Source organism: Lathyrus oleraceus, chromosome 5, assembly GCF_024323335.1.
Source record: "Lathyrus oleraceus cultivar Zhongwan6 chromosome 5, CAAS_Psat_ZW6_1.0, whole genome shotgun sequence".
Taxonomy (NCBI): Eukaryota; Viridiplantae; Streptophyta; class Magnoliopsida; order Fabales; family Fabaceae; genus Lathyrus; species Lathyrus oleraceus.
In genome coordinates this window covers 497,572,046-497,642,015 of record NC_066583.1, presented here as the reverse complement: position 1 = coordinate 497,642,015, position 69,970 = coordinate 497,572,046, and the positions used below count along the sequence as shown (strand labels likewise).

Genomic DNA, 69,970 nt, shown 5'->3' with positions numbered 1-69,970 from the left:
AAGTACAAGATTACAAAACTACTTAGGATGACTTCCTAACTTCATCTTCTCAGTGCCTAACTCATTCTGCATATGCTGATTCTCATGCTTTTACATTTTCAGTACAGTTTGAAAACATATGGAAGGAACATAACAGATGAGTTGAATTTAGAAACACAACATCAATTGCATTCATCAATGCAAGTTCTCGGTCCGTTACCACAACATTATGTAGCAATTTCTTTGAAGAGAACAACTCTTTAAGCTTCTCAATTGCCAATTTAAAGTTTTCCTTCCTTTCATGCTCCAAATAGGCAAAGTCTACCAAAAATGTCAATTTTGTTGACATAACACCAACAATCTCAAGCAGTGGTAGTCGATACCTGTATGATCACGATGCAAATAATTAAAACTCTGATAAATCAAAGTATGTTGAAATGATATCAAGGTATGATCACGATTCACATTACCTATTTGTCTTATATGTACAATCAAAAATCAACATCAAGTGAAACATATTCAACAACTTCACTGAATCAGAATGTGTCCAGAAGATATCAGCAACAACATTTGAGTCTTCCATATTTCTTGTCCAGCACATATAGTTTTCTCTATGAATAAGACTCGACAACATTTTCATTTCCGTCTATGAATCTCTCTTGCTCGCATTGTATATAGCTCAAGCTTTATATACTTGGGTAACACTTGTGAGGTTTATTGGATCTTTGTCTTTCAAGGCAGAAACTATGTACCGTGGAGTCATGTTGTACTTCGTCGTGTCATTCAAAAACTGTATCTCATTAACTTTTAGACGATCCAATATGTCATGACCATCTAAATCCTTAGATAGTTTATTAATGTGAAACGCACACCTAATCATCACCTTCCAACCGCTACCATTCAGCACAGATCTCTGTCTAAAAGGGCATTTCACTTTCATATTATAAGTGCCCTCTGAGGATTTACTACTTCCATATGTATTATTCATTTTATAATTTCCTCCTCCTTCATAACCCAAAATCAATTTATCTTTCCTACCTCGCTGACCATTTACAATATCAGAACGAACGATCGTAACTATAATACCATGTTGTTTGCCAATATTTTATGCTCAGACTAATACTTTAGATCGGGACTCAAATATTTGTCATTTACATCACAAAAAAAGTATACTATCAATATCATATAAGGGCGAAAAAATATTTAATTTAAACTTGTTACATAGCAAAACATACTTTGTCTCTGGTGAAGAACTGCGTACAATTGCTACACGGATCTGTATATGATCCTACCGGCTCTGAACCACACAAATAAAGTTTTTTTTTGAAAATTTTGCTCTGTAAATTTCAAATACAATAAAAAATTCCGATAGTTTTTGTTTGTCTCCGGATATTTGAAAATTCATGGTAGTGTATACTAGAATTTTTGAAATTTCTGGTATTTTTTACTGGATTTTCCCAGATTTTCGATATAAATGCGTGAATTGTCATAAAGGAATAACGGCTAACACTTTAATGTTGAAGAATTTTTGTTTCTTAATTATATTTTGATTCATATGAATAGAATATTGGTGCCAAATACATATACAAAGTAGTATTCTAATCCATCAAAAGTAAAGTTATTGACAAGAAAATAGAAACTTGGATTTATGGAAGGAAATATGTATGCTAAACTGTACATCTACAACCACCTATTATTTTTAACAATCATAGTTCCCTCATTCAATCCATTCGAGTATGCTTGCTTCTTGGCTTCTGCAAGCTTGTCTTTCTAATTCTGACTTTTAATTTCCTTCTACAAGCAAACTGTCTTTGCGCACTTATTTCCAAACTGCGGAACATCGATGATAGTCACAATCTCAAATAGAAACACTCATTCATCTTTCACATCATACTTTTCCCTAAACGTCGGTTTTGACTTCAAATTATGCTATGCCATGTAATCATCAGGAGCATCACTAGGCACATTGGTCACCACTCTGGTGCCTTTATCCATCAAAATACACAACATAGGAAGTGCATATATAATTTCATGAAACGAAAGAGGTGATTTCAATGGAAGTCCAATTAAATCATGACTCGTAACCTCAAGCAAGCAGGTTGGTTTCTGAGGTACCCTAAAGTGATTCTGGTAAGCAAGATTAAGAGTTGCCCTAGGCGCCATAACAAAAACCTCTGTTAATAATAGTATACTCTTGAGGCTGAACACCTTCCCCACTAGCCCTATCATGATCAGCAGAGGGTTGTCCATCCAAAGGTGAATAAATTGTATATATATCCTCCTTAACAACCTTCCCTAATGAATTCAATTTCCTCATGACTTTCTCCAATCACAACCTAAACCAAAAGCTTTAAGATCCTCCATAGTCAATGGTGGATATAAAATAACCACTTATAAGTATCTTGAAACTCTGAGATCTCATCATCACATATCCCAACACTCCTCAAAATCTCCCATTGATAAGCCTGACCATTCGAAAACCTGATAAAAAATGATAGATAAATGGAAAATGGAGTTTGAAGGTGATAAAGAGAAGAGAAGAAAGGGTTTAGGATGGATGTACCTTTGAGCGGAGGCGGCGAAGTTAGATAAATGAGAGGGCGGAAGTGGCAGAGAGAAGAATGGTGGTTTCACTTTCACTGCTGAGACATGTGCACTTAGTTCATATTAATTTGGTTTTTATAGAATATTTGGTATCTTGGACGCCAAGGTACCGTCCGTCGGTTACAAATTTATATTTTATTTTTTTGGTCTGAAAATTTGCAAAATCTATTCATGTGATTTTTTTTGGTTTTTTTACCGAGATAACCCAGTTTTTCGAAAAAAATTCCCAAAATACCCCATGTTTCAAAAAAATTCCCAAAGTACCCCACTTTTAGGAGGTGTCGCCAATTGGATTGGCGACTCCTCTTAAAAATTTCAAGGAGGCGCCAATTGGATTGGCTAGGGCAGGTGCCCTAGCCAATCCAATTGGCGCCTATGTGTAATTTTTAAGAGGAGTCGCCAATTCAATTGGCGACACCCTTAAAAAAGCCTCAAATGGCAAAACCTCCAATATGAAAGTTGTAGATCTTTTCAAGACAATGAATTTGGACATAAAGTTTGGATCATTTGGATTTTTTATGAGAAAGTTATGGGCAGTTGAAGTTGGACTACTGAGTTTTTCAACTGTTATCTAACCTATAATGTTTTACATTATCGCATGTGTTTCTTTTAGAATTATGAAATTTTATCCAACATAATAATTGAAGTAGACGTCTCAAATTTTTCAATGCACTTGGTCCCACCTCAAAATAATTAAAAATGAGTGAGTTAGGTCCCTGCGAACTTGACCCAAAATTAGGGTTTCTGTCAAAACATGTGTATGTGAATTTTGCCAAAAGGGACCAACTTCAAGCCCTTCTTTTTGAATGATAAAAGCCTCAAATGACAAAACCTTCAACTTAAAAGTTGTAGATATTTTCAAGACAATGAATTTGGACTAAAATTTTGCATCATTTTCATTTTTTTTGAGAAAGGTATGGGCACCTGAACTTGGACTCTTTGAAATTTCAATTGTTATGTGGCCTATAATGTTTTGTATTATCATATGTGTTTCTTTTTGAATTATGAAATTTTTTCCAACATAACAATTTAAGTAGACATCTCAAACTTTGCAATTCACTTTGTCCCACCTCAAAATCATAAAAAATGAGTGAGTTAGGTTCTTGGGTAGTTGACCAAAAATTAGGGTTTCAGTCAAAACATATGTATGTGAATTTTGCCAAAATGGAGTTTAGACAAAGAAACCTAATGTTTGGAGTTTACACAAAGATAAATTTGATATAATACGACTTGATATTAATAAAATTTGGAGTTTACACAAAGAATCCTAATGGTGATGACCAGGATTACCTAACCGATCTCCGGTCCCACATCCCCTAGCTACCATAACCCTTGGCCCTAACCCACGTTGACGATTCTGCACCGGTGTTTGTTCATCTGAGGGGCCAGAAGCGTCATTACCTCCTACAGGAGAAGATCCGTTGAGGTATTCATCCAACTCAGCATAGTCTTCAGTATTCAATGATGGTGTACCGGCGTAGCTGAGCTCATGACCCATGCCAGAGAAGTTGGGGTGTGGTTGACTCATGGATGGGCGACCGGGACGGTTGAAGGGAGACATGGGTGTGAATGATGCGTCTAGGAAAGGTTGGAAATGTTGTTGGGGTGTTTGGAAGACATAGGGTTGTGGTATGTTTTGGTTTTGTGATGTTTGGGCTTCTTGGCTATGGTAGGAGGAGGGGCGGTTAGTGTTTTGGCTAATGAGACTTTGGTAGGGTGATGGTGTGGGGGCGAAGTGATGTTCGGTCTGAGGTTGATGGTCCATTTGTTGGTGGTGGTATGGGGTATGTTCTTGGTATTGGGGTTGGGTGAATGGCATGTTTTGGTTGTATGTTTGTGTGTGTGTGGAACGGAAATTTTGACGGATAGGTGGTTGTGAGAAACCGGGCTGAGAATGTTGTTGGGGGTTAGATGTTGATCCTTCTCGTGTCTAACTTGTCTGGCGTGGGTCGTAGAGGTACATATCATCGGCGATGAATTGAAAACCAACCGATCTGTACCAAGCCATATAAGTACGACTTGGTTTTACCTCATATGGCATGACTGCGTCAGTTAAGACATGGTCATGACGGTGCTTCCACTTGCGACACTCTGATCTTGCGAAGGTTTGCCAAGGGTTGAAGTTCCATTGGTCGTTCACTTTACGCATATGCCATTCTCCTAGACTAGCTGGGGGATCTGGGATATTCTGGACCATACCGAACTGCAGCTTCACACGATCGGTGTTGTGCATCTCCATAGTTGTGAACCGTATTATCGGTGTGCATGTTGTCCATACAGCTGCGTCTTCTGCGTTGACCTCATGCTCATGATCCAGATTAAGGTACGAACGCCAAATGAACTGAAATGTTAAAGAAGATAGGATTATAATGAATGTAGAAAAAGTTAACATAATATGACAAAATAATGAAGTTATTTTGCTTACGTCTGTCGGTCGAAGGTGATCCAACAGGTTGCGATACTGAGTAATACAATGTCTCGGACATCTGTTGTAACTCATACCACGTGCCGACCATCTACACCAAAAAGTTAAACAAAATTAGTTTGAGGTAATAAACTTTAAGGAAGTAAGTAAAGATATAGCAATTTAAACAACTTACTTTTTTGCATATGGAAAAGTGAAAGGGTTGTTATTGACCGGTGCTAGAGACGGTAGTCTTGACCAACCCCATGCTTGTAGCAACACAGCACATCCAGAAAATGTAGATGTGTCTTTGTGGGAATTTTTGCACAACGAACTATAGAGATAGGCTAGACAAGCGGATCCCCAACTGTAACTACCTATTCTATCTACATGTCTAAGTAGAGGCAAGTACATAATATGCATGCTAGAACCATTACCTTCGGGAAATAAAAAGGATCCTATTAACAGCATAATGTAACACCTAGTTTTTACTATTCAAGCATCTTCGGTAGAATGCTCATCTAAATATAAACTATTATAATATGACTTTAGGCGTGAGAGTAGTATACCTTGACCTCTAGCATTATCATCTAACAAATCAGTTTCTAAAAGCTCCATGCAAATTGAATTTGCATGGTTGGTCTTACCATTAACAGCTTTGCCTTCAATTCGTAGTCCTAAAAGCATGTAGACGTCTTCCAACGTCACGGTACACTCACCGGTTGGAAACTAAAATGTGTGTGTCTCTGGCCTCCATCTTTCGCATAAGGCTAGAATGAACTTGTTATCTATAGACCAAGACATAATCTTGCTAATATGACCAAAACCGGCGAGTTCAACATAAGGTTGAATCATTGGGTCCATTGGGACAAATTCGTGGACTCGAGTTCGAAACCTTGATACATCCTATAATAGAAATAATATAACACTTGACTAAGTTGGTATTTCAAAATAAAATGAGGTTGGTGAAGATGAAAGATAAAAAGTTAACAAAAGAAAAAAACTTACATATGTTGCGATGTTTGCAACCGTTCCTCTGTGTGCTTCGCCCATTGTGAGTAAAGACATATTGTTGGGGAGTTGGTGTAGATGAAATTGGAAGATGTTGTTGAAGATGAAATTGTAAAAGAAGTGGTGTTGGGTTTCGTAGGAGGATCTCTGAGGGTGATCAAATTTGCCTTTAGCATTCCCTGCAGTGCCTGTGCCAAGGTCATATTGATCCTGGTAAACTGCCTTCTCGGCTTGTCTTGTTTGGGCTGGAAGTTTTGAGATGGCGGTGCTGCAATCGTAACCGCTCCAATGGTATGGTCACGATTTTTCTTGTTACGACCCTTTTGACCGTACACAGCATTCGATTCATTCCTCCCCTGATAGGACCTTTTGGCGCTTGCGGAGGTAGGCGCCTGTATCTTTCCACTTCGGATGCCGCTCTCAACGTGTTCACCTGTCAGTATAAGTTCAGTGAACCCTGATGAAGAACTTCCCAGTAGATGGCTGTAGAATGGGCCAGTCAGTGTGCCCATGAACATGTCCATTAGTTCTCGGTCAGTCATAGGGGTTTTGACTCTGCCAGGCAAATCTCTCCATTTCTGAGCATATTCTTTAAAGCTTTCTTTAGATCCCATAGTCATATTCTGCAACTGTAGCCAGATAGGCGCTAGTTCAGAGTTATACTGGTACTGTTTATAGAAAGTTGTTGCTAAATCAGTCCAGGTGCGGATGTCAGAGCTCTCGAGCTGATAATACCATTCCAACTGTGTGCCAGACAGGCTCTCTTGGAAGAAATGGATCCATAGCTTCCTGTCAGTGGTATGCGGCTGAATCTTTCTCACATAAGCTCTCAGATGCATCTGAGGACAAGACGCACCATCGTACTTAGTGAAAGTGGGGATTTTGAATTTGCGAGGAATGGTCACATCGGAGACCAGACCCAAACTTTCGAAATCCAGACCGGGCGCCTTCTGACCCTCCATAGCTAGCATACGTTCTTCCAGCAACTTGTACTTATCATCTTTTGGAGAGTACTGTTCATTTTCATAATCTTCATCGTCATCCTCAGGGTCGGAGAAATCAACATTCTCCTCCTCTGAATCATTCTCCGTCTCCTCTTCCGGACCATTCGGAATTCCAAACTTGACTCTCGCGGCCTGTCTTTTAAGCCTTCTTCCCGGGTTAATGAAACTCACAACTTTCTTGTCTTTCTTCTTCTCGAGCAAAAGAGCCTTCAGTTCCTCCTGCCCCTTAGACAAGCTTAGCATCATCTCCTGGAATTGAGCATTCTGAGTCTGGAGATCTTTGACAGTTTGTTCGAGATCCATTTTTCTGTTTGCAATGAAGACCGTGAGAACATTGAACTTGTAGAATACCTGTTATGCAGTGTTATGTTATGCTATGCAATGTATGAAATGTTTTCAAGGACTTTTGGAATTTAACTTTGCGTAAATCACCAACAAGAGAGAGATGTTTATTGCTAATTTCTTTGATCAATGTTCATTACAAAAGGAATAATAATAAAAATACAATGAAAGCTCAAGTCTCCCAGGGGCGACTTCTTTTTGGGCGAAGATATGTATTGAGTCTTCGTTCCTCATTAAGCTGACTGGTGAGTTCTAACACTTTCTTCCTTTCTGCAACGAACTGAGTCTCAAAAGTATCCCTTTCTTCTCTCAACTGGATCCAGGATCTCTTTAGTTCTTCAACATTGGTAGGCATATCTGGATAAGGAATGATCTGAGGAGTACCTCCTTCAGCTTCGGGTTCGACAATCTGAGGTCCGATTGCAAGATATGGCATGACAAGTTCACGAGCTCTGGCGCGTACCCATCTGAGATAAGGTTCCATAGGAATAGAGTTTTTCTGTCCTAAAGTGCTTCTTTTCACCATGCCCCAAGCTCGTACGAACCTTTGGCGGAGACCTTGGGGATCGTTGTCATAGTCAAACACAGTGCCTTGGATAATTATCTCATGTGGACCATCTCTTCGAGCATAACCAAATTGACGGAGGGCTAAAGTTGGGTTGTAAGTAATGCCTCCTCTTATCCCCAAGAGCGGTACATTAGAGAATTCTCCACAACGGTCGATGAGGACGATATCTTCTTTGAGATGAGGGCACCAACGGATGTCTGAATGGGAGAGCGACATTATCCTTTGAGACCATTTCACATCTTGATCATTCTTCAAGACTGATTGAGGAAGGTGCGAAATAAACCACCTAGCCAATAAAGGTACGCAGCACATGAGGGTCCCTTGTCTCTTCATAGTACGGGTGTGAAGGGAATGCAAAATGTCTCCAAGCAAGGTAGGCACAGGGTTATGAGTGAGAAATATCTTAATAGCATTCATGTTTATGAACTGGTCTGGATTAGGAAACAACACCAAACCATAGATTAGTAATGCTAGGACATCTTCGAAAGCATGGACATCCATAACTTTTAAGAATTCTCGGGCCTTATTTATCAGAAATTTGGCAAGTAAACCCTTAACTCCACTTCTTGTTACCCAGTTGGTTTCCATATCGGACTTTGTCATGTGTAGAGCTGCGGCAACCTCTTCAGACTTCGGCATCTTTTCCAAACCACTGAAAGGTGTTTGATTAAGTATAGGTACCCCAAGCAACCTGGAAAATTCTTCTAGTGTGGGTACCAACTGATAATCGGGAAAGGTGAAGCAATGATGTTTAGGATCGAAGAACTAGAATAGGACTCTCATCATATCTTCTTTGAAACCAGTGGCAACCAAATTGAGGAGAGAACCGTGTTTCTTGATGAACTGAGCATGATCGGGAAGTTCTGACACTAAATTCTTCAGTTGCGGAGAGATTGCTACAAAATTGATCCGGATGGTCTTCCTGGAAGCCATAACCTGTTTAACAGAGCAAAGCTAAATCCCTAAGTCCTTGAAATGGTTAGTACAATGTTATGATGTCATGATGTTATGATGTTATGATGTTATGTAAATAACAGGCACAAACAAGTCACACAACAATCATTCCTAGGTTTTAAGGCTTGCATGAGTTCCATAGGTAAGTACCCTCCCCACTGAAGTTTGGTGGGTTCAACCTGTCCTAGAATAGTAACCGGGTTCTAAAAGGATCTCAAATCATCGACCTTCCTTTAAGTTCACTTCAGTGCAACACCAAGTGGCTGACCGAAGCTTCCCTAAAGTCCAATCTCAAAGAGTGTAGTATCGAGTCTCAACCAACCCCAGTCGGAACCGAAGTCAGTTATCTCACTACTTTCTAATGGCTAGGATGAGTCAATTAGGGTTCTAAAGGTCTAGTTAATGCTTTGATGACACCACGCGGAAGCCAAATTTTTCCTCAAGTAAACATGAGGAACATCAGGACATCCAAAGTGTCACATTAACCGTAGCCATCATTTTAACCATTCCAGTATACGCCGGATAGTCGCGATGATCTATTGCTACTTACCTAAGGTACACTAGATCCGGGTGTGGGATCTTTCACTCAAAAATACCCAAGCGATCCCTTAAAAGTAAATCAGACAATTTGGAATAAGTGATCTTGTTTTTAGGGTAACCTCTCTTTTTAAGGCTCCCCAGCAGAGTCGCCAGTTCTGTCATACGGTGAACTGACTTGGGGTATTTTGCTTTTTATCGCAATGTCGCGGATAGCAAGAGTCGCCACCGACTTTTCTTTTATCCAATAAGGAAAGGCGGAAAAGAACAGGAAAGACCTCAATAGATTTTGGGTTCGGGAGGTACATTATACAAAGGGAAGGTATTAGCACCCTTTGTATCCATGGTTATCCATGGGCTCTTAATTGCTGGATCACTTACATTTTGTCTGAAAAAGTGTTCGTGAATTGCTTAAAAAATGTTTTGAAAAGAGAGTTTAACTTTGTAATGATTCTCGTATGAATGTATACAAAGTGTTTATCTCGTTTGATTTTGAAACGGTTTAGAAAAATATAACTTGGTAATGATTCTAGTATGAATGTATACCAAGTGGTGATTTTCTAGAATTTGCAAAATGTGAGGGGCGGAAAATGTTTTAGGTTATGACCCAGCAATTGAGAGTTATACCTTCCTAAGGTCGTTATGGGCATTTCCTATCCTTATGAGGGTAAAACTGTCCTTACTATTGAGAAGTAAGTAGTTTTAGCCTTTGGAGGTAAAAGGGTCATCGTAGGGACATCGATCGGTCATTGAAGGCAACATTTGTAGGGATACCTTAGCATTCGGAGGAACGATCATCATTTAACCGTAGGCTACACCGAAGGGTCATCGAGGGACAAAATCGTATATTCGAAGGCAACATCCGAGGGACTATGATTTATTTTATGATGATTTAATCGAAGGGTCTTTGCTAAGTATATCCCCACATTCGCGGGACATGACCATAATACCGTAAGGCAGCAAAAAGAGGTCCAAGATCACATATTTAAAGGCCATATTTTAAAGTCAATTGGGTAATTAGGATGAATCTCCACATTAAAATCAATACATTAAAATTAATTAAGCAATTTAGGGTGGATCTTTGCCATAAGGTTAATACATTAAAATCGATTAAGTAATTTAGGGTGAGTCTCCACAAGGGTATCCCACAAATAAAGTGGAAGACCTAAACAACAATCTTTTCCTGGGATATGTGAACCTTTACAAAATTCAACAAACGGGTTAAAATACCAAATCAGGGTGCAATCGAGGATTGCACCGCAAAAGAAACACGGCAGCAAGAATGTCAGGCAAAATAGTGCATAATAACAATGGAATAGATCAGATAAACGTAGCACAGAATAAACGAAATATTAGCGACTGTCACGTTCGCCTCTGCCTCGCCTAGCGACGGCCTAGCGAATACTCGCTACATGCTCGCTTAGCGATGTGCTAGCGAGCGGCTGCGGGTTTTGATTTTCAGAATAGTATGATCTCAGCATGCTGCATGCCTTATGGCATTCAATTACAGAAATAATATGGTCAAACATTCAGGATATTCAGGCGTAATGGAATTCATATACAAAAATCTAATCGCTTATCCAAAAGTTCAATCATGATGCATTATGTATTTAGAGATTACAAATTGAAAGCATAAAACAGTAGTGATACGCAAACCTGTTTGCAATGGAATTGTAGTGCTGAATTGGCAGATCACTTTTGGTATCGGGTTGAGTTGGGCGGAGGTAAACTTCGGTGCGGATGAGCGGCCGTCAGGGTTTCTTCACTCTGACTTCTCTGGGCTAGTCTCCAGGGTTTCTATGCCAGGGTTTCCGTCCGTCTTTTCTCTGTCTCTTTTCGTGACTGAAGTGTCGGTATTTATAGTGATTGTGGTGACCTAATGGGCTCAGAATGAGGCCCGAAAATTCTGATATATCGCAAGCTTCGCTAGGCGAGCGTTGTAGCGAAGGGTTCGCTAAGCGAAGGATTTGCTCGCCTAGCGAGCGTGCCAGTTTGGGCCATTTTCTGGATTTGGCCATCTGTGAGCTGGGCCTTTGTTTTTTTGGGATCAATGCCTTGAAAAATAAGTTGGAGTGCCTAAGAAATGCCTTGTAATATTAATGGGCAAATTTTGGGGTATGACAACATCATCTCAGACTGTCTTGCATGACTGACACATCATCTAAGAGCTAACTTACATGTCAGACACGTGGCTGTCCTGTCTCATGCATGCTGAAGAGTCACTTGTTGATAACTTGCATGCTTGACACATCAACTCACATTGTATTGCATGACAGACACATCATCTCAGAACTAGCTAGCATGCTTGACACATCAACTCACACTGTCTTGCATGACAGACACATCATCTCGGAACTGGCTAGCATACTTGACACATCAACTCACACTGTCTTGCATGACAGACACATCATCTCAGAACTAGCTAGCATGTGAGACATTGATACCATCTATTTAAGTGTCTTACTATCAACATCCAAGACACAACACTCACATTCATCTGCACTTGCAAAATAGTTTTCATCTCCAAAACGTCATCTTCATCATTATACAGTGTCAACGTTCACTGCAACGGTGAAACTTTTGAGTCTGAGCTTCATGGTTTTTGTTTTCGAAACACTAATACCATTAGAATCACGATCAAGAGAAATGCAACCTTTTTGCATTTGAAAAAAAGAATACAATCCTTTATAGGATCAGGTATTGTGTCAAAGATCACATATCAAAATCCAATATTTTTTGAGAATGGTCAATGCAAGTTTTTCCCCCTTAAGGTACGAGACGATGAAGATGTTGAAAACATGTTTCTTAGTCATGAACATTCAGGCATGGATTGTATCGAGTTATACATTACTCTACAACCATGTATACCGTCTCAACAGTCTCAACTAACCGATCAGGATGCAGCTGGTGAAGATGCTGCAGATGATGCACAATGGTCAGATGAACTCAACCCAGAAGCAGAAGTAGAAGTCGACGTTGTTAATGAAGAAGAAGAGGAGACCGAGATACAGGTTGATCACATGCTGAACAACGACGATGAAGATGATGCTCAACCACCACCAATCAAAAAATTCCACATGAACAACTTTGCTGACTTTATAGTGAAACGCACTGATTCTAGAAGGTATGTTATCGAATGTCGTAACATGCTTTGTAAGTTTCGTTTGGCTGCATCTTACAAGAAGAAAAATGACTCTTGGGAGATCGCTTCAATAGACCCACCGCACAGTTGCGTTGCAACTAACGTTGAACAAGATCACCGTAAACTGAGCACAACTTTGATATGTCAAGACATTCTGCCATTGGTAAATAAAGACCCATCAGTGAAGGTGAGTATAATTATATCCCATATCCGAACAACATATAATTATACTCCATCTTACAAGAAAGCATGCATTGCGAGGACAAAGGTTGTTGAACAGGTTTTCGGCAACTGGGAGGATTCATTCAAGGAATTACCACGGTTTTTATGGGCACTAAAAACTTATGTCCCAGGAACTGTGGCAATTATGGGGACAGTGCCAGCAATGATGCCAGACGGAACATGTGCTACAGGTAATAGAATATTTCACCGTCTCTTTTGGGCATTTCACCCGTGCATCAAAGGTTTCGCTTTCTGCAAACCTCTCTTGCAAATTGATGGCACTTGGTTATACGGAAAATACAAGGGTACTTTGCTCATGGCGGTTGCACAAGACGGTAACAACAATGTCTTTCCCATTGCCTTTGCTCTTGTTGAAGGTGAAACGGTTGGTGGATGGGATTTCTTTCTTCGACATCTCAGAACGCATGTCGCTCCACAAGCCAATCTATGTTTGATTTCTGATAGACATGCTGCCATTGAGAGTGCCTACAATAACCATGATAACGGATGGCATGATCCTCCTTCTACACATGTCTACTGTATCAGACACATTGCACAAAACTTCATGCGTGCTATAAAAGATAAGAATCTTCGCAAGAAGGTGGTGAATGTTGGGTATGCTTTAACTCAACCGTCATTTCAATATTATCGTGATGAAATTCGACTGTCTAATGAAGACGCGAGGAGATGGATAAATAACATACCAATAGAGCAGTGGACAAGAGCATTTGAAGGTGGTTGTCGATAGGGCCACATGACAACAAACATTGTGGAATGCATGAACGGGGTTTTCAAAGGAATTCGAAATCTGCCGATAACCGCCTTGGTAAGATCAACCTATTATAGGTTGGCTTCTATGTTCGCAACCAGAGGTGAAAGATGGAGTGCAGTGTTAATGTTCGGACAAGTATTTAGTGAGTGTTGCATGAAGGTCATGAAAGAGGAGAGCATCAAAGCTATGACACACGCTGTAACAGTCTTTGACCGTCATAGACAAAATTTCAGCGTCCAGGAAACAATGGGCAACAACGAGGGGAGATCAAATTTAGCCTATGATGTTAGACTACACAGAAGTTGGTGCGATTATGGAAAATTACAGGCCTTCCGCATACCTTGCTCCCATGTCATTGCAGCATGCGCTTATACTCGTCAAAATGCTTACACCCATTTATCTGATGTGTACATAGCCAACACCATCATGAATGTATATAGTCAAAGCTTTTCAGTACTACCAATGGAGGATTACTGGCCTCCATATGAAGGAGATATTGTTTGGCACAATGAAGAGATGCGTAGAAAGAAGAAAGGAAGGCCAAACAGCACACGTATCAGAATAGAGATGGATTCCACAGATAAAATGATAAGATTATGTAGTATCTATCGTCAACCAGGACACAACAAAAACAACTGTCCCAATCAAGGAGCATCATCTAGATCTTAAGCTTTTTGTAACATTTTATCTAGATCTTAAGCTTTTTCTAACATTGTATTTCTGTAACAATCAATCATTATATATCATTAAGTTCTTGTTACAACGAGTTTCATAACAAACATCATTATAAAACATCTGAAAACATAAATAATTCTAACTGATTACAACAATCAAATTAATGTCGTCTCGACCGAACATCATTTCCCTAGCATCCTTATCAGTCTTCATTCGCACCCAACCAAAGATACTGTCAAGTCTCTCAATACTTCTGATTTTTCCCCTTCTGGTATTTTCCCGTCTAACCATCGAACCAGCTCCCTCTTTAGTTGATCTAACGTGGTGATGTTCCAAAATAGCATCAGCAATTGAGGTTTGTCTCTCGCATAAATCACCTTACCGTATCGGCGACGAACACCAAACATGATAGCCAAATGATTATATGAGTTGTGGAACAATTGGTCACACAAAGCATCTATTTATAAGACAAAAAAGGCATTTTATGAGGGAGTCGCCAATTGAGTTGGCGCCTCCTCTTAAAACCTACACATAGGCGCCAATTGGATTGGCTAGGGCACCCGCCCTAGCCAATCCAATTGGCGCCTCCATTCAAGTTTTAACAAGAGTCACCATATGAACAACTTTCATGTTCATCAAAAATCCATTTGAAACTTGGAAGCTCATCATTCATTTCAAAACATTATAGGTCATTTTGACAGAAACCCTAATTTTGGGTCAAGTTCGCAGGGACCTAACTCACTCATTTTTAATTATTTTGAGGTGGGACCAAGTGCATTGCAAAATTTGAGATGTCTACTTCAAATGTTATGTTGGACAAAATTTCATAATTCTAAAAGAAACGCATGCGATAATGCAAGACATTATAGGTCAGATAATAGTTGAAAAACTCAGAAGTCCAACTTCAACTACCCATAACTTTCTCATAAAAAATCCAAATGATGAAAATTTTATGTCCAAATTCATTGTCTTGAAAATGTATACAACTTTAATGTTGGAGGTTTTTCCATTTGAGGCTTTTTTAAGGATGTCGTCAATTGAAGTGGCGACTCCTCTTAAAAATTACACATAGGCGCCAATTGGATTGGCTAGGGCACCTGCCCTAGCCAATCCAATTGGCGCCTCCTTGCAATTTTTAAGAGGAGTCGCCAATTCAATTGGCGTCTCCTCCAAAAAGTGGGGTAGATTGAGAATTTTGCTGAAAACTGGAGTATTTTGGGAATTTTTTCGAAAAACTGGGTTATCTCGGTAAAAAAACCATTTTTTTCTTTACATTATCAGTGAGAGATTATTATAAAATGAATACCTAATTATCTTAAAGATTGTAGGGGCAATAAATTATTATTATTATTATCATCTCAATTCTTATACATGCTCTTTGTTACCGTTTTTATTAAACTCTACAAAAAAGACAACACAATATTAATAATCAAATTACTCTTTTTCAAAAAAAGGAAACTACTCTTTATAAAATTAGTTTTCTATGATTAACATATTAAAATATAATAAATCATATTAAATTTAAAATTTATGGTAAAATCTTAGTAGTATTATCGTTACGATCCATAGATAAAATAACTTTTCAAATGTAAACACCAACTGCAAAAGTTTTTGACTTAACTTTCTTATTGTAGGCCTTGGCTATTCACCATTTCTGTCTTATGAGAACTTTCAAGGCATTTAACCTTCCCTCATCTAAATCAACTAATTCGTCCAACATCACATTCCTATAAAGGTCTGACTAAACTTCAACTTGCCTTTGAATTCTATCTCACTATAAGTATGTCTGACAAGCAAGACTACATCATGTCAAAATGTTAGCCAAAATAGGGTAGAGTTAGTGGCATCTTTAGGGGAATTTCAACAAGCCCGTAATACATGGTCTAAAGTCTTATGCCGATTTCTTAGCTTTTGACCTACATGTGTTTTAATCAAGCCTATTATTATTTTGTTGGTTGCCTCAACTTGACCATTTGCCTAAGCATAATAGGGAGTAGAAGTTAACAATTTGATTCCTGAATCTGTAGTGAATTCGTTCATCTTTCAACCAGTAAAAATTATACCTTAGTCAGTGGTAAAAGTTTTAGGAATTCCAAACCTGTAAATGATATGGTTTTAAATGAAAATGATGAGTACTTCATGATCAACCTTAATCAGAGGAACAACCTCGACCCACTTAGTAAAATAATTTATACCAACCAAAACGCACCTATGACCCTTAGATGATGCAGGTCAAATTTCACCAATTAAGTCTAATGCTCAGCCTCTAAATGGCCAAGGCTTGACAATCGAGTGCAACTCACTTGTAAGAACATGTTGAATACCTGTATGTTTGTGACATTCTTGGCAACCTTTGGCAAGAATGAAAGTCACTTCATCTTGTGATCATCTTGATGAGCGTCACATGATCCACAATGGGCATAAAAAATTGCTAAATAAGTTTCACTCTCACTAAGGCCTTTAAGAAAAATTATTTCAAGAGTCTTTTTAAATAGATGGTTCCCGATGATCGCATAACTTAATGCCTTGTATTTGATTTTTTTCTATTTTTCTTTCCTATAGGATTTTCCAAAAACTCAATAATTGGTTTTTGTAAATCATTATTCGGCAGGCTGTCAATGGAAAAAATTTCAAAATTTTCCTCATAATATTTTAATCCTTTCAATCTTTCTACCCCCCGTCAGTTTTGACTTTGACAAATCTAGGGGGGGGATTAGTCAAGATCAACTTTTCTTTTACTTCAATTAACTATGCTAAATTTTCCTTAGACACTCTGTATCCTGAAGCAATTTGTGTTAAATCATTGGTCTCTTGGTTTTCAACTAAAGGGACATGTTTAATGTCGACTTCATCGAATCTTCTCAATAAAAAATTGGCCATCACAAAATACAACAGTAAATTCTCTTTGATGCATTTGTACTCTTTTGTCAACTGTTTCACAACCAACTCTGAGTCGCCTCTAATCCCGACTCCTTTTGCCCCCAAGTCTAAAAGAATCCTAAGGTATGCAATTAAGGCTTCATATTCAGCCTCATCATTGGAGCAACAACCTTTGATCTTGAATTTGAACTTAGTTGGGATTCCTTTAGGAGAAATAATCAGAATTCTAATCCCAATTCCATTTTTATGTCTGGAACCATCAAAGTACAATCTCTAAGGTTTTAGACCAAGATAATTTTGTGTTACTTCGACTATTATGTGATTAACAATAAAGGCAACAACAATTTGACCTTTCATAGCTCTTAAAGGCCCATAAGTAAAAGAATATTCACTTAAGTTCAAAGCCCATTTCCCAATTCTATTGTGTAAAATAGGTTTTGACAACATGTACTTAATAACATCATAATGAGAATAGACATAAACATCAATAGGTTTTATATAACATTTTAATTTAATACAAGATAAATAGAGACAAAAACACAACTTTCCTATTGGTCTATACCTAGTTTCTACATCGCTCAGAACTTGATCGAGGTAATAAATGACTCTTTCGACACCATTATCTTCCTATTTGGCTAACATACTTCTTATTGTTAGTTCATAAGTAGAAATATACAACTTCATATGTCTATTCCTCATAGGATATATGAGAATAAGAGGATTCATCAAATAACTGTTGATTTTGTCAAAGGCTTTTAGATGTCCTATATCTCACTTGAGATCTTCTTACCTCTTTTGATGCATCACTGATTAGAATATTTTTTGTCTTGCCACATATATTCAAGATGAATCTTCTCAAGAAGTTGATTTTTCCCAACAAACATTGAAGTTTATTTTTGTTTGATGGAGGACTTGTACTGAGTATAACCTTCATCTTGTTTTCGTTTATTTCTATGCCTTATTTTTATACCACGAAGCCCAGAAAGTAGCCTGCTTCGAGGTCTCAATGAAGTCATGAAACATATGATTCATTTCCCTTTGATAAGTTGAGCATACATTATTTAGGCCAAAAGGCATTACCACTCATTCATAGGTTCATAAAGCCTTGGGACATTGAAATGTCGTTTTTAGCACATCTTCTTCTGCAATGTAAATTTGGTTATACCGAGAATAATAATCTAAAATACTTAAATACTCAAAGTCTGCTATTGAATCGACTAGCATTTCTGCTACAGGAATTTGGCATTCATCTTTTGGAGTAGCAATATTTAAATCCCTAAAATCAATACAGACTCTAAAAGTTCCATTCTTTTTAATAACATAAACTATATTTGCTAACCATTCGACATACCTTGCAGTTCGTATGAATTTGTTCCACACAAGCCTTTTGATTTCCTCTTTGATCTTCGATATCACTTTTAGTGCAAACCTTTTTGGCATATACTTCACTGTCCTCTTGTTTGGTTGAATCGACAACTTTAACTCCACCAAATCTCGAACGAGTCATGGCATTTCATCATAATCCCAAGCAAAGCAATTTTTGAATTCCTTGAACAACTTGTCATCTGAAGCTAATGGATCTTTCTCAAATCCCAAAGGCTCATCATCGTAAATACAATCAAGCCTCTGGCCTTCTGAAATTGGACTTTCCCCAATCTCACCTATTTTATTATTTCCAATTGTATTGGCTTCGACAACCATTCTTTGTTGGAAATCGGCCTCTAGGGCCACCTTTATTCTATTTTCAACCGTATAGGCCGAAATTCGAGCAAGTGTGCTCGACTCAGTCACCGTTTTTATCTATTTTTGACCATCCAGTACATGTGATGGTCTCACACTCCCACATGAATCCATGTGTAGGATCTAACTTCATTGAATGAGACACATCTCCATGTAGAGAGAATCCTATTCCAACAGACATACATAGCGAAATATTCTCCAATTATATATCAAAGTTTTTCTTGTCTATATGGTTGACTTTAGTCAATGAATAACTTTATTTGCCTCAATATTCTCTACAATCCCATCAGGTCTCCAAATTGAGATCCTCTGGTGCAATGTCAACGGGACTGATCTCGCACCATGGATCTATTCCTGACTAAGCAATATGTTATAATTTGCCTTGGTCGAAATGACCACAAATAATGTTGGTCGTGTAATGGTCCCTACAATAATGTCAACTTGTATGACTCCTAAAGCTTTACTATTTTTCCTTCATAGTTGGATAAGACCGTGTTATAAGGTCTTAAATTAGTGTCATATTTGCCATTTTTCTTTAGTAAAGAATGTAGCATTAGGTTGATTGTTGCCCCTTCATAAACTAGGACTTTGTTAACCCCTACATTCTCAACCTTAGCCCATATGAATAGGGGCTTCAAGTGTTGTTGCATTCCTAAATCAAGCCTTTCAAAAATGGCCTTATCTTGATCTACACAGTAGTTATACATTACATAGTAACACAAAGGCTTATGATTTGTTGATTCTTTAGCAAGTTCATTATCCTCTTCTTCTGTTACCTCAACGATCCTATCAAATTTAATGGGTAAAACAGAAACAACATTACAAATTTACAGATAACATCAAAATCATTCTCTGATCCAGAGTCAAAATTATCTGTCAGCATCTCGTCATCTTCATTTGACAAGGGTTCCTTGCCATTTGGTTTAACTATTGTTATAAAAGGAGGAAAAATCTTTCCCTCATAGGCTTCTTTGCCATTCGATCCTCAATTAGTGTTGGGGATTTTCCATTATTACTATACTCTACAGTCTCCATAGTCGCCTTCTTTTTTCTTTGGTACGGTCTCCATTAAGTTCTAGTCATGGGCTTTTTACCCAAATAATTTCTAGAACCATAGTAGTAGTTCTTGAACACTTGAGAATTATGTTGATAGGAAGAACGAACGCCAACTTTGACTACCCTCCACTTCTGTTAATCATAGTTTGGTCTGAATGATGACTGAACCCATTCACTAGAGGGAACAATAGTACATAGGACGTAAGTCTTCCTTTGATTTCTCCAGTTGTTTGTAGGCTCTAAGTATTGTTTATAGGGGACTCCTCTCTTGTCAAAAATAATTGGTGGCCCTGTGTCACTCAAATTATTCCTCTTTGGTTGTTCATGCCTTATATTTTTTGAGGTATTTTGTGGCCTCTTTGTCCAACACAACACTGCAATAAGGGCATAACATCACCCCATAGTACACAAATTCAAAAAATCAATCAATTCCTCTTTAGCCTCTGGGTAGACTACTTTCATCTTCTCAGTATAATCTGACATTGTCACCCCTTTGACCTTTGCATCAAGACCTTATGTAGCCTCAATCATCATAATTTTTACTAGTTCGACCAGATTTACTTCTTGAACTAATAACGGGTTGGAGTCGATTGTCATTGGTGGCTTTTGTTTATATCCAAATTTCAACCTACCATCCTTGAGAGCAGTTTTTCACCAAATCCTTAAAAAGAACACATTGAGACATTTTATGACCAAGAAAGTTGTGATATTTAGAAAAACCTATTTTCTTTCTTTGTTCTAATGGTGGTGTTTTTAAGTCTGTTGGCACTATGATTTAACCATCGACAACTAGAAGACTAAAGATCTCATCACATTTAGTCATGTCAAATGTATAGGTTTTTGTAGTAAACTTTTCATTTTTACTTGGTTCGACAAGATTTTTCCCATTTGAAGGTCTTAAAACCTTGCAAAAATATGGAGGCTCAAGCGAATGGCAAACACCTGAGTGGTAATCCAAACAGAGTATAGGACATCTACTAGATGATTAGCATGAAAAATGGATCTTTACATCAAGAAATGAGCATCTTTACATCAAGAAATGAGCTTGGTGTGTAATATCAAGAGGTTTCTGAAGCACAACTTGGAGATCGAAGTGATTCACATCTATCGAGAAGTCAACAATTATATTAAAATGAGAGCAACAAGTGTGCAAGATATTAGCTTATTTAACGAGTGTCGCCAAGAAATGTAAGGATTTTATGTCAAAAACCTTGTTGCTAATAAATAAATAAATAAATAAAGATTCAATTAATTATTTATTGGTAGAATTTTAAAATGATAATTTTGGGCTTATTGACAAATTGGGTAAAACCCATCCACACAAGCCCATAAGATTTTACTAGCTTAATTTATCTAGTCAATATAAACACTAAAGTTCTCTTTACAAAAAACGATGTGAGACTATTCTTCATGGTTATGTACTTCACAAACTTTAAAACTTCCAGGTTTATACACTACTCCCGTCATGCATCTATAACCATTTAATTTCTAGATGTTGCATCTATAACCATTTTATTTCCCAAATAAAACATTCATGTTTACTCTAATACTAATACTAATACTACTTGACTCTATCTAACCATCAAAATGTTATCATCAAAACAGAATGTTATCGTCTAAAACAGTATGAAGAGTAATGCAAAAATGGCATATTAAAAATTGTAGACAAATAAAAACTCAAGCTCTACTATTTTCATGACCTGGATTATTATTTATGGAGAATTTGGAAGCTTACAATTTTTAATGTAAACAAGTGTGAATTTTCCCTCCATTTAATCCAATAGTTAGCAAACTCGAAGATGCCAATTTCGAAAACTTGCCTGTTAAGACAGGAGAAGCTGTTGCAATTACTCAATCGAGAGACAAAAACTCAAGAGCATGCTTCTTGGAGAGCAAATAATGAACATGATTACTAATGAAGGAATTGATAGAAAGGAGAGGCACGAGAAGGTTGAGAAATGGATTAGAAGGCTTGAAATGGCTGTGGATTTGTGAAGGTACCATGATAACTTCTTTCCTAACAATAAAAACTGAAATACAGGCTCTTTATAACATACATTGCCACTGTTCAACATCAAATACACAGTCTTATTTTTATGCTAAATACAAAATTACAAATAATCAAGAAAAAATTAACACATGGGTTGTACCTCTGTCTTTGGAGACATGTCAATCTATTTTCACAGAAGGGATGTGACTAATTGTATGCCAACGTTCTCCTTCATCCTTTCGGTACTGCTCCTTAAGTAATGGACATTTATTGATGTACAGAGTTTCAAGGGAGTTGGGCAGGCCCTTGTAGTTCATTACTCTTAGCTTTGAACACTTTTTCAGATGGAGAGATTTAAGAGTCGGAGGCAGAAGATTCTCCTCTGGGAAGGACTCCGCGTTTTCAAACTCGTCACTAACTCTAAACTCTTTCAAAAAATTGAGTTGGAACAATCCCCATTCCTCTCTCGAAGCAATTAGTTTCGGGCAATTACTTATTTCAAGATACCTCAAGTTGGAAGGTAAACCTCCCATAAGAACTGATGCCTCCAACTCTTTGCAATCACAAATCTCCAATGTAAGTAAAGAAGGAAGACGTTGAGGCAGGGCCCTTTTCAATTTGGGACAATATCTTAAAGAAAGAGTTTTAAGCAAAGGAAACCCTTCAAGGCAAAACCATTCCTCCCAATTGATCATACTCTCAAACTCCAAAACTTCTAGAGACTTGAACGGAACATTTGTTGAGTTATTTCCGTAAAACTCTTCGCCGATGATCTTTATTCCTTTGCAGACTGAAATAGAAAGTTCTTTGAGTAATGGGAGCTGTCCAAGCAGTGGCAAATTGAAACATAATCCACAGTACTGCAATTCAAGGGATATTAAGTTGGGTAAATGGCAACCCCTTACCCAATTTGGAAACTTATTTCCATTGTATTTTTTGATGATGAGCATCTTCAAGTTACTATTTGGTTGAAGAGCCTCCAAGACAGATACACTGTTCTCAACTATTGAACCATCATCTATTTCTTCTTTTCCTCCATTGAATGTCATTTGTATTTCTTCTAAATACTTCTTATCTTTCAAATTGGCTGTCACAGCATCTGCAGGATCAATGACTTTACCCAACCCTTTAATATGAATTGTTCCATGAAGATGGTTCAGCTTCTCCAACTCTTTAATATCAGATCCATCATGCTCTTCCACTATAAAATACGGCAAGGTCTGAAGACTGTTTAGATTTCCTATATTTTCCGGCATCTTTTTTATATAACGGAAGGGGAGTTCAAGATGACGTAAATGAATGAGTTTGGAAAATTTTGATGGGAGCTCAGTCAGTTTACAACAATCTTTCAACAAAAGTGTTTGCAAATTATACAACATACAAATTGTATCAGGCAACCTTGTAATCTCCGTGGAAGACAGGTCTAGATAACGCAAAAGCTTTAAATTGCTTATTTCATCAACTAGCTCCAAGAGGCCGCAATATCTAAATGATAACATCCGCAAACATTTTAGTCTTGAAAACAGATCATGTTGCACATTGTTACTCATAAACATAGCTCTATAGCCTTCTAATATTAGACTACGTAATCCCTTAACCTCACAAATCGGCTTTAGTAATTTATCAACGCAGTTTATTTGAAGAGAGCAGCGAATGTGACGTGTCCTTTCAAAGATACCTTCCATCCTAGCACCTTCTATTTGCATACAAAATCCTCCCGATACCGACTTTGCTAAATCATTGACAAGATCATGCATGACAAACTCGTGGTGATACCTACGAAACTTTCGATAAGATGATTGTTGAAAAAATGAAATTGACACAAGGTCGCCTAAAATCTCATTACCCAACTCTTCTTCACATTTGTCTGTTCCGCAACACTTCAGCAAACCTTCTGCCATCCAAAACTTGATTAATTCATCTTTTCGAAACCGATAACCTTTACGAAATATAGAACAATAAGCAAAACAACGTTTCTGATTGGAAGGGAGATTGTGGTAGCTCAATCGCAACACTGGGTTAATGTTGTTGTCTCCATCAAATAAACACCACATATCAGTCTCCAATATCTTCATCCACTCATGTTGAGAGAATTTTTTCCGCAAGAGTTGGCCCAATGTTTTTACCGCTAAAGGCAACCCTCCACACTTGTCCACTATTTTCTTACCAATTGATTCAAAATTTGGATATTCACACGCATTTTTGCCTCGAAACGCATGTGTCAAAAATAAACTCCAACAGTCGTTTTTCTCCAATTGTTGCAAATCAAATAACTTGATAGATTTCAAGACATTTGCCACTTCCTTGTCACGTGTTGTCACGATTATCTTACTTCCCGAAAATCCATGGTTAAAAGGAAGTAATAACTGCTCAATACTTTCCTCATTTTTGTTCCAAATATCATCCAAAACAAGCAGATATTTTTTGCCAGATAGCCTCTGCTGCAGACGCTGTTGGAGTATATTGATAACAGATTCATTATCTGATGAAGGATGAAATGACTTGAGAATATGTTTGGTGAGTCCAGCAACATCTAAAGGTTCCGAGACATGGACCCAAGCTTTAAGATCAAAATGTTCCGCTATCACGTGCTCATTGTACACAAGCTTAGCAAAAGTGGTCTTACCCATTCCACCTAGACCCACTATGCTAACTACAGGTACCTGGTTATCATTGCCATTCCTTGAAAGTAAAAATTTGATCATTTCATCTTTATCAGCATCTCTGCCATATATTTGGGATGTATCCACCAAATAAGTAGTTGGCAGTCTTTCTAAAGGTCTCGAACCAACTCCAACTCCATAACGAGCCCAAGCTCCTTTTTTCAATTCAAGCTTATCCTTCTGCTCAGCAAGACAATCTAGGCTCTTTATCAATTCATTGAGCCTAGATTTAAATGGATTAATAAAAGTTGGAATGAAGTTGAAAATACTGCTGGTAGATGGTTGAGTTTCGACTCTCATCTTCTTCAATGGTGCATCGGTAGCAATCTCATCTAATAGTTGGTCAGCCTCATACATAGCATGTTTAACATCACCAAGCCACATCTTCACGTCTGGATTCTCGTACTGCTTCTTCTCTGCATCATCCAACACTTGGTTGATAGAATTGAGTATAGACTCAAGATTTTCTACAAGTGTGTCAAGTTTGACTCTACGGAAGTAGTTAATTAAATCACTTGAAGCCAACCTCTCAAGAACCACACCAAATAAAGGCGAAAGAAATGCCTCAACAACCATCTCTGCCATTATTTTACTGTCACATTAAAATGAATTACAGATATTAGAGATATGTGACATAACACAAGTTTGAGAGACTCTTTACAAAATAAATAGTTATGTTTCTTCACTTAAAGACAACTAATCACAAAATAAAGAATTTAGGTGTATCTTACTAAAAAAAACTAGTAAATTAAAGAAATTAAGAACTCAATTGTAAATTGTAAAGAAATGTGGTTGAGCCTAATTCAACCCTACAAAACTGGCTTGGAAGGTGAGGATTACCCCCAACTTATAAGGACATGTTCATCGGATCGTAAATGAGGCTCTTGATATCAAATTAAGAAATGTGGTTGGGCCTAACTCAACCCTACAAAACCAACTTGTAAGGTGAGGATTGCTCCCACTTATAAGAATATGTTCAGGGTTGTCCGATGTGGGACTCCTAACATAATTCTAGAATAAGAGATTTCTTGTTCAATAAGTATAAAGAGATACGAATTATCATGAATCATATTATACACTAAATAAGATTTACTAGGGAAGTAGAAATTAAGAAACATCAGAAAAGAAAAAGAAAAGCGGAAATCGCTTGAAAATTATAAAATTAAAAGAGAATGAGAGAGTTGCCTAAGGTTGCTTTCAACAACTAAGGATCAATCACCAAAAAGAGAGGATGTTGAATGAATGAAGGAAGAAGTGGTTGTAGAATAAAAGCAGCATTATCAAGGAACAAAATCATCAAAAACAAGTCACCAACCATGATGTTCATTTATTTATTATTCAATCTTCTACCACTTGCACTCTGTTCACAACATTCAACACAATGACATATAAGTTTGATAAAAAATTATTTATTATCTTGACTTATTAGGTGTGAATTTGAATTAACAGTTTTCTATTTATAATAATTTATAAAATAAAGAAAGAGTGACGAATAGATAGGAAATCATTTTTTAATAAAGAGATTAAACGTAATGTACTATGATAAATAAAATAGTTTTACAGTGTCATCCAATAAAAATCCACCACAAAATTTGAGATAAGTTAGAACAATAAGATCATGGAATATTAACACTGGATTTTTAAAGTTGTTTGCATAGAGTAGGGGCTTCGACCTAAGTATTCAACAACAATCGTGTGCTCATGTTTGGATTATAATATATGGATTGTCTCAAGAAAATCTAAATTTCTATTCATCATAGCTAGTGGAATTGGTATGCATCAATTTATATTGAAGAAGCTGCAAACCAACTTATGCATGGTTCTAGTGATATGGATCTCACAAAACAATTAAGACATAAGGTTTTAGTGGGGAGAACTTGCTTTGCTTTTCATATTCTTAAATTTAAGGTGTAGCTCACTTAACTAAATATATTAAAACATAAGTTATAATTTTATGCTCTGTTTACTTTTAACAATTGAGTTCAAAAAAATCACTTCTAACTAAAAATCAATTGATTTTAAATCAAATTTGATTGTAATCCAAATAAAACTCAAAAATTATTCACTAAAAGAAAGATAAAAGCATTTATATAGAAAGAAAGATATTACCTATAAATATGTGAATAATCAAACTTAGATTATGATCTCCTGCATAAAGAGAACTTGAGAATATAAAAATTAGAGTAGGATTTAGAAAATTAGAGACAATATAAATATTAAGTACAATATAGATGAAAAAAACGATAAGATCTCTCAATGGAAGAGAAAGATTACTTGATTAAAAGCGTATGGAAACAAAGAAACTCAGAATAAGATCTAATTAAGAAAAGGTTTAGAGGGGATGAGAAAGAAACAGAAAAATGGATGAGACACCTTTATACATTTCACACACCAAGAAAAATAATGTTATCTTCCCATCACTTGCAAGGAAATAGGAAGATAGTAAATAAATTTTGCCAACACTAATTTAGTTGAATATGTATCCAAATTTGAAAAAAAATGAACCTTCCAAGAAATCTCAAAGAAATGGACCATTGATAATTATTGGAGTATTTAATTATTAAAGTTTGTTATCATCGACCCCATGACCAATTAATCAATTGCATATGCCATACACCATTGACCAACAACAGCAATGTGAAAATAAGACTTCCTTGCTTATAAATAAGACCGGAGGGGGTACAGAACAATAAAAGAAACTATGTCAAACATGCGCAATTGGTGCTCGAGATAACCCACTGGCTTCAGCAGCATCAATAAGCTCCTGTTTACACATAAATTCATTCCCATTTGAAGTACCCCTATTAAAAATGTGCTAAATCTTATAACATAACAAGTTTTATCACAAGGCCATAACAACTTCAAAAACCTTTAACACGCACGCATACACAAAAATATGTATCAGTAGTGCAGGTGATGTGACCATACGTGTATATATAATTACCTGTAAAGGGTTATCAATAATGCATACGCCAGAGTTCCTTTGAGGGGGTACAGAACAATAAAAGAAACTATGTCAAACATGCGCAATTGGTGCTCGAGATAACCCACTGGCTTCAGCAGCATCAATAAGCTCCTGTTTACACATAAATTCATTCCCATTTGAAGTACCCCTATTAAAAATGTGCTAAATCTTATAACATAACAAGTTTTATCACAAGGCCATAACAACTTCAAAAACCTTTAACACGCACGCATACACAAAAATATGTATCAGTAGTGCAGGTGATGTGACCATACGTGTATATATAATTACCTGTAAAGGGTTATCAATAATGCATACGCCAGAGTTCCTTTGAGGCATATAGCGCTTGGTTCCTTTAGTTTTATTTCCTATAGGATTGAAGAAAAAAGGAACAATTAAACACAAATATGGACAAAATACATGTCAAGCCAATGGAAGACGGCATTAATACAAAACTAAACATATTGAGGTATACCCTTTTTGGTCAAATCAGCTGGTTCAGTACCTCCAGAACTGGTTCCAAAAAAACCCTGCATCAGCCTCAATATCATTTTCCCCACACCTCTTCCACACAATTCCCCAAAAAAACAGCATTTTAAGATTGGAACACCACAAAACCCAATTTTAAACCAATCACTAAGCATCCAACAACCCTTTTAAATTTGTAGAACTCTCAAGTTTTAAAATAAAAAATGGTTTTTTATTACTATAAGTTCAAGTCATAACAAACAAAATCTATACAACAATAACTAAGCATTATCTCATTATCTCACTAAGTGAGGTAGACTACATAGATCAAATTACGCCATAATAATCTATTTAGGACCATGTTTTTATACAAATCATTAATCTCGAGATCCTTGTTAATAGTTTCTCTTATACTTTTTTTAAGTCTTCCTCTACCTCAAGTTGTTTGTCTCCTCTCCATTTGATCTACTCTCCTTACAACATAATTTATAGGTCTTCTCTCTACAGGTCCAAACCCACCTAAGCATATTCCCTACCATCTTTTCTACTATAGGTGCTATCCTATGAAGCGCCGACACCTCTGAAAAATGTGTGTCTGCGTCCGTGTCAGTGTTAGACACCTGCACCGACACTTGTGATTACGTTTAATTTATTTATTTTTTAAAATTATTAGCGGTGTCGCCGTGTCAGTGTCGGACTTGTGTTCAGTGTGACTGTGCTTCATAGGTGCTACCCTAACACTTTCTCTAATATTGTCATTACTAATCTTATCCCGACAATATTACCAAATATCCAACGTAACATCCTCATCTCTGCTACACCACAAAGCCAATCTATGAATGCATACTATTAGTACACCACAAAACCCAATTTATATAATCTTCCATCCTCCTTAGTAGGTGTGGCAAACGTACATGCTCTCCCCATTTAGGCCCGCAAAAAACACGGAGAAGAGCGACGCAGATGTTGTGTTGGATGCAGTCTTAAAACAACGGCCGGCCCCGCAAAAATTTATGTTAAAGTACGCGACCGCATAAACACATCAATAACACACAAAACCAAAATATAACCACCCAAACAACCCCCTTTCACACAAAACATAAACAATCCTCCAATTCAAAAAAAATAATAATAGAGCTTTTTTTACTATAAATTCAAGTCACAAAAAACCCAATACATCACATCATAATCAAAACTCACATTCATATATCACAATTTACAATTTAAAACGACATTCACAATCTATTGAAACAAACTCCATTACTAATTCTTAATAACATGTACTATGTATAGTGACAAAAAAGTAGAAGAAATTGAAAACTTACTTAATAAGAGAAAAATCTTTAACCGTTCGAATCGGGTTTTTAGAGTTACAGACATTGAAATGAGCTTTAGAAAGTGTCATTTCCATGTTCTCGGAAAGACCTTTGGGTTGCGCAGCCATGTCTTTCCACTTGTTCCACATGAACGACGCCAGTTCTTCATTCTCCGGACACCGGACCCGAGTCCTGTTCTCCATTCCGGTTCGGGTTTTCTTGCGGATTTGTTAGGGTTTCAGTGAAGAGAGATCAATGACGTTAGTAGTTGCAGTTGGGGGAAGAAATCATGCCGCGCTGGGTTTCTGTTTTCAAATCGAGAAATTGTTGTTACATGTCGGAATGGGCTTGGACTGGATCATGGAGCTTAAGGTTAAGGGAAATACTCATCTCACTAGAATTTATCTTCCCACTTTCAAATTTTCAAAATTGAATTAAATTTTCGTACAAAATTTTGATAAACAAATTAGAATTTTTGATATATTAAATTTTTAATATATCGAGATTTATGAAATTTCTTTGAATTTATAAATACTATCTAAAATTCTAAAAGAACTATTTTATATCAGAAATTTGAACCAAAGTGAAATTTTTGATAGTGTTATTTGTTTAAAATTTTAAACGTTTAAGATTTTATCGAATGTTTTGGACGACTGTGATTGCACCGAGAGTTTTATATGGTCCAGAATAAATGCAAAGTTGTATATATAGGGGGGTCACCTGTTGTTTAATAAAAACATCTCAAAATGTCTCTTCCTCAATTTTTTATTAAGGCAGAAGTGTACTTCAACTGAGCTTTACCTCCGTAGAGTTTCGACTTTCGGATGGTACCACATATCTCGTCGTCTTGACGTTCAAGTTAAATGAATTGTTGACTGATACCGAAAACAGAAAGATGAGAAAATCAAGTTTCGTGAAGATTTGATTGATATTGGTGGAAGGGTGAAATACAACCTTATTAAGTTGAATACCGATGAAGATGTGAAAGATACGTGGAGATCATTTCGTCGTAGGTTAACAAAGGGGTCGATCGAGTTAGATGCTAAAATTTCAAGGTCAGCCGACGACATAATTAAGATGGTGAAACGTCCAAAATCATCTGATAGTGTCTAGGTTTTCTTATTTATTATCGTTTTTTAAGTTATATTTAAGCTATGCAATCTATTGCCAAATGTTAGTTTATGTTCATGTTGCATCAATGGAAGATCAAAAAGTAGTATCTAATAAAAAAATTTGATGAAAATGTTTGAGTAATGTTACATGTAATATACAAATAATACATAAAGTTAATAATAATGTCTAAATAGGTCCCCCACGGGCTATGTGTGCAACACGAGATAATCTAGTATAAACCTCGTCATATGGGTTTATCAAACCCATGAGGTTATCCATAATAACTGCAATCATCTTGAGACGTTGTTGGTCATCGGCATCAGCTGTAGGAGGCGGCAGCAGCGGCACGTCATTGACAGGTACCCCACATCAGAAGGCCCACATCATCTATATGCTCAACAAGTGGGATGATGTGATGGTGTGATACAGTAAGGTACCACTCTAAGTAACCATTCTCACACTCTGAGGCATGTTGAATCGTATAACTGCGCGATCTCTAATGGCATGACTAGAGCTGATGATGTTACTCTGAAACCACTTGTCAATGCCCGTAGATGGAATATCTGGAATTGATCGTGGAATGTTATGAACATAACCATATTGTCGCAAACACCTCTCAGGAAAGTGTCTAGCGACCATGGTCTCCCACCGCATATAACCTGAATATAAAGAAGAGTCATCAAACTCACAGTGGACTCTATAATCAATGTATGGTGTCTAGATGACATCATCTACAATCAGCGCATCTAACCTCCTCCTGTACTCAGCAAGAACACCAGGATGTGAATGTCTGGCCCTCTATCTTCTCGCTCGTGGGGGGGCCACTAGAGAATGTTGCACCCTTCTGTCACAAATGATGGAGAAATACTCATATATCCAACATTGATATCAGAACACAGACATAACAAATAATAATTAAGAAATGTTATTCGTAAGAATTAAATAAGAAATCAACAACAAATAATGATTTCAAGTATACCTGTAATAGACTAAAATAACCAGCAAGTTGTCTGGTCTCAAATATTGTCGCCACTCCAAGTGTTGTATACAGGATGGTCAATACATCACACCCCTAAGTCCAACTAGTAAGGTTAAGGCTACTGAACAGTCACACGTATCAGGTGTCGATATAAACACATGACTTGTCTACAAAAAGAGTACATGCTACTAGATATAACCGCTACACCCTAGCGGCAACCTCATAATTATATGTCACAACAAACTTCTCGTACCTATCTCAAAACCAAGACATACCACTGTGAGTTCCCCTGTTAAAGTCAAAATCCTCCAGCACAACATCCTCAGAAACTCCCAAATCTCGTTTGTTAGTCAAACATGCAAGCGACGAGCTAATAATAGGAGCCGTCTAAAGTCTGCTGACAATGGGGAGATGGAACAATGAGGAGACATCATCCAGAGTGATAATCATCTCCCCAAATGGAAGATAAAATGAAGATGTCTCCTTGTGCCATTGCTCAACAAAAGCAGTAAGAAGCATAGCGTCGGGCATGGTAAGTGAGCAGTTGGTAAACTCAAGGAGCTTAAAATCATGTACAATATGGCTGATCTGCTCAGGCATCGAAGTCTTCGGGAAGCTCTTCATCTTTAACCCGTGTGATGTCACCTTCAATGGGAAACGGTATTGTAATAAATAAATTTTAAAAAAATAGCAGTTAGTTTTCATGGAACGATAATAAATAAATTAAAGTTAAACATAAAATATATATACTTATCCCTGCCATAGTCGGTATGTCACATGGTCAGGAAACTCGATAAGCACCAACCAAACAATGGGTCCTCCCGAGAATCCTCCATCAGTGTGCACAAACGGCTCAGTCGAAGTAGTCGTAGCCTCTGTGTCAGCAGTAGTAGATGGGACGAGATCAGTAACAGCCGCATCTGTTTAGACCACCTGTTCTTCCACCTCATCAGCAACCACCTCATTAACAATCACCTCAGCAGCAATATGTGTCACATCTATCTCGACCATTGAGTCATCAAGATGATTGCAGTTCGCTTGAAACTCAAAGCTACTCTAGTCCACCCGCCAAGGTGATTTTTCCTTGTACACAAGGACTTAATCCACTATAATCAATAGATTACAATAATCACAAAGAATAACCTTCTTTGTCTTCTCAAGGATCCAACTATACCCCAGCCTCCTTAAGGACTCACAAAAAGCAACCTTCTTTGTCTTTTCAAGGATAACCTCCTTAAGGAATCAAATAAACAGTTTGAATAATATTTTGTGTGTTACAAGTTGCTTGTATACAAGCAAATTTTATACAAATGATAAACAATTACTTAAAGAAAAGTGTGTACGAAAGAATGATAGTTTTTCACAAAGAAACAGACTTGTCAAAATTTTGTATCATCGGCGTCTTCTTCAAGTCTCCAAGTCTCACTTATATAGCATAATAAGAAGACCGTTGGAGGGAAAATAGGGAAAGCTCATAGAGCGAATGTCCATTGTTGGATGGTGAAATGAGTGATATTGCGTACTGTCCTTTGCATACAAAATCAATTATATGTGTGATGTATAGTATTGTCATTTGCCCACGATATCAGATAATGGAGAGGATATTTGATTTGTACTATGTACTATTTGATCATGTTCCCATTTGATCTTATATTCAAGTTCATTGGCTTTAGATTAAAGTTGATGAAGCATGAGATGAAGAAACATAGAGTTGGATTCAGAAAGTTCAGAATCTTTGGTCAGAACCTTGACAACGTCAATAGTATGACTTGAGATCTTCAGAATCTCCAGAGTCTTCAGTATCTACAGTCAGAATCTTGATAACCTCAATTGTTTGGTTTGAGGTCTTCAAAATCTTCAGCTACGTAACATAACTTCAGAAGCTTTCCGTTCTTCATAAGTTTGGTGATCAGAGTCACGTCCATAAGCACGAACTAAGAGAATGTTGCAGCAGTAACATAATGTATCCTCAGAAGCTTCTCAGGAGTGAATCAGCACAAAAGCAGAAATATCATTGCAGCAACAACATTGAACATCTTTCAAAATATCTAATAGTTGGCGCAGAAGCGGACTTGGAACTCATTGTTCAAAAACTGATGACGTTGTACGTCATATACTCAGAGTCAGAACTGGCTCTTAAAGCTACACAATAATAAACCATTAGGGTACCAAAATTGTTCTCACACAAAGACAATATTGTTATCATCAAAACTCAAGGTATATATGCAAAACCAAATCTTGCTCTAACAATCTTCCCCTTTTTTATGATGACAAAACATGTATTTTGATGAACAATTTTGTACAAGATAATCACAGAAGAATACATCTTATAGAAGCACAAATCTCCCTCTGAGATGTATAATCCTAAAAAGATAAAATCAGAATGAAAGAATACTTTCCTGATTAACCTTTTTGAAGTACTAGAGTAAACTTTCAATCAAAATCAGGTTTATCTTCAGAAGTTCATCGATGTTGTCCAGAGCACTGGTTTGTTAACATCAACATTCCTATGAGCTTCACTTTAGAAGCTTGCTTGAGTTCTTTTGAAGAAGCTTTAGAGCTAGTTGTCTTCAATCAGAACTTGAAATCTGGTTCTCTTTGAAATTCTCTTTCAGAGTTGGATTGCCTTTGAAGAGGAGAACTCTTGAAAAGAACTTTTAGAACCTTGTTAAGAATTCTTCTTAAAGACTTGATTGCCAAGTACCTAATGTTCTAAGTTCAGAACATGGTTATTAATTCCTTGAAGATTCATGCACTTGAATCTGATTCTCAATCATCAAGATGAAGTTTTACAAACTCATATAGAAGACCATTTCATCAAAAACTGGTAAATTTTATTCTGATCTTTTAAACTTCATAAGAACTTTTGATGTTTGAACATAACCATTCTAATTTTTTAATATAACCCTGAAAAACATTTAACAAACTATTCTTCGAAGTAGTTGTTAGCAGAAAACATTAAACAATATTTTGGTTCTTAGTTAGGAATTTAGGTATGTCAAAATAAATAGACAAAATAATACATAGACAAAATAATAAAAGAATTAAAGAGAAACAAACTTACTTTTCATTGATAAATTCCAAAAGGCTGAAAAGATACAAACAGAAGCATAAAAAACACAAAAAGAAGTTTAAGAAATAAATGGCTAGGGGTTTTGAGGAGGAGGCGGAAGGAGTATGGAGTTGAAACATCATATCCTGTTTGTCCAGACGCTCTTTGACCAACGCATTATCAACTTTGATTTCCTCAATAGTCTTCCGAAGCGCATTGGGAATATCTCCAAACAAAGTTCCAACAGATGGTTGAGAAATAGAAGCTTCAACTTGTTGAGTCTCATAAATAACTATATGAGCAACAACTTCTGCCGTGATACAATCCTGATGTCCAGAACCAACTGCAGCATCATGAACTACTTCTTCGACCACTTCTTGGATGACTTCCTTAATCTCTAGACCAGGAAGACATAACTGGGAGTTTCTTAACTTCCAGATTTCCATTAAAGGAATAAACCTAGAACAGAAGTTTCTTTCAGATACTTTATACCCAAAATTCTTTAACTTAGAGATCTTAGAATTAATCCACCTTTTGTAGGCTTCCCAAGTAGAGTCACTCTCAATCGGATTTGCTGAAGAACGACTGATTGTCATTGCTTTATGTAGACGGCTGCTTGATTCTAATTCAAACTTCCTCAGAATCTTACCAACGTTGGGAGAGGGTTTGGGTGGTTTGGGGAAACTTACAGTGAGGTCAATTTTGGTTCCATCAAGATCAAGATCAAAAAGTGTTAGAAGTGAGGGGAAAGTGATTGGAGGTGTTTCTGGATCAGATATAACTGGTTTGGTTTCGAAGTTGAACATGCCCTCAAGAGTGCCTTCAGACACATGGTCTTAAGAATCTCTTGAAGGATATGTTATGGGGGTTGTTCTATTTGGATTATCTGAGTGAGGAGCATAAACATATGGTGGTGTAGTCGGTGAGGTTTGTAAATGTGAAAAAGACAATGTTGATGGTATTTGTTGATGTGTTGTTTTGACAAAGGTTCAGAAACTTGAGGAGTTTCTATAATAGGTTCTAAATGGGTATTTTTGTAGGAGGTGGAAGCAAAATTAGTTTAGATATTTGTTGGGAAATATAGAGATGGGTTGAGAAGTGGGAGGAGGCTGGATTGGTAAGATCTTTTCGGAAACTATAGAATCAGAAATAGTGGGAGCGTTAGCTTCGGGAAGCTTACCAAAAGTAGTGTCAGAAGCTCTTGAAGATTGTTGGGCAACTTCAGATGTGTCCTTCAGAATCATAGCTTTCTGGCACTCACTGAGAGGCACCTCATCTTCATCTAGAAGGACAATAACTTTCTTCTTCTTCTGAGGCCTTGAATATCCTTCTCCTCTAGATTCCTTCTTCCTCTTCCCATGAACATCTGGTAATGTTTCAGGTGGATTGAAAGGATCCACAAATGGATCAATTCCATCCTTCTGACAGATTTTCAGATAGTATTGTAGAACCTCTAGAGGATCAATCTGAGTGAAGATTGGGAAGTTGTTGATCACACTGAATCACACTGTGTTTTTGACTCGGATTTCACATGTTTATTAGGACTTTATTATCATTTTGTTTGTATTATTCTCTCTTTTATGTTATTTTCCGATATTTACCTCTTTCGGGACCCTTTGAGAAGAAACGAAGCAAAAAGACCTAAAATTAGGGTTTTTCGGCGAATATTGTACACATGGCGTTGCACATGGCAGCCGCTATAGGAGAAGCCATGACTCATCAGCCCTCAACCAGGAGGTAACTGCCACGTTCCCATGATCTTTCCCATTTACACACATGGCGGGCGCCATGAAGGGATGGTGGGCGCCACCTTTGGAAATCACGTTCCCACTAAGGAGAAGTTGGAGGGCACCATGGTCTTTGTAAGCTGCTGAAATCCTCTATAAATAGTTCGTTCCATTTCATTTTCAAATCATCCAACTTAGTTTACAACACTAAGCCTATATTTATCATTTGTAAAAGCGGTAATTCGTCACATTGGGGGGTTATCGCACCTTAGTGAGATTGAGTTGGATCACTTCGAGTTGCTGTCGTCTTTATCTTCAGAGTCGGAGGTTTATTTTCCTTGTACTAGATTTAAAGCCCTCCGTTTGGAGCAGGTTCTTATTTATTGCTTTTATTTATTTATTTACTTGTCTCACTTTTATTTATTTATTTTCTGTCTCGTTTTATTTTATTTATTTTCCGTCTCGCTTTACTTTATTTATTTTCCGTCTCGCTTTATTTTATTTACTTTCTGTCTACGCTTTATTTTATTTACTTTCTGTCTACACTTTATTTTATTTACTTTCTGTCTACGCTTTTATTTTACACGCTTTACTCGTCCCTTACGCCTCACATTCTAAAACAATGTTTCATCATGATCAATATCGTTGTGTTTGTTGGTATTACCATGTCTGCCTAAATCTTTTAAAGGTTAGAATGTAAGGATCGCGGTTAAAGAGACGTTTCACATATTGAATCTGTAGAAATACTTTAAAGGCTGTTTTGATTTTTAACTTGAGTTTTCTGAAACAAACTTGGTTAGTTTTGACTATTCAAGGAGTGCGAAAGCACCCTGGCTTAGTTAACTAGAAATTTTTATCACTTTAAGGAAAAACTATTTTTGAAACTGTTTTCGAACGCGTTGATAGATTTAAAATAAGGAAACTCCTTGGGTAAAACTTTCCAAATCAAAATCACTTTTCAATTAAGTTTATGAGTCTTATCTCTTAAAAATAACTTTACTACTTTAGCGTTCTGCGCACCTTTTATAAGTGACAATAAAAGGCCTTAATTTAAGGGTAAACTCGGTTCTGAATACGCGAAAGCGACAGTTCCTGTTAAATGGATTCTTTTCAAGAGTAGAAAATATTGCCTCATAAGTAGTTCTATTTAGACAATCGAAACATCGCTTAACTGACGTGATATACATTCAAACCTGTCTTTATCTGCACTTCATTTATTATTTACCGTTATTTTGCAAATCCAATATCTCTTTTATACTGCCTTAGATAAACATCGTAATGATAGTAATCGATAGATTGACGATTTGGTCTCTATGGGATTGATATTCTTTTATATTACTTTGACGCGATTCGTGCACTTGCGAATTCAACCGATCAAGTTTTTGGCGCCGTTGTCGGGGACCAACTTCGTCAAATTTCGTACCTTGTTGTTACATTGTCTAGACTAAGGTGTTATTAGCCGGTAAATGTGAAGAACCCGTAGTACCGGAAATTTAGTAGATCCTTTAGCGGAACCCGAACGTTATACTCGTACACGCCTCTTACTCATCTGAATTAAGAAAGCTATGGCCGAGAATCGCGACTGGAGACCTCTTAAGGATTTTGCCCAACCCTCTGACAAGGAACGTAGTTCGAGGATAGTAAACCCCCTTATTCCTGCTAACAATTTCGAACTAAAACCGTCTCTGTTGCAATTAGTGCAACATAACCAATTCGTGGGTCTCGCTACTGAGAACCCAAATCAACATTTAAAAGTTTTTATCCAACTAGCCGACACCTTTAAATCCAACGGCGCTTCACCTAATGCGATCCGTTTGAAATTATTTCCTTTCTCCCTCAGGGATAAAGCACGTTCATGGTTAGATTCACTTCCAGCTAATTCAATAACTACCTGGGAAGACCTTAGGAGAGTATTCCTTGCTAGATATTCCCCCTAGTAAGACTGATGTTCTTCAAAACCAAATAAGTAGATTTACTCAAAACCAAGGAGAATCGCTTTTTGAAGCTTGGGAGAGATATAAAGAGTTATTAAGAGTTTGTCCATACCATGGCCTAGAACAATGGCTGATCGTTCATACCTTCTACAATGGACTCCATTATAACACCAAGATGAGCATCGGCGCTGCCGTAAGTGGCGCGCTGATGAACAAACCTTACCCTGAAGCTTGTGACCTAATTGAGGATATGGCCCAAAACCATTACCAATGGGGAACTGAACGAGCATCAATGGAGAAAAAGGAGACCCAAGGTGGAATACATGAGATAAGCACTTTGGACATGATGCAGGCGAAAATGGAAGCTTTAGCCCTTAGGATCGAACATATGTCTACAAACACTAACACCGCAGCGGTAGTCCATACAGAGTGCGAACTTCGTGGATCTAAAGGACACGAATCGGCGGAGTGTAACCTTTTGAACGACCTGAACATCGACCAAGTGAATTACGCCCAAGGTAACCCATTTTCAAACACTTACAACCCTGGATGGAAGAATCATCCGAATTTCTCCTATAAAAACTAGAACCCTATCCAAAATCATGCACCTCAGAGACCGCAAGGTTATCAAGCCCAAAAACCAAATCAACCTATGCAAGTTGAGCCCCAAAAGTCTAACCTTGAGAAGATCATGGAGAGCTTTATATCGGGTCAGACTCAACAAAATAAAGAATTCCTAAACCAGAACATTCACGTAAACGAACTTATAACGCAATTAGGAACCAAGGTTGATCAGATAATCACTCACAACAAGATGCTTGAAACCCATATCTCACAGGTAGCACAAAACCAAGCCCTACAAACTACACCTAGAGGCCAATTCCCTGGACAACCTCAACCAAACCCTCGAGGGCAAGCTAACGCTATCTCGTTATGAAGTGGGACCGCTTACGAAGGGCCTCATAACCCAGCAATGAGCGAGTCCAAAACTTCTAAAGAAAATATACCTACTAACCAAGAAGAGGAACCGATGGAACCCGAAAAACAAACCGACCAAGAAGGAGAAGCCACAAATAAAACTTACAAACCACCACCCCCGTACAAACCACCAATCCCATATCCGCAAAGACTTCAACAAACCAAAGTCAACAACCAATACCAAAAATTTATAAAAGTAATAGAGAAGCTTCATGTAGAGATTCCTTTCATCGAAGCTATCACCCAAATTCCGTCTTACGCCAAATTTCTCAAAGACATCTTGACCAACAAGCGTAGGCTTGACGATCCCAAACCCTTGGAATGCAATTTTATTTCCGAGGATAAACTCGCTAAGAAGGAGAAAGACCCTGGTAGTTTTTCTATACCTTGCATTTTAAGGAGTCATGTGATCGACAAAGCTTTCCTATACTTAGGCGCTAGTGTGAGTTTAATGCCCTTAGCTGTATGTAAAATGTTAAACTTAGGAGAATTACAATCAACTAAGATGTCCCTTCAATTAGCCGATAGGCCTGTTAAGTATCTTGTAGGCATTTTAGAAGACATCCCAGTTAGGATCGGTCAACTTTATATCCCAACAGACTTCGTGGTCATGGATATCAAAGAAGACGAAGATATCCCTATCCTTTTAGGTAGACCATTCTTATCAACAGTTGGAGCTATAATAGATGTTAAAAGAGGGAAATTAACCTTCGAAGTAGGGGATGAAAAGATCAAGTTCATTCTTTCAAAATTCCGGATGGCACCGATTCTAGGATACGCATGCTATGCGATCGATATCATAGATGAGTGCATAAGGGAATTTGATCGAGAAGAACCCGTGATCGGACCATTTTCAAACCCGAATGAAAAAGATGACGAGCTAGAGGAAACGGAACCTCACACTAACGAATGTTTGGACCTTACTCTAGACCTTTCACCAAATTCTCAAAAACCAGCTCAAGAACTTAAGGAACTACCCAAAAAGCTAAGATATGAGTTTTTGGATAAAGAAATGAATCACCCAGTAATAGTTAGTGCCACCTTAAACCAAGACGAAACGAATCGACTCTTGAATGTTTTAGGAAGATACCCCTCTGCCTTAGGGTACAACATCTACGATTTAAAAGGTATAAGCCCATCCATGTGTATGCACATGATCTCGCTAGAGGAGGATTCAAAACCTTCAAGAGAACATCAGAGAAAAAATCAACCATGTAATGAGCGAGGTGGTGAAGAAGGAAGTCCTTAAACTGCTAGAGGCTGGTATAATCTATCAGATCTCTGATAGTAAATGGGTAAGTCATGTACATGTGGTACCCAAGAAGGGAGGCATCACAGTCGTGCAGAACAAGAAGGGCGAGCATGTAGCTAAACGTATAGAAGGCGAATGGCGTATGTGCACAGATTATAGGAAGCTCAATAAGGCAACTAGGAATGACCATTTCCCCCTTCCATTCATAGATCAAATGCTTGAGCGTCTTGCCAGACACTCTTACTTTTGTTATCTTGATGGATATTCTGGATTTTTCAAAATACCCATACACCCCGAGGATCAAGAGAAAACAACCTTTACCTGTCCTTACGGAACATTTGCTTACAAACGAATGTCGTGTGGACTCTGTAATGCGCCAGCTACTTTCCAATGTTGTATGATGTCAATCTTCGCAGATTATCTCAACGGAATTATGGAAGTATTCATGGACGACTTCCCGGTGTGTGGGTTAGACTTTGAAGACTGCCTTATTAACCTTGAGAAAATCCTAGAGAGATGCGTAAAAGTTAACATTGTGTTAAACTGGGAGAAGTGCCACTTTATGGTAAAAGAAGGCATAGTGCTAGGACATATAATATCTGAAAGAGGCATTGAGGTCGATAAAGCAAAGATAGAAGTTATAGAAAACCTTAACCCTCATAAGACAGTTAGGGAAGTCCGTAGTTTCCTTGGACACGCCGGTTTCTACCGACGCTTCATCAAAGATTTCTCTAATATAACAAAACCCCTGACTGGCCTTCTAATGAAAGACATTGAATTCATTTTCGATGAAAAATGCATCAAAGCCTTTAATCAGTTAAAATAAGCGCTAATTTCAGCATCCATTCTACAAGCTCCGGATTGGACTAAACCCTTCGAAATAATGTGTGATGCTAGCGATTTCGCTATAGGAGCTGCTTTAGGGCAACGAAAAGATAAGAAACTACATGTAATATATTACGCTAGTAGAACCCTAGATGCCGCTCAATTAAATTATACAACAACAGAGAAGGAACTCCTAGCTGTGATTTTCGCGATCGATAAATTTAGATCTTATCTTGTAGGATCTAAGATTATAGTCTATACATACCATGCAGCTATCTGTTACCTTCTAAGCAAAAAGGATGTAAAACCTAGATTACTCATGTGGATCCTTTTTCTATAAGAATTCGACTTAGATATTAGAGACAAAAAAGGAACAGAAAACGTAGTTGTTGACCATCTGTCCAGACTAGAGCATTTGAAGCCAGACCATTTAGGCGACTCTGTTCTCCTCTTCAATTCGAGATTACGACTTTTTCCAGGTAAACTGCATTCGAGATGGACAAGCCCCTTTGAGGTTTCCAAAATCCTAAAATCAGGAGCAGTTGAAATCCAGAATAATTCCTGTAATCTGTTTGTGGTAAATGTACAAAGACTGAACCAATATCAAGGAGGTGACATCCCCACAGAATGCCATGACCAAACTCTGATCGACCCTCCAGTTCCTACCTCTAACATATAAAGTTTGAATCGTCAAGCTAACGACGTTAAACAAGCATTGCATGGGAGGCAATCCATGATTTCTTTTCCTTTGCTTTACTTTTACAATTTCAATTTTTATTTTTATTTGTTTTATATATATATGTATATCTATGTGCAGACTAACAGTTATAATATTTGCGATTTCAGGTGTCCTCTGTTTCTAATCAAACTTTTCAGGATGGAAAATTGTGACACTATGCCAGTAATCTTTCGTGACCCAGTTCAAGAGCAGCGCTACACCATGCTTTCCCAGCGCCCAATGCTTCCCACCAGATATCCCGACTCGAGCTGCATAGAGGCATTATGCATTGAGCCTAGTGTCAAGCATTTGTGCAGTCAGTTGCAATGGGATGAATATACTGATGCTATGCATGTGACTTGCAGGAACCTGACTTTGGAGTTCTTGAGCTCGCTGACCTATGAGCCCTATTTTGGTCACGCTAATGATGGTGGCTACATTAATTTCAGGTTGTTTGGGGCAGAATACACCTTCAACCACAAGCGTTTCGGTGACTTACTTGGATTTCAGACTGCATATGATGCCTCATCTAAGCTCCCCATGAGCTATTTCCTGAGCTGAGACGTCGAGAAGTTTTGGAGTGACATTACGTGTGGAGGTAGCCCTGACCCTTCCACCCAAATCTCTAATAAGATTTACAACCCTGCATTCAGATACTTTCAGATGATCACTGCCCATACCTTCCTAGGGAAGAGTGACCCTGATACGCATGTGAGTGCTGAAGAGATCTTCTTCATGTACTATACCACTCAGTCACGCCCAGTAGATTGCAGAGCTTTCCAGATCGAGATTCTACATCTTAATGCTTGCTCCGTTGTGAGCCCTATACACGTTGGAAGCAAGGTGACTCATATAGCCTCAGCCCTGGGACTTGATAGAAGACAATCTCACCCGACGTCTTACTGCAGCTACAACTTGATGGATATTGACTTCTGTCTGGATCGTGGCCTCATGAGGAGATCTTCTTTCCAACCGGATCAATACAGGCTATTGATCGAGGGTGAGACTATTCACTACTTCACTCTACCGGACCCTCAGGTAACTTGTGCTATTGATCAGGCCAACTGGGCCTACGCCATAGAAGGGCAGGGAGAGACAGTAGACGAGCCAAAAATCGCACCTATCAGAATCAAAGTCCAACCAACAATCCGAATCTCCAGAGTCCGAGCATGCAGTTTGAACTGGTTAAGCTTCGTATGGAGATAGCTCAGCTTCGCCAGGAGCAGGCTGACGTTGCTTTTGAAGGAGAATGGCGATCTAAAACGCAACGGAAATTAAAATTTTCTCCTTTAGTGATCCTTACGAATGGGCATGATCAGTGATAGAATATTTACCTCTTGTGACGATTGAAACCTTTGATGCAGATCTACGGAGCGATCACGAACGTTGAACGACGACAACGCCTCTACTCAGTCCACACGAACGGATTCCTTCAATCTCAGTGCTAGCTGCTATGAATGAAGGCTTTGAGTGAGAGAGAGAAAGAGAGAGAGAGAGAAAGAGAAAACGAAATTGCAACCGCAATGAATGCTTCTGCACAAGGTCTATTTATAGAACCACTTGTGTGGGCTTCAAGCTAAAAAGCCCAATTAAGTGTATGTGGCCCATATCTTATAATATGCCCAAAATCACTTAAGCGCATGGTACCTTACCATATTTCGTATTCTACTTAAGTACACCGTACCTTACGATGTTCTATAATTCACTTAAATGCACCGTACCTTACGGTGTTCCTTAGTTACTCTATCTCTCATCAATTCGTCCTTTGTGTGTGACCCTGTAGGTTTTCGTGGCATTGGCAATTATATTAAATCACACATTTAACATAATAAACAGTGAGCAGTATCTAGCAACACATCATTGCTACCCAAGACACGAAAATGTCATGTGATCTGACAAATCCTTCAGTGATAATACTTATGTGTATAATTACCCTTTTGCCCTTTATGTCTATATTGAACACAAGGCATAGACCGTGTTATCCTTGTCCAGTTCAATATTGGGCCCATAGACATTTATCCTGTTATGCAGGATGGGCAAATTCCATCTAGGTCACTCATGTCCCTCAGCATGTTTCATGGAGTACCCGTCAACTGCCTTTATGGTTATCCAGTTACAGACAATGTTTGATCAACAATAAAGCACTCGACTATACATCTAGGGTCCATAGTGGTTTCAGGTCGAAGGGTGGTATACACCATTATCACCATGAGAATAACTTATGACACTTTACATAACTTTCTATATAATATTCTCATAGCGGGTTAATCTTGTATAAATATTACTCTTAACATTCATACCTATGTTTAAGACTTGATAACTCCTTATCCATGATCCATGAGATGTGATCATCAGCTATATACATAATAGTCTTAATGCTTTAATGTTATCCCACTTCACAATAAAGCTCGACTACAGATACTTTAAGAATAGTGTCCTTATGTTTAATGTGATCTCATGATCAAGTCACACTTGATACATTAAACGGATTGGCTATTCTAGGGACTTTATTAAACAAACGTAATAAAGAAAAAGCCTTTTATTATTAATAAATAATTCGATACAAGTACCAAAAGTATTGGCCTCTAGGGCTTACACCAACAGCTTTGCAGGTCGAAGTATCAGTCGCCTCACATGACACTGAAACTGATATACTGAATGATGAGATCGCCGACCTCCGACGCCAGATCGCAGAGCTTCGAGGATACGAAGTCGAGGAGACTCCACTATACCCTGAGCATTGATGTCATCACTAACCGAGAAATACCGTTTGATTTTCCTATTTTCCCATTATTATTATTTATGCTTACTTTTATTGTTTCCTTTGACATTATGCTTGCTTTATCTTTCCTAAGATCTCTGGACCTGTGATTTATTATTAACTCTTCACACACACACACACACACACACACATATATATGCATTATTATTATATGTTTATGTCCGTTTTATTTTATTTCACTTTATTTTATATATATATATATATATATATATATATATATATATATATATATATGCATTATTATTATTATATTTTTATGTCCGTTTTATTTTATTTCACTTTACTATTTTATTTTGTTTTATTTTATTTCGTTTTTTTATCAAGCTTAAATAAAAAAAACAACATTCATAGAAATGTTTAATGTGGAATACGAGTACACTACCGATGCCTTAGCGGGTTTCCTAGGAATGCCTTACGGTGAGGGTGCCATTTGTGAGACGCCCTTGGATGCTGAATGGGCACTCGAGGTATTTACTTTTTGGAATAGATTATCAAATGTGACTGTCACTTCCTTTGAAGGAATTTTGGCTTCCAATATCCATAACCCGACCATACGTATTTTTCGATACCTTTTGGCATGTACTATATTTGGCTGGGAGAATTCTAACAAAGTAAATGCTCGTGAGTTACTGTTTTTACAGGGTTGCCTCACTAATCGCAGGATCAATCATGTTCCTTTTATGTTGGCCCATATGTCTGCCATTCTTAAAAAGGGAGGAACCATCTCTTTCGGTTGTTTGATTACTTCCATTGCTAGAGCGTTAAATCTCAACGCTGAGTTAGCCACCTTGGAACCACTCCCTCACCGCACCATTAACTTAAAGTTTTTGGAAGATATGAAATTATGTAAGGTGCGGCGAGCAGGTGGTTTTCACCTCATGATACATGGTGTAGCTATACCTAGTGTTGTTTTACCTTGCTCTCAGTGTACAAATGTGCGACATGCAAGGAACTGGACGTATGATCTTGATGCTCCACCCTTTACCGGTCCTTTGCCACCTAACGTTCCTATGGACGATAAGCAAGGGACCGATGATGAGTATGACTGGCGCGACCAGTCACCTGCTCATGATATTCCTACTGTACCACCTGCACACACTGTACCTTCTTCCTCTGACCATTTTGCAGGTACCACTCCCGGTTTTTACATCACCGAGGAGATGTGGCGCGAGCACCTGGCTCGTGAGGAAAGGCGTGACACCCTTCTGAATACCATAAACCAACTACTGACAGATAATATGAGTTTTATGGTAGCTTCCCAACAGCGTAGTGAGCAAGCACATCAGACTATCACTGAGTCCTTACTTGCGATCACTAATGAGCAGCATCGCCAGCGACAGGCTAACGAGCGCCACTTCGCTCTTATCGAGGCCACCCAAGGATCTCTCTTAGGTCGCTCTCAGCAACTGCAGGAAGGACTTAGTACTCGTAGCAGACGTCGTCGACCCAGGCATCCTGACCAGGGCGGTGACGGTGACGGTACCGGTGATCACACATAGTCCTCTCATTTTGTCTTCCAGGTTACTCCTACCCTATCTCATATCGAAACATTGAGGATAATGTTCGGTTTAAGTGTGGGAGGAGATTTTTATCGCTTTCCTTTATTTTTATCGCTTTTTATCGCTTTCCTTTATTTTTAGTATGTTTTATGTGTTTTAGTTGTTTGCTTTTCCTTTCAATAAAATAACATGTGTTTGATGAGTCATCTGTGTAGTGTATCCGTATTTCTCCCATTTCTTTAACCTTGCCAAAAAAAAATTGAGCAAAGAAAATAGTACATCTTGAACATTCAGGCTATAAGACAGGTTTATAACGGGATGTAAAAGACTTGGGAAAACTTTTTCTAAAAATCGGTATTGTCTTAACACCTTAGGCTTCATGATTATAAGAGTCGATCCCGATAGCCCATATGTTGTGGCCCCAATTTTTGTTCCAAATAAGTCCTTAAGTAGTTTATCCTTGCAGTCAGCTTCGGCTTAAGCATGCTCTACATAGGGGATCGATGAAAATAAGTGAATGATCACAAAAATTCCCGCTTTGTTCTCAAATCGTATGAAAATTCGGGCTAGGTGACTCTCACACGGTCATTTAACCCAGCAAAATAAAGACATATGCGGAACATGCAGAAGAAAAATAAAAATATAATAAGCCTATTTGTTGGTTGGTTCAGAGGTATCTGGTGCTGAACTTGGTAGGGTGGATTACGATCCAATCCCCCACAACTGCAAATTGGGTTAAATAAAGGGGTTACACCAACTTATGTACCAGAGCCCCATGCTTAGAAAAATGAAAAAAATAATAAGCCTATTTGTTGGTTGGTTCAGAGGTACCTGGTGCTGAACTTGGTAGGGTGGATTTACGATCCAATCCCCCACAATTGCAAATTAGGTTAAATAAAGGGGTTACACTAACTTATGTACCAGAGCCCCATGCTTAAGATCATAATCACTAACCGGTCACTTTACTATGAGTATGTACGGATAACGGGCTTAATGTGATTGCACCTGAATGAAAAGGACTTTAAGAAAACGAAATGAAGGCCTATGTATGGTGGGGTAATATGGATTGATTTGTATAGGAACAAAGCCTACGACCGCATTTGCGGGAAGTGTCATACAATATCCTTAGTTCGATTTGTTAGTACCTATTGATACATTCCTTGAATGAACTTATAAGTCTTTTTGCCTTGAATTAACTCTAGTTGATACTGTTTTTCTTGCATAAACTATAAAGAGTTTTGCTTGAGGACAAGCAAAGGTTTAAGTGTGGGAGAATTTGATCACACTTAATCACACCATGTTTTTGACTCGGATTTCACATGTTTATTAGGACTTTATTATCATCTTGTTTGTATTATTCTCTCTTTTATGTTGTTTTCAGATATTTACCTCTTTCGGGACCCTTTGAGAAGAAACGAAGCAAAAAGACCTAAAGTTAGGGTTTTTCGGCGAATATTGTACACATGGCGGACGCAATAGGAGACGCCATGACTCATCAGCCTTCAACCAGGAGGTAACCGCCACGTTCCCATGATCTTTCCCATTTACACACATGGCGGGCGCCACCTTTGGAAATCACGTTCCCACTAAGGAGAAGTTGGAGGGCACCATGGTCTTTGCAAGCTGCTGAAATCCTCTATAAATAGTTCGTTCCCTTTCATTTTCAAATCATCCAACATAGTTTACAACACTAAGCCTATATTTATCATTTGTAAAAGCGATAATCCGTCACATTGGGGGGTTATCGCACCTTAGTGAGATTGAGTTGGGTCACTTCGAGTTGCTGTCGTCTTTATCTTCAGAGTCGGAGGTTTATTTTCCTTGTACCAGATTTAAAGCCCTCCGTTTGGAGCATATTCTTATTTATCGCTTTTATTTATTTATTTACTTGTCTCACTTTTATTTATTTATTTTCCGCCTCGCTTTATTTTATTTATTTTTCGTCTCGCTTTACTTTATTTATTTTCTGTCTCGCTTTATTTTATTTATTTTCCGTCTCGCTTTATTTTATTTACTTTCTGTCTATGCTTTATCTTATTTACTTTCTGTCTATGCTTTATTTTATTTACTTTCTGTCTACGCTTTATTTTTACACGCTTTACTCGTCCCTTACGCCTCACATTCTAAAACAACTTTTCATCATGATCAATATCGTTGTGTTTGTTGGTATTACCATGTCTGCCTAAATCTTTTAAAGGTTAGAATGTAAGGATCGCGGTTAAAGAGACGTTTCACATATTGAATCTGTAGAAATACTTTAAAGGCTGTTTTGATTTTTAACTTGAGTTTTCTGAAACAAACTTGGTTAGTTTTGACTATTCAAGGAGTGCGAAAGCACCCTGGCTTAGTTAACTAGGAATTTTTATCACTTTAAGGAAAAACTATTTTTGAAACTATTTTCGGACGCGTTGATAGATTTAAAATAAGGAAACTCCTTGGGTAAAACTTTCCAAATCAAAATCACTTTTCAACTAAGTTTATGAGTCTTATTTCTTAAAAATAAGTTTACTACTTTAGCGTTATGCGCACCTTTTATAAGTGACAATAAAAGGCCTTAATTTAAGGGTAAACTCGGTTCTGAATACGCGAAAGCGACAGTTCCTGTTAAATGGATTCTTTTCAAGAGTAGAAAATATTGCCTCATAAGTAGTTCTATTTAGACAATTGAAACATTGCTTAACTGAGGTGATATACATTCAAACCTGTCTTTATCTGCACTACATTTATTATTTACCGTTATTTTGCAAACCCAATATCTCTTTTATACCGCCTTAGATAAACATCGTAACGATAGTAATCGATAGATTGACGATTTGGTCTCTGTGGGATTGATATTCTTTTATATTACTTTGACGCGATTCGTGCACTTGCGAATTCAACCGATCAGTTATCCAATGGAGTCTTCATTCCATAGATATCATCATTAGAGGGAATGAATTCTGGCCTTACAACCTTAGAAATGAGACCCATTCTTTTGAGATTCTTCCCCCAGAAGATCTTTCCAGCGTCCTTCACAAGTTCATCAGTCAAGCCGCTGACTAGAAGGTCACCTACTGGCCCATTCTCAACAAGAATGTCAGAAATGAGTCTTCCACTGGGGATGAACTTGCTTTTGTTCTTCTTCAAAGATCCACCAGTTCCGGATTCTCTATTAGAATCCCTCATGAACTTGAACAAAATAGAAGGGAGTTCCAGCTTGAGACCTTTCTCCATAAAGAATAGCATAAACTTCTAACATATGTTGACATAGTCAGAACTGTTGGTGCTATGAATGCAACCCAAAATTATTTTGAACCATACTCTTAGGTTGTTTGTCAAATCCTTATACTTTGAACCTTTATCATCCTCAAGATTGGTTCCATCTTTGAAGATGATAGGAGCAATAACATCTTCTTTCTTAGCATTTATCTTTGCACTGTGAATTCTTTACCTTTTCTATTGTGAGAGATTAAGTCAGCAACGGATTTCTCAGTAATAATAATCTTCCTATTCATGACATAGGAAGTTATTGATTCCTTTTCAGTAGTGGCATGCACCCAAAAAGTATTCACCAAAACTAGGTATACATGGCCAGTTAGTTTCTCGAATAAGTTCTTCCATCCTTGAAGTTCTAAGGTTTTAGAGAAGTCGAAATCGTTCTCCTTCAGATTCTTGAAGTCCACAATTGTTTCGTAAAGCACCATTAACTCGTTGGTAGGAGTGTTAAGAGTTAATTTAGGAATCCCTTCCATGATGGAATGGTGTACATTAGCCATTGAGCGACTAGGAGAAATTTATTGTTGAGTAGCAGCCATTGTTGAAGATGAAGAAGATGATGAACAGTTACAGATAGGTATTTTAGTTTGAAAGATGAAAGTGTGGGAATATTGTGCGCGTAGTGCGAAAATGTGAGTGAAGTAGGTTTATATATAATTTTTTTTACAATGATGACAAGGTAAAAAATACACAGTCATAGGGGGAAGCGTAAGAATTTTTAACCTAATTCTAAGAATTGATAAACCCAATATGTCACGCTTTTATCAGGCATGCTTATAAAGTGGGAAGATTGTCACCACTTAGAACCACATGAACTAAAACAATATGACAACCATTTAATACAACAACTTTTCAGAATCAAGAAGACAAATCAATAAGATTGCTTCTGATCAGAACCTTTCTGATTCATGAAACTTCCTTACTTCAGAAAGCTCATGTTTCAGAATCAACAAATACATTCACATAATCTAATATAGAATTATGAAGACTTAAACATTCTGAATTACATCCTTTCATTCTGGACAAAAATCCATAAATAAGTTTTTCAGAATGAAAACGAATCTATCTTCAGCAAGGGGCTTTGTAAAGATACCAGCCCATTGATGGTCCGTATCAATAAATTTTAGATGAAAATACCCTTATGAACATAGTCACATAAAAAGTGATGTGTAATTTCAATATTCTTAGCCCTAAAATGTAATATAGGATTCTTAGATAAACAAATAGCAGAAGTATTATCACAAAGAATATGAATGTTAATCTCAGATATTTGAGAGTCTTCCAGCTGACTCTTCATCCAGAGTATCTGAGTGCTGCATCCAGAAGCTGCAATATATTTAGCTTCAGCTGTTGAAATCTCAATTGTTGATTGTCTCTTATTGGACCATGAGATCAGATTGTCTCCCAGAAATTGATAACTTCTAGAAGTACTTTTTCTTTCTATTCTGTCTCCAGCGTAGTCAGCATCATAATAACCTATTCATTTGTATTCACTTTATTTTATTTAAAACAAACCAAGGTTAGTAGCACCTTTCAGATACCTAAGGATTCTCCTAATGACAGTTAAGTGGATTTCCCTAGGATCTGATTGGAAGCGAGCACATAAGCTGACACTGAATAAAATATCAGGTCTACAAGCGGTTAGATAAAGGAGAAAGCCAATAATACCTCTGAATATCTTCTGATTTACCTTACTTTTTACCTATTCTTTCTCTAGAATACATGCAGGATGCATTGGAGTCCTAGCTTGCTTGTATTATGATAAGTTAAACTTCTTCAGAAATTCCTTTGTATATTTTCTCTGATGAATGTACGTTCCTTATGAACGTTGATCAATCTGGATTCCCATAAAGAACTTGAGTTCTCCCATCAGACTCATTTCAAATTTTGCTTTCATTGACTTAGCAAAATCCTTGCACAACGAAGCATTAGTAGAACCAGAAATAATATCATCAACATAAATTTGCACATCTAGAATATCAGTCTTAAAGCTTTTAAAAAAGAGAGTTGTGTCCGCTTTCCCTCTGGTAAAATTATTTTTCAAAAGGAAGTTACTTAGTCTATCATACCAAGCTCTGAGAGCTTGTTTCAGACCATATAAAGACTTTTTTAGTTTAAAAACAAATTCAGGATTTTGAGAGCTTTTAAAACTAGGAGGTTGATTCACATATACTTCTTTAGAAATATATCCATTTAAGTATGCACTTTTAACATCCATCTGATAAAGGATGATGTGATGACTGTCTGCAAATGAAATTAAAAGACAAATAGACTCTAACCTAGCAATTGGAGCAAAGGTTTATGTATATTCAATACCTTCTTGCTGACTATAACCGTATGCTACCATTCAATCCTTGTTTCTGACAACCTCACCCTTCTCATTGAGCTTGTTTCTAAAGACCCATATGGCTCCAATGACATGGAGACCCTTTGGTTTCTGAACAAGATTCTAAATGTCAATTCTGGTTAATTGATTTAGTTCTTCTTACATAGCAAGAATTCATTATTATCCATAAGAACTTCATCAATAAATGTGGGTTCTATCAGAGATACCAAACCTAGAAGAGTCTTTTCAGAAGGTTTAAATGAAGATCTAGTTTTGACTGTAACATTTTAATCTTCCAGAATTAGTTCTTCAGAATGAGGGGTTCTTGATCTACTTTTCTTCTGATGAGTTGGACCAACGACAACTTCTAGTTGAGTCATTTGCTTCAGATTCTTTAGCTTTGACTTCTGAGTCTTTCTCTCTAGAATTAGTATCCTTGGATTCTGAAAGATTGATCTTCAAATCAACAAATTTCTCAACTAGCTTTGACTTTTCAGGGTCAAGATTATCATTGAATCTAACATGAATTGATTCTTCAACAATCCGTGTTTCAATGTTAAAGATTTTGTAGCCTTTAGAGCATTCAGAATATCCTAACAGTATACACTTTTGTGCTTTAGAATCAAACTTTCCAAGATTCTCTTTAGTGTTCAGCATAAAACATTCACATCCAAAAGGGTGAAAGTAGTCAATGTTGGGCTTTATATTCTTCCACAACTCATAAGGAGTCTTACCTAGAACAGGTCTAATAGAAATCGTGTTCTTAATATAACATGATGTGTTAACTGCTTCTTCCCAAAAATGCTTAACCATGTCAGTTTCTTGAATCATGGTGTGAGCCATTTCTTGCAAAGTCATATTCTTCCTTTCTACAATCCTGTTTTGTTGTGGAGTTCTAGGACAAGAGAAAACATGGGAAATTCCATTTGAATCAAAAAGAATTTCAAAAAGTTTATTTTCAAATTCTCCACCATGATCACTTCTGACTCTAACCATTTAACAGTTCATTTCTGTTTGCAGTAGTGAGCAGAAGGTAGAGAATATATAATGTGACTCGTCCTTGTGTTTCATGAACTTTACCCATGTCCATCGATTGTAGTCATTAACAATGACCAATCCATACTTCTTTCCATTGAGAGAGGTAGTTTTCATTGGTCCAAACAAATCAATGTGCAAAAGTTCTAACGGTCTAGAGGTATAAACAACAATTTTCGCTTTGAAATATGCTTTAGAAAACTTGCCTTTCTGACATGCTTCACAAAGAGCATCTGAAGCGAACTTCAAGTTGGGTAAGTGTAAGACCCTAATTTGACCCCTAAGATCCCTCATGCCATCTCATAGCTTTGCATTGACATTGGGATTACACCTTGGTATTCTCCCCACCTATCATTCATTGGGTTTGCATTGAGAGATATCACCAAGCATATGTAATTGTATCATACTTTATTTTCTTTGTTTACATACCAAAATACAAAAATATGTTTAATGTAGCTTTGTTTCTTTTGTAGATAGTGTGTGTGTTCACCTATGCCTCACCAAGCTCACAACTAGGGTTTGAGACCCTCAGTGTAAGGCATAAAGCAAGCAAAGGTCCACATTGGTTCTAAGCATCATATATGGATCCCCATGTTCTTTATTTGTCATTTTGATCAAGATCTCATCAAGTCTTTAAAGCTTGTTTGTCAAGGAAGCCATAATTCATCTAGGTATCTTGTGTGCCTTCCTTAGCAAGTTTCTTCAACAATTGGTCAAAGACGTCAAGGTATACTTCATTGTACATCACCATAAGCATATATGATCCTCCATGATCCCCTAAGAGCAAAGGAACTTCAAGTGTGCAAGTTGGTTCAATGAGGTTGACCAGAAAAGTCATCTAGTCAAATCTAGGGTTTCTTAGACCCTATCTCCTACAATACTTTGTCATATGAAAATTATTCAAAGATAATAGTTACTATTTATGATATTACAAACAACTTTAATGTTGGCATCAAGATCTAATTTTTATTGTAAACTCATTTTTTATGGTGAAAGATTATAGGTCATTTTGTTTGTGCCCTAGATGGGAGGTCAACTTCCCAGAACCATAACTTCCTCAATTTTTATGACATGAAGATGATACAAGTTTCATGATTAATTTCAAGATGTCGTCTTAAACTTTTCTTCTTTGAGAAATGTCAAATTCCACTGGCAAAGTCATGTGCCAAGAGGAAACATTATAAGTCTATTTTAGTCCTCATCATTGAACAAGCAAATTTCCTCAACTTATAAAATCCATAACTCCATCATCCAAACTCCAAATGGTGTCAAATTTGTGATCAAATTTGTTGACTGAGGCATTGGTGGAATGCGCACGTGTGACCAAGAGATCTGCCACCTCAATTAATGAGGGAGATCTGATGGTCCTTGTTTTTTCTGATTTGTTTTATTTTCTAAAATGATTTTTAATTAGTATTTTCTTCCAAAATTCATTATAATTTTATTTTAAATCCAAAAATTATGAGACCAACACCAAAAATTCACAAATATTTTCCTCTTCAAATTTTTTATTTAAAATTAATTTTTGGATCAAGTTTGATATTTTTACTGAATTTTGTGATTTTTGACTTGTTTTAATTGATTTTTAAATACTTTTGACTTTTGAAAAATGCCAAAAAAATAATTCAATGGTATTTTGGTCTTGTTTGACCTATGATAAATCCATTGGCCATTTCTTTGGTGATTTGAAGGGGTTTTAGGTTTTTGACCTTTAAAAATTTATTTTCTTCATTTTAAAAATTATTTTAATTTGTTTTAATTGCTTTAATATTTTGTTGAGCTTTTTTATTGACTTTGTGTTGACCTTACTTCTGTTTAGCCTTGGTCTTAGTTGAAATGGACCTTGACTTGGTCAATACCATTGGATTTAGGGGGTTGACGAAGTTTGAACTTCATCCCTTAAAATGAATGAATGGTATTGATCAAGTGAGGTTCATCTCTTGATCAATTTGTGATCCTTTACATTTCATCTCTCCATCCTCATTTCTTTTCTTCCCCAACCCTTTCTTGGCCAATGACTTCTCATGGATCATGTGCTAGTTGATTCATCAATGACCTTGTGTTAGACGAATCAACATGAGTTTGATTGAGTTAGGCACATCCCCTCTTATTTTGTGTATGGTATGCTTTAAGAGATTGGTCTTGTATAACTTGTCTCTAGCATGCTTTAACACTAATATTATTATTGACCGACCTCAGATAGTTGTGACTTCTACATAAGTCCAATAACGACTGCTTAACATAACACTAAATTTATCCCAAAGGCAATAGAATTTTTGTAAGTGAGATTGTAAGTCTCCTATTCCTCATGGTATTGTGTGAAATTTTTTATCCTTTTCATTTATGAGAGCTAGTGGCATACTTGTTGATTTTATCCAAGTTGGAGCCCTTCTCATAAATGATGCATATGTTCATATCTTCATGCTTGTGAGTGAATGGTTGAGTGTTCTCCAAAAAATCACTAAAACATATTTTCTTATTCCACTAACATTCACTAACATCTCTTTATATTGACTTTATTTTAGTGTAATTTACTTTAAAGCAATTTAAATTCTTGCACTTTATCTTTCATTGTCATTTACATTCATGCAAATTGTTTATGTTTCAGTCATTTTCACTTTGCTCACTTAAGTCATTATATTTTTGTGCTTGTGATATATTTGTGCTTGTGATCTTGTTTTGTTTGTGGTCTTAGGACCTTAAAACACTTAATAAAAATAAAAACCCTAAAAAACATATTGGTGGACTGTTGGACCTCTGTCAGTGACTTGATTTAGACCTATGGACTTAAAGTAAGCAACATCCCTGAGCTATGAAGAAATTGGCCAATGCCATTAATTTGAGACCAATCTTGGCCAATGCCATTCATCTGATACAAGTTAGAGAAATTCCCCTGGGTTTATCTGATACATTTCTTTCTCTGTGCCTAAGTGTTATTTTGATCTTATTGTCACTATTTGATGCTTTTCTCTTTGAGTATGTTTCAAGGGATTATTTCATCCGATACACATAAAGGACATTGAATATTGATGTCTTTAGAGTACTAGCTTGGATGTTTGGTTATGTTTATTTGATACCATTGGGTTTCTTACTAATTGCTTGGATAATTATGGCTTTGTTACTTGCTTGACAATTCAAAGGAAATAGGTTTCTATTTGAAATTATTGTCTTGTGGATGCTTCTCATGGGTTAGATCTTTTCAACTCTAAACTTTTAATCTTGTCTAGGATAGTCCCTTCATCTCCACCCCTACTTGTTTAATTTTAAAATCTCCCTCTCATTTTCAAAACTTCTTTCCTTGTTGTTTTCAACTTAGACTTGTTTTAATGAGTAGAAACCTTGGCCTTATGCCATTGATTTTTAAACTATTTCCTTAATTAAACTTGTGAATAAACTTAATCATATTGACTTTATTTTTAAAAAGACAAAAAAAGAACTAATAACTCCATCTAATCATTATGGCCATTTTGTGCCTTTTTCCTTTTAACCTTTTCAAAAATAAAGCATTTAGATTTTAGTTATCCTTGGTTGAGATATAATTAACCCATTCCATGATATGTTGAGTGTAAGAATTTCCATTTATTAGGGTTTAGTGGCATACTTGTTGATTTAGTCCAAGTTGGAGCCCTCCCTCTTAAATATTGTAAAGCTCTCATTATCGATGGATGTTTGGTTGAGTATTCTCCCATTGATAACAAAAGATCTTTAAAGCTTTTGTTAAAATCAATCCACCCATCTTTGAAAATTTTAGCACGAACTACGAGGTTTTGATCCCTCATTTTATGTTGGTACGTAGGCATAAGACCAAAAGTCTTATCAAACACAAAAAAATGTAAATCATGAATTCTTTTCTCATCCCCTCATTTTGTTTTAAAATAAACATCTTTTTCAACCAAAACACTTACACACGAAAAGGGCTCCCTAGGAGTACCTATGACACTTTTGGTGCTAATACCTTCCATCTATGTAACCAACCCCCTTACCTGTAATCTCTGACATTTTATTAGTTTTGATTTGAAAACTTAATATCTTTGGGTTTGTTCGGACTTTTTCCTTTTTCCTTTGGAAACAATAAAAGCACAATGGCGACTGTGGTTTTATTGACGTTGAGTTAACCAATAGCTCAATGGTCATGAATTTCCCAGAGTTTCTTACAATTTTGGGTTTTTAGTAGAAGGATAATCATAGGGAATTTGTGCATGATACTTAGGTTTCAGAACTGAGTTCTTACCCTTTGTATGTTTCTGTGTCTATGCAGGAATATCAATCTCAGTGCCAGCAGGCACGAAATGCACATAGAGAGGTTTTAATTTTACCTTCTGACTTTCGTCAGGTTTTATAGTTTCTATACAACCTAAACCTTTCTTGCCATTTCTGCTAACTCCGTAGATCAAAGAATCCATTTTGCTTCTATCTATGTTTTTAGCTAGAAAGTAATGGAATGCTCTGTCATATCTAATGACGCAATCAGTACCAGAAGCTTCTAAGAATATTTCCTCCTATAGTTTTGAAATTTTGCTTTTCAAAGCAGAGTTGTTACTTTCTAAAGAAAATACTTTTTCGTTTAGAGAGGAAATATGTTTCTCAAGCTCACTGCAAGTTTCAGAAGTAACTACTTGAACTTGTTTAAGATCCTTGTATTTACTCTGAAGAATTTGGTACTTTTCCAGTATTTCAAAGAGACATAATTCAAGATCAGAACGAGATAGGTTAGGAAATACCTCTTCAGAATCAGAGTCGGATTCTGAATATAATAATACCTTGTCTTATGGTTCTTCAGAACCTTTTGGATAATCTATAGTTGCCATCAATACAACATTAGCTTTTTCTTCGTCAAAATCTTCTTCTTCAAATTCTAAGTTATCCCATGTAGCCATCAGACCCTTCTTGCCTTTAGAAAAATTATTATTGGGCCTTATGCCCTTTTTTAACTTAGGATAATCATTTTTGTAATGGTCCGGCTCCTAACTCGAAGCAGATAACTTCTTTTCCAGAACCTTGCTTCTTTTTTCCAAACGAAGAATCAAAACGAACAACAACCCTTCTGTCTCCGTCCGTTGAAGAAAGACCTTTTATCATGTATTTGACTGTGCTTGAAGAGAGTATGGACTTTGTTCTTGGTCAACAATATGAATCTGGGAAGAAAGAGTATGTAATTTACTACCTCAGTAAGAAGTTCACCGATTGTGAATCTCGGTATTCTATGCTTGAGAAAACATATTATGCTTTGGCTTGGGCTGCTAAGCGTCTGCGTTAGTATATGTTGAATCATACTGCTTGGTTGATATCTAAGATGGATCCAATCAAGTACATTTTTGAGAAGCCTGCTTTAATTGGGAGGATTGCCCGTTGGCAGATGTTGTTATCTGAGTATGATATTGAATACCGAGCTCAGAAAGCTATTAAAGGTAGTCTCTTGGCTGCCTATTTGGCTCACCAACCTATTGATGATTATTAGTCAGTGCAATATAATTTTCCTGATGAAGAGATTTTATATTTGAAGATGAAAGATTGTGATGAACCATTGTTTGAAGAAGGGCCAGAACCTGGTAACCATTGGGACATGGTATTTGATGGAACTGTTAATTCGTATGGTAATGGCATTGGGGCAATGATTATTACTCCTCAAGGAACTCATTTTCCATTTACAGCTAGATTGACCTTCAAATGTACAAATAATATGTCTGAGTATGAAGCTTGCATTATGGGGCTTGAAGAAGCCATTTATCTGAGAATTAAATATATTCACGTCTCTAGAGATTCAAATTTGGTTGTGAATCAGATCAAAGTTGAATGGGATATGAATCAACCCGGTTTGATACCATATTGAGATTATGCGAGGAGGATATCAACTTTCTTTACAAAGATTGAGTTTCATCATATTCCTTGAGATGAAACCGGATGGCAGACGCTCTTGCAACGTTGGCTTCCATGATTGTGGTGAAGTTTTGGAATGAAGCTCCTAATTTGACTGTGATGCATCTTGATAGGCCAACTCACGTGTTTGCTGTTGAAGAAATCAAAGATGAAAAGCCGTGGTATTATGATCAAATGCTTCCTCCAAAGTCAGATTTACCCGTCTGGGGCATCTTTGAAAGATAAGAAGACTTTGAGAAGATTAGCTGGTAACTTCTACATGAATGGTGATGTGTTTTACAAGAGAAATTTCGATATGGTTTTGCTCAGATGCGTGGATAGACATGAAGCAAACTTATTGATGATTGAAGTCCATGAATGTTCCTTTAGTACTCATTCCAATGGACATGATATGGAAAATAAGATATTGAGAGCGGGTTACTATTGGCTGACAATGGAATCTGACTGTTACAAGTTTGTGAAGAAATGCCACAAGTTTCAAATTTATGCAGATAAAATTCATGTTCCTCTGACACTTTTGATGTCATTTCCTCTCCATGGCCCTTCTCCATGTGGGGAATTGATATGATTGGCATGATTGATCCCAAAGCTTCGAACGGACATTGTTTCATTTTGGTGGCTATTGATTACTTCATAAAATGGGTTGAAGCGACATTGTATGCTAATGTGACCAAGCAAGTTATTGTAAGGTTTATCAAGAATCAGATCATATACCGTTATGGTGTATCGAGTAAGATCATTACTGATAATGGATCGAACTTGAATAACAATATGGTGGAAGCTATTTGCAAAGACTTCAAGATAACACATCATAATTCTTATCCCTACAGACCTAAGATGAACGGGGATGTTGAGCTGTGAATAAGAACATTAAAAAGATAATATAGAAGATGGTTGTGACGTATAAGGATTGACATGAGATGCTCCCATTTGCTTTGCATGGGTACCGTACATCCGTCCACACTTCAATAGGGGCAACCCCTTTCTCTCTTATTTATGGAATGGAAGTTGTGCTCCCCGTAGAGGTTGAGATCCCGTCAATGCGTATCTTGATGGAAGCCAAGTTGACCAAAGTTAAATGGTGTCAGAGCAGATATGATGACTTGAATTTGATTGAAGAGAAGAGATTGACTACTATGTGTCATGGTCAGTTATATCAGTAGAGAATGAATAAAGCTTTTGATAAGACGGTTAAGCCTCGTGCGTTCAGAGAAGGTGACCTCATGCTTAAGAAGATCTTATCTTTCAAACCTGATTCTAGGGGAAATTAGACTCCTAATTATGAAGGCCCATATGTTGTTAAGAGAGCCTTCTCAGGCGGTGCATTGATTCTTACAACTATGTGAAGCTAGCGGAAATATATCCGAATGTATCACACGCTCGAACATACAACAGAGTCGCCATCAAACTTTATTTATCCCCAAAGGGAAGGGAAAACATCGATAAAACCCAGGGAAAATAGATATACTGGGTAAGGAAGTCGGTTATGCAAGGGGAAGGTATTAGCACCCCAAACATCCATGGTACTCCATGGGAACCGTTTTGATTGTTCTCGCTCGAATAGGTGTTATCTAAAAATTACTCGCAAAAGAATAAGGAGGAAGGAAGGGAAATAGATAAAGTGCTTGGTGAGGATTGGGGCCCTCATGCCTACGTATCCTCGTAGTGCAATGAGGAATTCAGAGCTTCGTAGTTCAAGGAACTAGAAGTGGGAGATAAAAAGAAATGTGATAGAAGGTATGGTCTTGAACAAAAGAATAGTGTGATTTGAACTCCAAAAAGGGTGAAAATGTGAACCCAATAGTAAACAGGTATGAATCAACAAGTGAGGGCGTAGAGCACTTATATCACTGTATTGGAACAAGCGAAAAGAGAGGAATTAGGTGTTTGGGGTAAGGGCCAAACAACTCTTGGTTCACAAGGAGGTACAAGATGTAGCACAAAGATATAATGTATTTGGCTCAAAGATAACTGGTATATGACATGGAGTGAATGAAGGTAGAATATGAAAGTATCATGGAAATGAATGGATGAAGTGACCGAAGTCACAGAATTGGGTATCTGGTGATAAGTGACTGAATAAATATTATTTGAAATCGAAAGGTGAGAGTGTATTGGAATCCATAAGAGGAGTGAGATTTCTACCATAGAGCAAAACAGCGTTAACCGATACGTGGACTAGCAGGCCGCCACTGTAGGGTTTTGGCTAAAAAAAGAAGGAATTAAATATTTGGGATGAGAGCCAAACAATTCTAGGTATGAAATGCGAACTATTCGTTAGGCATCCCAAAAGGGTGTAAATGAAATTCCAAAGAAAGTGTATTTCAATGTCAAAAAGACAGTATGTCACTGGGTGAGCGATTTATGATCGAAGGTATAAATTGTATAGTGAAGGATATGAGTGGTGCCCTAAGGCGGAAGAGGAATAATTAGGAGTATGCTCGCCAAGGATTCGCATCCTCGTGCCTACGTATTCTCATTGTGAAATGAGAAATTCAGAGCAATCGTAGTTTGGAAGTACGAGAATAGAAAGAGATATATTTGTCTAAGCAACAGGGACTCACAAGACAAACACTAAGTCAAGGGATAACTGCAATGCAAGGAGTAGTGTATCACTTGCCGGGGAATCAATATATTGAGATCAAATCAGAACAGTATCTTGGATCCAAGATAAGGATAGACTCTTAATCGAAGAGCAAAGTGGCGTGTTAGCCGAAAAAGAATGAATTGAATGTTTGGGATGAGAGCCAAACAACTCTCAATTGAAGAGATGGACCGTCATCAGGACGTCCTAAAAGGATGGACAAGGAGTCCAAGGAGAATTATGATTGATCTCAAAAAGATGGTATTGATTGAGTGAATGGAGACTGATTGATTAATAAATAGGGTAGCTCACGAAGAAGCTGGTTTCTCCTGCCTACGTACCCTCATAGTGCAATGAGGAAATCAGAGCTTTCGTAGTTCAGCCCACTAGGGTTGAAAAGAAATTGATTGGAGGCAAGAAGAAATAGATGATTGATATTGAATTGATTAGAATGGAATGGAGAGTGAAGTGATAAGAGACTTGACAGACGATTGATAGGAATCACACTAAAGTCTATGAATAAGGGAAAACACTTTGAATATTTGGGGCATACGCCCCATACGCAAAGTCGCTCTAGACAAGGATAGGAGAGACTCCCTCACATCATTCCTCATTACTTAAGACTTGAAATGCATGATACTTCTCTTGACTGACAAATTATTGGTGAATAACCTTTGTCGTTGATCCTTGTGTTGATGTTGAACTTGTATGAAGAAGACTTGGTAGTTTAATCAATTTGTATTATACTAAAGTCTATGAATAAGGGCGAACGCTTTGAATATTTGGGGCATACGCCCCATACGCAAAGTCGCTCTATACAAGGGTAGGAGAGACTCCATCTCATCATTCCTTATTACTTAAGGCTCGTTTCGTACAATTTGAATTGTATTTACCAAGTGTTGACCTTTGATTTGTCTTGTATAATTCGCTGCTTAGTGTGACTGAGGATGCCTTGATTGAAGATCTTGAGTTGAGGCCTTGTGCTCCACAGCTTGAAAGAAAAGTCTTATTAAGTGACCAAGGGTCTTTTAGTCACTCAATTTAGACTGTGGGGTTATACAAGTTCAAAGGATTTACTTAATCAAAATTACTTTTGATCAATTTAATCATAGGTTTTGTTTTGTTTTTAGGGAACTAAGTTTGGATCTAATTGAAGTTAGTGATTGTTATAAACTACCCTAAGGGATCATACATTAGACGTTGATTAAAAATTATAGGTTAGAGATCCTAAGGGAGCATGTGCAAATTCTAACACAAAAATACCAAAATAAGCCCATAAGGGCAAAATTGTCATTTGCAAAATATATCCAAATATCACAAAAATTAAATTCTAGCCTAGACCTAAAGTTGAATAAATCCTAATGGTGTAACTCTAAATTTAATCAAAAGCTAAATCAATTCTAATTAGAGTCTAAAACTTAATTAAAATTCTAATGAAAAGTCCTAATTAACTTCTAAGGGAAATTCTATTTAAGTTCTAATGGAAATTCTAATTAAATTGCAAAATCCTAATGATCAAGATGCTAATTTCAATGATTAACCTAATTAAGCTAATAATATGCTAATTATCCTAATTAAAAATGTAAAAACAATAAAAGAAAACAAATAAAATGACAAAGGAGGTGTGAATGTTAAATGGGTGGTGTAAACTGAATTCAAGCTAATGGCTGCAAAATGAGCCCATTGTTGATTTTTTTGTACAACAAGCAAATCTAAAAAAATTGGGGGTGTGAATTAAAATTCAGGCTAATGGACTGCCAAATGAGCCCATCGCTGGTTTTCTTTGTTCAGCCAAAAGCAACTCCAAAAACAAAGGGGTACACGCAGTAGAACGGAAATGGGCCATCCGAGCCCAATACCCCCACAACCATTCCAAACAGGGGGTGCAGACAGAATATGCATAGTGAGCTAGCAAAAAACACTAATGGCCCCGGAGAAGCCCGTTTTCAATTCCTTTGCAAATCCCTAGGGGTGCATTAGCGAAAGTAGTGTGTGGTAAGCAAAAACAATGGGCTTTGAGGGAATGAGCCCAATCCTCACACCTCTGTTGACTTGTCCAAGTCAACAGAGTTCAAACTTTCCTCATGCACACGCTCCACTCTCCTCCTCAGTCTCACCGTTCATTTGCCGTGGACCACCGTGCCGGCGGCTGTCGCCGACGACGGTGGTAGCTAAACCTAAGGTCTAACCACCAATACACGCGCAAGGTCACACTGATGATGAAAATGGGACCGGTTTTGGGGATTGATTCCTGGATTGGCCAAATCGAAGGACATTTGGGAAGAACCCTAAGTCTCCTAGTTCACATTAAATGGAATTTGGGATCAGTTAACCTCCTACACCATAGGGATTTCATTCCTTGGCCTAGATACTATACTCCGATACGCTCAATGCAAGAAAATATCATAGAAGAGAAATGGACTTACCGGAGAAGACGATCGGAAACTTCAACAGGTGAGTTCTTGATCTCGTTTTGCACGCTTCTTCTTCCTTCTTCTTCTTCTTCTTCTGAATTGAGAATAGTGAGCAATGCAATGGTTAAGCTCAAGCGAAATTGAAGCTTCAATGGATTTTTGAGAGAGAGAGAGAGAGAGAGAGAGAGAGAGCTTTGGTGAGGGTGAGGGAAGAGATTACAGAGAGAGTGTGCACCGATTCACGCAGGGTTCTAAGGGTTTTGAAAATGTGGATGGTGAATTATTTAAATAGAGATGAGGTTTAGAGTTAGGTTAGACTAGGAATGAGGTACGGAGTTAGTTAGAGAAGGCTTGAAATTAGTTGGTATTGACTCATTGAGTTAATTGAAAACTCAGTTAGTTAGGAAATAGAAACTCAACTAGTTTAGTTAGGTTATTTTAGTTAATGTGTGTATGACTTTGAAACTTGAAACTGGCTATTGCAGGTTGTCTTTTAAGTGGCTTTGGCCTTGCACTTTGATCCCTGACTGGCTGAATAGGTGAGTGTTATTTTTGGCTTATGGATTGATCAATGCTACACATGTTTATTTCCACTACTTGTTTTGCTTCCCATGCCCTCATTGGTTTTGCTGTAGCATACTTGACTCGGCTTTGCATTAGTACCCGTCTGCTCTTATCATCTAGTGGCAAATCATGCTCAAACTTGGTTAGACTATAACTGATAGTAGAAGCATTTTGATGCATGCTTGGAACATGGTTGTGCTTTGAGGTGTGTGTCCCATTGCTGCACTGCTGCTTAAGGTTCATACTTGGTTTTGCAATGCATATGTGTAAACTATGTTACAATCTCCCTGCCAGTTCATCCTATGGTAAGTTTCTATGTCTGATGTTCTATTGAATTGCAAGGTAACAACCATGTGTGCTTGAGTTGGAAATAGGCTGGCTTGGTATTGATCTAGAAATGTGGGCTAGTAAACACGTGGCTGTGTTTGGATATTACAGGGTAATGCTTGTGAGTTCATGTGAGATCATATTTGTGGTTTGCAGGTAAAGTTGGCTTCTACTGCTATGGCTAGTGGTCTTGCTAGCAGGGTTTAGGGACCTTGTTAAGTGGTATCAGATTTGGTGTTGTATTTGGTTCATGGCATTACAACAAGTGTGCTACGGGTATTTTGTAGCATGCCTTGCAAAGTGCATGTTGTAGCAGATGGATGTACATACCATGGTGAGTTTCTTGAATGCCAATTGATGTACCAAACCTTGTTTGTCATTCATGTGTTGTGTGGTGTTGGATTTGTATACTATTTAATGGTATGTTGCTCAATGCTCAAACCTGGCCAATGTTCCTACACTAGCTTCTGCAGCATCTATGATATTTGTGTACTGCTAGCTTCAATCCTGATAACTTGGTTTGTTGTCTGTGTTGCATGACAGGAGTTTGCATCCAGCAACTTGTGTCATTGTGGATCTGCAGTTGGTAGGTTGATTTCACCTTGTAGTGACAGTGTTTTGTCATGGCTTTTGATGTAGCAGCAGGCACTTTGTGGACTACCTTGAGCTTGCATTGTAGTAGGTATTGATGACCATTGTTGTTATGCATTGTAGCAAGTCTGGATTGGCTGCAAAGTTGTAGGCTCAATTGATTGCATATGCTTCTGTTACTGGTTTGGCATGTTTCAGGTTTACAGCTAGGTCTATATGCATGACGGTTGCAGCTGGTATGTTGAACTGTTTGGTTTAGTTTCATTGTTCAACATCAAATTGGATGGTTTGTGGTAAGGTAGGTTCATATGGCATTGGTTCAGTTGGTTCATGGTCTGGTAGGGGTTTTACTTGGTTCTGGATCTTTCTGCTTGCAAGTTTATGACAAGGCCCAAGGTTATCATGTAGTGAATGTATGCTCTCCATTGTAGCTTGCCATGTTGCCCTTGAGTTAAGAAATGAATGATGGATCACATTGTGTTGTGTTGTGATGTGTTAGAGCCATTAGGACTTGGTTTGGGGCAGACCAAGACCAAGATTTGACAAGCCAAAATATGAGGTTGAATCATGAAACCACTTACTTGGAAATGAAGCAACCAAGAGAGAACACAACCAAACATGGAAATTGGATGAAGAATCAAGGCAAAAGGCTAGATTAGGTTCAAGTTTAGGAATTTAGGGTTTTAAAATTTGGGTTGACTTTGGTCAAAGTTGACCAAAAAGTCAACTGTTGACCAAAGTCAACAATTGGTCCAAAACTCATTTTCTTGACATTTTCTTTGTAAATGGACAATGTATTGATGATCATGGTGAAATTTAGGGTTTTTGGAATTTGGGTTGACTTTGGTCAAAGTTGATCAGAAAGTCAATTGTTGGACAAAGTCAACAATTGGTCAAAATGTCAAATTTTGTATTTTCTTATGTAGAATCATATGTAATGGTTTAAAATGACATGGAATGAATTGAAATGGATTAACAAATGGTTTGAAGTTGGTTTCTAAATTGTTTTATTTTATGACTTGGATGTTAGACTTTTGAAAAATAACTTGACTGATAATGTACATGAAGAAGGCCATCAAATGAGACCATAAGGTTAGGGTTTTTGTACAGTGTCCATGACCCAATGGCATGACCAACAAGTGGCTTGAAACACAAGGAGTTTGGTTGTTCAGATGACCAGGACCAAAAGTATATCCACAACCATATGAATAGAATCATTGACTTGGGACCAAGAGCAATGCTTCAAGAAGGGTTGGGCCAAGCAAAATTGACAAAGGGTGAAGATTGAAGGGTCATGAATGCACAGTGGAGCCACCAATTTCATCTGATTCACCATCTTCTGAATAGGGCTTTGGAGACCAGGATAAAGCCTGGGGAAGCCCCATGGAGTCATGCCTTGAGGAATTAGGGATTTGAAGGCCCTAGATTGTCTGGTCACACCTTTGTTGAAATCAGACCTCCATCATCATCATTAGGGTTTCACATCCCCCATGTTGATGATATGGTTAGACCATGCCTTTGGGCTTTGATATCCATACAAACCCTAGCTTTACAAGCCCAAGCTCTTCTGAATCCATGAGGAATGATGCATGTGAATGAATTATGAATGTATACAAGTGATCTCTGGTCATATGGTTGGATGGAAGGCTAGGAAAAAGGGAAGGCAAATTTAGGGGTACAACAGCTACCCCTATTTAATCTTCTTGAACCTTAATATAAGAATTGCGGGAGCTCTTCAGGTATTCGAGGTGGAAGGTGATTAAATGCTTACGTGCCCGAAATTTGCCTAAATAGGTGGTCGAAGTTCTATCACCGGTGTGGGGAAGATGCTTCATGTAGTACGTGATGCATGTTTATTTTTTATGATGCATGTTTTCTTTCTTGTTAGTCGTATGTAGGGATAAATCTTTATTATGATGGGAATTCTGACTCGTTATTGAGAATTAGAACATGGTTGCCGAGAAGTTTGATGGGTGCCAATACTGCCATTACGGAATTCCCTGCCCATTAAGGAACACTAAAAGGTCGGAACCCCCACTGTGTCCCAGCTGATTGAATGTTACAGGTATCCAAGTAACACCACTATCGAGTCACCGATCACCTAGCTTTAGGACTTTTGTGTAGCTTTTTATTATTCCCCAAAATTTTAAAGCATTATGTGAGTAAGACAAGCCAATTATTTTGCATACAAAACATAGAATCACATGTTTGATGGAATAATTGAATTTTATTGATATAGAATCTGTACATATGGTGAGTACAAGGACACATGCACCCGTAATGAGGATGTTGCGAAAATTGAGAAAAAAATAATTGAAATGGCAATGGGAAACATTTTTGTATATTTTTCTCCATTGATTACAACATTGGCCTTAGTCTACCATATAATTTGAATCCCAAGACCTTGCTTCGGCTGACGATGATTGGATCAGTCCTTGACCCTCTGATATCTAGCTTGTAGCGGATGGGCTTAAGGATCATAGTCAATGCCTTTATCCCTAACTTTTGCCTGGATCTTTCAATTCTTTTTATCCACCAGGATGCTCCTTTTTGCCTAAGTCGCCCTTTCGGGTTTTCGGCTTAGCGAGCTTCATATGTGTTCCCTAACTTTTGCATGGTCAAATCATTTTTTGGTCCATCGGGATAACCATTTTTGCTTAGATTAACCTTGCAGAGGTTAACCCAACGGACTTTCATAATTTCTTTTAGGCATAATATTTTTTGACTATGTTTGCATTCATTGGAGAAGGCAAATCTTCCCCATCCATTGTTGTGAGGATTAGAGACCCACCTGAGAAGGCCTTTTTGACAATGAAAGGTCCCTCATAGTTGGGAGTCCATTTGCCTCGCGGGTCTGAGTGAATGGCAGAATACCTCTTGAGCACGAGGTCTCCAACGTGGTACACATGAGGAAGAACCTTCTTGTCAAAAGCTTATTTGAGATGTCTTTGGTATAACTGACTAGGACAGACTGACCATAACATACCACACACAAAAAGAATATGCAAAAGGTATGCCTAATCTCATCCATACTCATGCCAATTTTTCAATCAACTAGCTTTAGGACTTTGAGATATCATATGCCAAATGAGATGAATGCATAAAGAAGGGGAATGAGATAAAGAGGGAGAGGAATAGATGAAATCTCAAATTGATCAAAGGAGGACTTTTACCAAATTAATATCATTCATTCATTTTGGGAGATGGAATGTACATTCCATCAATCCCCTAAATCCAATAATATTAATTTGACAAAGTCAAATCAACCTTGACAAAGACCCAACAACAAGATTCAAACACCAACAAGTTATCACAATTGGTCAACAAAATTATTTGGCATTTATTCCAATTAAAAATACTAAAATAATACATTTAAATTAAATATGGTTTGTCAAATTCCTAAAACCTCATCAAAACACCAAATAAATGGCCATGCGATTTATCATAGGTCAAACAAGGTCAAAGGACCTTGGAGAATTTTTTAAAGATTTTTTAAAGACTTAAAAGTATTTTTAAACAATTAAAAACAAGGGAAAAATCAATTAAATCATGAAAAATATTAATAATGATCCAAAAAATAATTTTAATTCAGAATATGAAAGAGGATAATATTTGAATTTTTTTGGTGAAACTCTCATACTTTTTGGATCAATATTAAAATTAATATGAATTAATGAAAATAAAGCAATTAAAATGAAATTCAAATAATAAAAAAAAACGTGGACCACTTGATCTCCCTCATTAATTGAGGTGGCAGATCAAGTGGCCACCAGCGCGCGTTCCATGGTGTGCCTGAGTCAAACGTCCACATGCTTGGTAATTAAAACGTACGCTCATGATTAAAACAAATTGAACTCATCTAATGGCTCAGGATCACACCACATCATTGTCGGATCAAAGCGTCAATCGTCTTCTTAGGCGACCTTGGCCGGACTGGTCCATTCATCACCACATCATAAATGAAAAAGGAGGATATGATCTAAAACGAAAAATTGTGTAGATCACGAATATCACCTCATTTTTAACTAACTCCTCACATATAGAAAGATACGAGGAGTTGAATTTTGAGGTATGTCAACTGAGTTGCTTCGATTTGACCTCTAAGCAACTCAATCTTCTTGCCTACATTGGTAGGACTTCAGACAACCAAAGAATTAAGAGAATTGAGCAAGATTGAGAGAGAATCGAAGAGATGAAATTTTCTGGAAAATACCGTCAATGTAGGTCTAGATTCAACTATTATTGCCTTGGCTCGTGCTTGATCTCACTCAGAATGCTTGCAGAAGTAGAATGAAATGCACAAAAGGTCTTGGATCCCTGGAGTTTTTGAATCTCAAAACAGTGAGATTCAAACTCAATTTCAAGATGAAATTATCAGGATTATCCTCTAAAATGGAAGGGTTAGGGGTTTAGGATCAAAGCTGGCATGAATGTCTCTTGAATTCTGATGCTAGAGGGATCTATTTATAGCTGCAACTCATGATATATGCACCTTCAAATTCACTTTCTAAAATTGACAATTGATGATGCATGGGTGCATGCGCGTGTACAGGCCCATGAGATCATTGCTTAAGGTCCACAAATGAGTGTGAGAGGGTCTGAAATCAACTTGGATTGCAAGGCAAGTGTGTGTGAAGATTTGAAGTTTGATCTTTGCCAAATGATGATACCATGTTCATGCCATGCGCAGCCCTAGAAAATCTTGTCCAAAATAGATGAACTTGGACTTTTTGGAAAGGTTAGATCAAGAGGAACAACTTTCATGTTCAACACTTTTCCATTTGAAGCTTGTATCATGATGAATTTTGAGGTGGAAGTTTGGAAATTTCAACATGTTGAAATTTTT

The 69,970-nt window shown here is 37.3% G+C and overlaps 1 protein-coding gene and 1 non-coding gene across 16 annotated transcripts; both read right to left on the bottom strand.

Annotated features, from left to right (window-relative positions):
* Window positions 1-21,853: 21,853 nt before the first annotated feature.
* Window positions 21,854-29,694, bottom strand: LOC127085708 (putative disease resistance RPP13-like protein 1). Of its 15 annotated transcripts, none has more exons than XM_051026209.1 (5): window positions 29,302-29,693; window positions 27,800-27,876; window positions 27,488-27,619; window positions 22,041-25,135; window positions 21,854-21,954 (listed from the first exon to the last, which is right to left on the bottom strand). In XM_051026209.1, exons 3-4 carry the CDS (start codon window positions 27,607-27,609, stop codon window positions 22,060-22,062), a joined length of 3,198 nt encoding a protein of 1,065 aa, XP_050882166.1. In that variant the 5' UTR covers window positions 27,610-27,619; window positions 27,800-27,876; window positions 29,302-29,693; the 3' UTR covers window positions 21,854-21,954; window positions 22,041-22,059. The 15 variants fall into 15 exon arrangements, with proteins under 15 accessions (XP_050882166.1, XP_050882164.1, XP_050882165.1 ...); XM_051026207.1 differs by adding an exon at window positions 27,984-28,038 and having other exon boundaries at window positions 21,854-25,135; window positions 29,302-29,692; XM_051026208.1 differs by adding an exon at window positions 27,984-28,021 and having other exon boundaries at window positions 21,854-25,135; window positions 29,302-29,692.
* An 8,416-nt stretch (window positions 29,695-38,110) lies between these two features.
* Window positions 38,111-38,217, bottom strand: LOC127089490 (small nucleolar RNA R71). Its single transcript, XR_007791077.1, has one exon. It is a non-coding gene; the product is annotated as a small nucleolar RNA R71 (small nucleolar RNA).
* Between the last annotated feature and the right edge of the window lie 31,753 nt (window positions 38,218-69,970).

Coding starts and splice junctions, on each gene's coding strand:
- LOC127085708 (XM_051026209.1), bottom strand. CDS start 27,609: ATGCTGCTGAAGCCAGTGGGTTATCTCGAGCACCAATTGCGCATGTTT. Junction 25,136..27,487: donor TTATTGATAACCCTTTACAG/GTAATTATATAT, acceptor TTAATGTGACAG/TAAAATAATGGCAGAGATGG.